We start from the raw sequence: 52,129 nt of genomic DNA on the forward strand, positions 1-52,129 counted from the left end.
GTTTATGTTCGTTTAGCCCGTTCGTTTATGTTCGTTTATGTTCRTTTAGTCCGTTCGTTTATGTTCGTTCGTTTAGCATGTTAACGAACGAACATAAACGAACACGAACACACCTTATTTCTAAACGAACGAACACGAACACGAACACAAAGATTTTCGTTCGTTTACCATTCATGTTCGTTCGTTTATTCGGTTTAAGTTAAACGAACGAACATGAACAAACCTCCGTTCGTGTTCGTTCGGTTCGTTTACAGCCCTAATAACATGAAAATGAATATATGTTTATTTTTTTGGTGGTCGGTTCGGTCTAGATCGCTCAAGAAAACGTTCAAACCGCAGACTAGAGTAGACCGAGCGGTTTGATTATTTTTTAGATCGGACCGTGTCGCTAGATCGCTCAAACCACAAAAAATGGTCCGATTTGGCTTCGTTCAACCGGTTTGAACCGTCCAACGGTTTTTTAACACCCTTAGTAGCCATAGACGAGAGACCAAAAATGTAATTCACTCGGTTGCATTTGGTACATGGACAGGACGGGACATGATCATAACTAATTGTCCCACTTTAGTGCGATATGAGACAAGACAAAAACTCAATGTCTCACGTTTGACACAACAGAAGACAGGGACAAGGATTATGTAGGACTAGGTCGGACAATTTTTTTTTATTCCACCAAAATATGTGGAACAAGATGGGACAAAGATGATAAACATACTAAAAAATTACTAATCTATATCATCTAATATAATCCTAATATGATATTTGTTTTATCGGTCACCACCACCACCACTGGCTACCACTACCACCTCTACCTTCAACACATCAGCCACAACTATCTGCTCCACCATTACTAGCCTCCACCACCATCACTACCACTGTGACCATACTCACATCCTCCACAGTTAGCGTCCTCTACCAGCCATCAACGCCTCTATCTCCACCACAACAACCTTCTCCATGCCTCTGTTAGTTCATAAGGATCTTTCAAACCGAAGAAAATCATGGTTTTTTCTTTGTACAAATCAAGTTCTTTTTACAAACTATCATCAATTATATCAAATTCTTTATTAAAATATGCTATTATTATATATACATGTATTTATATATATGAAAATTATATAAAAACTTTATAGATTAAAGTATTAGAATATTTTACTTGGTTTGCATTGTTTATAACTACAACAATTTTTAAGGACAATTTATGTAATCCTGTCGTACCGTCGAGACGCTATCTTATATGAGATTGTTTATAAAAACAACATATTGACTTATTCCGGTGTGACACCGGTTATAAATATTTTTGAGTGTTTGAATAAACAACTTATACCAGTGTCAAACCGATAATAAGAAATTTTTTAAAAAATTAAACCATTCTAACTTATAATAAATTGATAAACAATTTTTTTTATAAAAAACGTAACTTATTTCAAATAGCCAAATCATCCTGAAAACCGAATAGAGATTTCAGGGTCCATTTCCCGGCAACCGGGCCCATTACTTCCCTTATGCGGCCAGGGAAAGGAAGGAACGTACGAGGGAAGGGATTGTCGCCGTTCGTTTGCGGAAGGTCATCGTTTTCGACAAATTTCCTCCAAAGTCTTCAAATAGAATGCAAATTCTAGTGCCCAGACGCAGTAGGGTGTTGTTCTACAACATTTCCTTCTTTCAATCAACAAATCCTTCAATTTCATCATCTTTTGTGGCTTATTTTCGATCTACTCCTACTTTCTTCGAGAAATGGGAAAACAAATGGAACAATTCGTCGGTGAGTTTTCCCTAAGTTTCTCTTTTTCCCCCTTTCCTTTTGTTAAATTTGAAAGACTCGGGTTCCCATCTGACATTGTTGAATTATAATGCCCGTTTGATGCTTGAACTTGTAGGCATCCGTTATAGCATCAATAATTTGCCATTATGTTAGTGATCAATAGGTGATTGTAGCTTGGAAATTTTCCCTAAACTCAATAAGCAATAGGTGTTTGTAGTCATCCGTTATAGAATTTTATTTTTTGCCATCCATTATAGCATCAACAATTTGCCATTACATCAAATGATGCAAAATTTTATGGATAGAAGGAATATGTTGAGTTTTTTTTTTTTTTTTTTTTTTTTTTTTGACAATTTGAGTTCCCAGTATGTTAATTGCAATGACTGCTATGTTTCAATGGAGTTATTGTTTATTCATCAGAGCTAATAACTTTCATAGAATGCATCCAATTTGACAGTCAAATCTGGACTTTAGTCATGGGATGGAGGGAGTACTTAAGAACCTATGAATCATCAACCCATGATATCCTATAGGAATAGAATTAGATATCTGGAATTAGATGAAATGGTATACTTGTTTTTTCATGTGTGTTCAAGACTTGCCATTTAATATTTGTGTTTTAGCTAACTGAATAATGATAGTATAATTACTTCAGAAGGGGAAAAAGTAAACCGAGTAATAGTTATCTTTCTGAACGTGGGAAGGAGGAGATATTATGATCTTATTTTTGGTAGTAACAAAGAGATGAAATAACCCCAAGTGCAATTCACTCTCATAAAGGTATGAGATTTATATTTTGAGCAATCAGCTCCTTAATAAAGGAGACAGAACACCATATTTTTCATTGCATTTTGGTTGAAAAATTAATCCATACTTTTTCTGATAACTTAGGGGCCGTTTACTAAACGCTTACCCGGTAAGAGCTTACCGGGTCATTTACCTTACCCGATGAACATGGTAAGGGTTGAGAATCTTACTCGGTAAGAGTGACGATAAGGATGGAGTGTCTTATCCGGTAAGTGAGGGTGACGACTCTTACCCGGTAAGCGCTTATTAGGTAAATTGTTGGATACGGTACCAATTTGATGGACTGCAATCTTACCCAATAAAGTAAGTTAGAGTGTTGACTCCTAACAGTAAGTGCTTACCGGGTAAGCTTTGGGTAAACGGCCCCTTAGAGTTGGAAACAAGTGGTCCTTGCTAGTCTTGATGACGTAGTAAACACGAGACTTTGCATCTACTAATTTACTATTCATCATTACAGTAAGAGACATTGGAATTTAAAACTACATGGTATTTTGTATGTAACTCCTGAAGTGAAAAACAACATATTTGCATAATAACCTCCTAATCAACTAAACCATAGTGGGAACCTATTAATAGCCAGTATCAGGACTTATAAGGTTCTCACAGTTTCACAATTCATACTCGCAATTAATGTGGGATAGGATATCACAAACTCCACTTAGATTTTGTACATCCTCATTAAGCCTAAATAGAAACCAAACCATAATCTCATAATCATTATCTGTAGGGGATGCATCATTCCAACCCGCTAGACCTCAAGGTCTACAAGACCTACTTCAATACCATTTGCAAATTCTTCATTGGATCTAGTCCAATAGCATCCAAATCAACCACCAATCATGTTCAGAAGTTATTAATTGCCAACTACCAAGCACTTACAAGGCACCTTACAAGTCACACTCATAATGAAAAAATCATATGGGGACATGATGGTATAGTTGTTTTTGCACGTGTGTTTCATAACCTGTTCTTTTATGTTTGTGTTTTAGCTTGATGGATAATGATAGATTGACTTTATGCAAAGGAAGCAACTAAACCAAAGAGATATTATGTTTCTCAATGTGGAGAAGGCTCTTCTCAAAGATACTATATTATTTTTTGTACTGAAATGGTAGACAAATGTACGAGGACAAGTAGAAGAAATACTTGAGTGCAACTCACCCTCAAATAGGTATATGCCTAATATTTGAATGAGCCGCGTCTTGATAAAGGTCAAAGAACTCTTTAAGAAATTATAATTTGATTGAAGGTTGATTAGCTTTTTGCTTACGAGATTTAGCACCTGTAATTAGAATAATGAAGAGAATTTGGCCATTCGGAAACATATTGCTACAAACTACTTTCTTGCTCTTATGTATATAGTTTACTGTCTGTCTCTTTGATTGTGGAGGGAGATACCATATCCCTCTCAATACGATATAATTTGACAAGTAGAAGAAATACCCTAGATTGCAACCCATTGTCAAAAGGGCTCGACATAATATTGGAACGATCCACTTCTTAAAAAGGACAAGGAACACCATATTTGATAGTAATTTGATTGAAGGTAAATCAACTTTTTGCTTGTGAGATTTAGCACCTTATATTGGAAGAATGAAGAAGCATTTGGCCATTCAAGCACATATTGCTATGAACTATTTTTCCTGTTCTATTTATTCTACCTTCTACTTTTGGCATGGTCGGTTTTAAGCAGGGGCATGATTATGAACTCTATTATCCTAACTTGCCATAGCATCATATTTGAAACTATTCCGGATTAAGCGGTGTGCGGTGAAAGTATTGAAGTATTCTTAAGTTGATGAGGGACCTAGGTATGATGATTTGAAATTCATGTTAGTGTTAAATCCTCAAATGACATCATATTCTATTTATTTCTTCTTCCTAGTAGTTCTGATATTGTGGTTGACCAAATGGAAAATAACTAACATCTTCCTGCCCCTTCTTCTTTTAGATTTCAAAATTGCCATTTAAGCTTGTTGTTACCCATCAACACATGCATCTTGAACATTTGCACTCATAGGTTAATTGAATTTGATCAGTGACTAATAGTTTGGGCTGATGCATTGCATCAATTACATAAATGACTAATAGTTTAGCCTTCAAAACTCACTTAATATGTGTTTTGGCTGCCCTATCGTTTCTTGACCTTTACCTACATACTGGAGTCCACTTATCGATGTATACATATTATTCCTTATGTTGTTTATGTAGTACTAATCCTATTTTGTAACAAATGATTGTCTACGCAGGATTTCAAAGGTCCTCAACCATCTAAGGTATTTTCTAATATTCAAACGTCATTTATTTTCAACATTACCCATCATTTATTTGTTCGGGGATGTTAATTTTGACCCTTCCCATCTTTCCTCTTTCTCTTTCTCTCTTTTCTTTCCCATTACTTTGAAGGCTACCCATAGTGGGAGGCTTCCGTATTTTCACCATCGTTTAAGGTACAAACATTTTTAAAAATAGCTAAGGCATGTGCCATGAGGCACGCCTCAGGGCGCTGCGGGCATATTGCGTGTTCGTTGCCTTGCATGGCTTTGGTGACATGTATGCTAAGTAGTTAACGCGGGCGGTTGTGGAAATCACGGTCGGGATCGTAATCTGAAATCACGGTGAGAAAGTGATGGTATAAACGTAAAAAAATTAGGTTCATAAAAATACGAATATTTATATATAAGAAAACCTAGTATTATTGTATGCGTAATACATATCAAGTGATACAAATCCAACCACAAAAGCATTAAGGTGGTGGCTCGTAGAAAAGAAGAGTGAAGCTGGTGTTGGTCGAAGTCGAGGGTGTGGCTGGTACAAAGAAAAGTGAACTTGGTGCTAGTCGAAGGCGAAGTCATATGGGCTGGATTTCAACACAAAAATAGAACTCAGTGCAAGTATCTTAAGCGATTTGTGAGTTTTTGTTTTATAAGCATGCTCGTTCGGTTTATGCAACCTTAGATTTCAACACAAAAATAGAACTCWGYGCAAGTATACACTTTGAACTACTATGGTCTTCTAACAAGTAATAATGGTATAAGTACCAGAAAAGTAAATTGACTGAAATTAAATTGCAGTAAAGTAAAGTGCATAAATTAAAATACTGAAAATTAAATTATTGGAAAACTATGACAGAAAAGTAAATTGCAGAAAAGTAAATACAGAAAATTAAAGTTACTCTAAAAGAGAAGACATAAAGTAAAAGTAAAGACTTGTAAACAGGAAGCTATGGAAACTTGCACTTTAAGTCATGAAACTTGCAAAACAAGTTTCGTCACTAAAAGTGAGAAATTACTTGCAAACAATTGAAAAACAGATTTTTATCAAAGGAAATAAATCGTGAGTTAAATGATGAAATCCGATGTAATGCAACAGTAATCGATTAATTCCAACTTGTGACGAAAATCAGAAAGCTTTTGAAAATTGAGAGTAAGAAAAGAAAGAGATGAAACTTGAACACTTGAGCTTGAATTAATACTTGAAAATTAAGTAGCAATTTTACTTCAGTAAATTTGGTTCTTGTTTTTAATAAAGGAGACCGAAAGCTAGACAAAATATTAGAGAGAAAATATTAAAACCCAAAGGTTAAGTTTGTTTTAGCTTAGGAACAACTCCTATTTATAAGGAGTATGAGGTTTACAAAAGAAGATAGCTAATAAGACAAAAGAAAGCTTATAAGGGAAGCTAAACTAAAGCCCAAGACTTGAAATCAACAGCTCCATCAATGCAGCCCATGGGTTTCGGCCCAAGAGAAAGGTGCAGCCCGCTGCCTGCTACTGCAGGACTGCTGCAATACCAAAACGCTCCTGTAGGACTGCTACAGGACTTGGCCAAAAAAGCTTAAAAAATCTGCATAAATGGCAAAATAACATTAGATTATGACATACTACTAATATATATGTATAAGCATAAAAATGACATAAAAGGACTCAATTAAGACACTAATGGGCAAATAAAACAAGGGAAAATGATAAGAAAATGATGTAATAGGGTTAATAAATTAACACCTATCAAAACACAATGTTCGAGATCCACATTTTTGTTGTTTGGATTGGTACCTCAGAAGAGGAGTTAGGATCATGATCAACCCAAGGCCTATATTCGAGAGATAGGCGAGCTCTCGATGATGCCAACTCACCTTCTCAATGTCTGAAAATGAAAATAAGCATGACACTAGTCCTCGATGCCTATTTAGAGCATCTCCAACATATTTTCTAAAATAGAGAGTGGAGATTTTGAGGATTTTGGGTAAATATTTTGCTCCAACATGATTCTCCAAAATGGAGAAAGTAGGTGAGAGAGAATGTTATCTTCAAATTTGGAGAACTCCCCAAAAATGATTACCATGAGAGAGATACATTTTTGAGTAAATTACATTTTTCGTCCATATGATTTGTTGAAAATTACTATTTTCGTCTTATGTACTTATGAAATTACGTTTTCCATTCCTATGGTATATAATTCATTGTTATTTTCGTTTTATGATTAACAATTTAGTACTGTTTTCATCCATGTGGTTTATAATTTTTTGCTATTTTGGTCCCTCATACTTAAAGGTAGGAGTTGGCAAAAAGAGCAGTGAATTGCAAACTATAGGGACGGAAACCACAATTTCGAAACCACAGGGATGAAAGTCACAGTTTTTAACGAACCACAGGGACAGAAAACATAGTTTATTTTATTATATACCCACCAATAAGAAACATTGAAATTAAATGTTTAGGAGAGAAAAATAACATTCTATTAAATGTATGGAATATTTTAATAATATAGTTAATGTTGCAATCTCCAAAATGAAGAGGCTGTTGGAGTTGTATGTAATTTTGTTTTTGGAGATTTTGAATTTGATTCTCCATTTTGGAGAATCTGTGGAGATGCTCTTATAGGACTTACTAAAATTGGAAATACCGACTCCCCTACTTAATTCTAGACTTATGCCTAGAATATTCCACTACTCCATAGACATCACACACATGATGCAAATACTAATCTCTTTGTCTCTGACATTGTTGATGATCCAGACATATATCAAATACAAAACACGTCAAAAACGTGCAGATGCGAAGAAAGCTCTGAACGATCTCTTCTTCAGAAGTGGCTCCTCCAAATTTACACTTGAGGTATTCCTTCAGTTCACTTATTTCATTGCAGGCCTTTGTTGTATAGTTCAGTTAGATTAAGGGAACAGTTGATGCATGGATAAACTTTAGATATGTAAGCTTGAAAGGCTTAGTAGTCTAATTCTTGTATACTTCCAGCTTATGAGAATCAAAAATAGAAATGTCAGATGGTGTGTTTGTGTATGTTTGCCCGTCTGCATGTTCAACAAAGTGATTGATTGGTTTCTTGTAGTTGGCCCGTTATGGCGTGGAAGCAAATGAAATCTCAGCCCACACTTCATCTGAAGCCTAATGGTGCACCTGTGAATGCCTAAAGTTGTATAATTCATTCAGGACATCTCACATCTGTATTTTGAGTGATTGATGGTTCAAACCAGCATACTTGGTTTTTTCATCGCAAACTAACCTTCAGTCTTTCGGAAATGTAAAGAAGAATCACTATAGTTTCCAAGAATAAGTGATTCTAGATCAATCTTGTAAATGCAAAATGCAGAAATGAACATCATATTTGGCACTTCTGTTCAACATCTCTTGTTCTTGCAAACTTTGGAGTTTTTCTTTGTGTTTTTCAAGAATGATGGCTTGTATGCAAAGAAATTCCAAGTCCAATGGTTCAAAAGTCGGTTACTTTTTACATTTTGTCTTATGTGGTTTAAGGAGAAATAAAAATGCCATTGTGGGTCCTATTCACTTAGGAAGGAGAAGTGGAATGGGCCCATAAAATGGAGAATGGAGGTAATGTCATAAATGGATAGCTTCTTAACCTTTTATCGTTGGTCTTGAACTTATAGAAGGCAAAAATTCTGTGAAGGTTGTTGTAAGTGCATGTATTTATTAATTTACATCACTCATATATGATCTGTTATGGTGTATTATTTTTGTTCATGATCAAAGCATCTGTTTTTCGTGATTTCTTTTCTTGTCTCACCAAGTTTGATTGGAGTATTTAGATATTTCACATTTTCTTTTTATGTTCAAACTAGGGCGAATTCTTGAAGAAGAGGCAAGGAATGGAAAGATGGGATGGAGACTCCACTGATCGAACAGGTGACAGAAAGAAAAGGGATCTGTTTAAGTCCTCAGCTCGCCATACTGGTAAAGCTCATCAAAAGAGAAACAAAAGTAAGCTTCATTTACGTTATAACAGTGCCCCTTTTCTCCACTTTTTTATTAGAGTCAAAGTTTATGCTCTCCGTCTAAATGCTAATAAAACCAAACACCTATATGTATGCTCCCGATCGAATCAACATTCTTTATGTAATCAATAAGGGGTCATCGACTTTTCAAACCATTGGACTTGACTTGGTGCTGCAGACCAACCATGCTTTTTGTCAAAATGCGAAATGAAGGCCTATAGTTTGCAAGAATTACTGATATCGGACAAACTCGTGGAGATGCAAAGCAAAAATCATCCATCATACTTTGCACCTTGTCCAAAATTGTTTTTTCGTACAATGTGTAGTGTTCTTATTCCTTCTTTTCTTTTCCTTTTCTTTTCTTTTTTTCATTTTCACTAGAAAGATCTCTTTGCAACAAAAAGCCAAGTACGATAGTCCAGAAAGTCGATGATTAGATCAATAAGATTCAAAACTGTTAATTCTCAATTAGGCCACACCTGTATGTATGCACATTTGAATATCCATCATGATTTTTTATTATTTGTCTGGGCTTGAGTTAATGCGCTTCAGGGTTGTTGAAGAGATAGTGATTTAGAGCTCAGAGTGAGGTGGCACGAGCATGCAGTTACTTGAATTAATGTTTATGCATATTATTCATGGCAACAGAAACCATTATGAAGTCCCCTGTGTGAACATCAAATTTTGTTTAATAACATTGGAGTTACGAGTTAATAATCATTACTGGCAACAATTCTTCGTCTACTTTTTGAACGGAAGTTGCTGGAATTATTAACTGTGTATTGGCATAACATGATACTTGTGGAAGTGAAAAATCTTAAAATCATCTAATTTGAGAATACACAGGATCAAAACATAAAAGACGCTGTTTGCGAGTGAACATGTGTAATAGAAGGTTTAGAGGACTGGATAAGTCGATAATGAAGTTGAGCATAAAGCAACTATCTTTATTGCAAAAAAGTCTCTTGTTTATGTTTTCTAAGTATATAACATTTATATATGGCAAATTGAAGTCACACATACACTTCTTACCTTTTGGTGAGACTTGAACCCCTTGACCTTCAAGAAGGTGGGGTTACTGGGTACCGCTAGGTCCATGAATCTTGTTTATGTTCTCGTGTTATTTTCATAAGCTACTTGACCATCTGAGCTAGTGAGGTTTCTCTGTCGTGATTTGCTTTTATACCTACTTAAAGAGCTTTTATGCAGAAGTTCTTCAATTGGTGTAAGATCTAGATTGAGTAATGGCTTTCCGATGATAGAAAGTGCAAGTTTTGCATTAAAATTTAGGCTCTACCCTCTTCTAGGATGACTGTGTTGTAGATTACCAGATTCAGACGCCACACTCTTTTAGGATAAAGACCTCCATAACTCCATTTACAACCCATATTTTCTCATTACTTTTTGTATTCTAGACGTTTAACTGATGAATGGTTGCAATGTTCATGCAACAGAGGGAAAATAATTTCTTTTGGGCCCTGGCCGACATATCCATGGTGAAAAGATTCTTGAAATGCTTTGATTCATGTATACGGTTCAGTTTTAATTTCACCATATTAGGTGTTGATGATATTCGTTTATACACTTACAGGCAAGCCCAAAAAAGGAAATTTGTTTGAAGAATTTGACGATGATCCTGGGATGCATTTCCAGGCAACATATGGAAATCGATGGTATTCTTGGTCTTTTAAGTCGTGGGAAGAGTCTTTTTCACAAAGTCAAACAAGTGGATTCGAATGGAGAGAGGATTCAAATGGTACCAATAGCAGAAGTAAATGGAGGACGGCAAGTGATGACGAGTCCGATGATGATAAATCCTATGCTATTGGTTCATCTTCAGATAGAATTACACTTGGGTTGCCGACTAATGGTCCATTAAAGATCGATGAAGTAAAAAATGCGTGAGTTGATGTTTAATCTTATTTTTGTATATTATTGGACCATTGAGTTAAAATACGCCAAATATGATGGTTACTTTTGCATCTAAATGACAACAATTAGTACAAAATTGTTCATTTTTACCACTTATATGTTTTCTTCTTGGCAGAGAAGTCAAGTATGATGGCTAAAAAGTTCAAGCTTTCATATGACTCACTCATCTCTCTCTTTGCAGTTTTCGCCTTTCTGCTCTAAAGTGGCATCCTGATAAGCATCAAGGCCCATCACAGGTTAGTTGGTACTTGTATTTTGACTTGTAAGGTCAAATCTATTACTACATTCATGCAGACTATATTACGAGTTCAGCATTAGTATTCTTTTATGTTTAAAACCAAACCAAACACACTCAATATGTCTAACTCGAAAATTGGCTGTATGACATATTAAACTTGATATTGATTTGTATTGATTGAAAAATAATAATAATCTGATACACCTTATATAGGTAAAACTAATTACACTTTGGACCCTAGACAATATTAATAATATAAACTAGACTAGTTGACTTAGTCTAACATGACATAACCTGTACCATTGACTAAAATATCTCATTTTCTGATCGCCTTTTGTCCACCCATCGTCAGTTTTGCAGTCAAAGCGGGTAATTATTAACACATTTGCCCTTAAGGAGCATTAACATCAAATTATTTTCTAATTAGGGCAAACCAGTCATTTCATTTTTATTATTTGGTAGGAAAATAGGGCCTATGGGCATAAACCCATCAAAACATGACCAAATAAATGACTTTTGTAGTATGGTGTCCAAAACATTTTACTTGATACATCAAATGTCAGACAAATACTTTATGCCTTCTTCATACTCGCACAACATACGAAGGATCATGATAGGATAACGACAGTAAATTTTATAAAAAGATAATATTCATATGCTTAAGAAAAGGAAATACTCATATGAAGAACCCAGAAATGGAGAACTTATCTGCCCAAGCTAACAGTCGAGTTAGTCGAATATTCATAAAATTATCTCCTGCCCCTTTTGCTCCCCAACAAGAGAAATATATTAGTCTTTCCACTTTCTCACTTTTCAGTCCTAACAACTTGCTCTCAATTCACCCTACATGTGTCCCCCTCTAAAACTCCTAGAATAAACTTTCCAAGCTTCAGGCCCATTTGGTTGTTAATCCAATAAGTGATCCATAGCACTTTCCCAATCAATATCGGCCTCATGAAGTGCAGGCTTGTCAAGCCTGAATTCTGGAAATTGACTTTGAATGGAATAGGCATCCTCCCAAGTAGCATCTTCAATAGTTCCCTGCTGCCATTGGATCAACCATTGTGATACTTGGGCCCCGTTTCTGTTAGTTTCTCGAGTAGCTAAACAGTTTTCAGGCAGTGGAGAGACTACATAAGCTGTCTCGAGGCCAGTAGGGAAGCTTCAACTGGATTGTTTCCCACAACTTTTTGAAGGAGTGATACATGGAAAATGGGATGAATTTTAACGAATTTGGGCAAGTGGAGTTTGTAGGCGATTTCCCCAACTCTAGCAACAATAAGGAATGGTCCATAAAATCAAGCAGATAATTTCTGATAATCCTACGTACCACAGATTGTTGATGATGAGGACGCAGTTTGAGAAACACCCAATCCCTTAACCATAAACTCGACATCCCAACGACGCTTGTCAGCTGTAGCTTTCATGTGTGTTTGGGCGCAAACCAGATGTTTCTTAAGTTGTTTAATTGCTTCGTCTCGATCCAGGAGATCGAGCAAGATAGCTTCATAATACACTTCCCGAGGAACAAACTGGAACACAGTTGGAGGGGGTCTGCCATAAACGACTTCAAAAGTAGTATTGGTGGATATATGGTAGGATGTATTATGCCAAAATTCTACCCACGGTAGCCAAAAAATGACCACATTTTGTGTTGGTCTGCAGCGAAGCATCTCAGGTAGGTTTCCAAACTCCCGTTAACCACCTTCGTCTGTCCATCAGTCTTAGGATGGTATGCTAAGCTGAATTTAAGGATGTGGCCTTGCATAGAAAATCTCTTGGAAAATTTGCTTAGAAATAATGGATCACGGTCGCTCAAAAACGGATTTCGGTATCCCATGCAATCTGTTGAATTCATGAAGAAAGATTTTGGCTAAAGTGCGAGCCGGGAATTGGCGTTTTAAAGGAATAAAATGACATTATTTTGAGAGCCGATCAACCATAGCCATCACTGCTTCGAAGCCCTTGGACTTTGGTAGATCAGTGTTGAGGAGATGTCCTCCCAAACTGATGAGGGAATAGGAAGAGGATGGAGGAGACCCCCTGGAGCAAGAGTAGAAGATTTGTACCTTTGATAGAAGTTGCATGCCTGAACATCATGTTTTATTGCTTCTGTCATTCCCAACCAATAGATATGGATGCAAGACGAAGATAGGTTCTATAGAACCCCGAATGACCACAACTTGGGATATTATGAAATTCAACTAGTAGCTTTGGAATCCATAGGGAATTTTCCGGAATGACTAGTCGACCCCTTGTGATACAACTTGTCATCCAAGAGAAAACCCGCCTTGAGCTTGAGGATCTTAGACAGTGCCTCGATGATTCTTTTAAGTTGTGGGTCAGACTCGATTCCTTATGATAATTCCGTACCATCCAACCATTGTGGATACGAAACCATAGTGCATAGTTCTGCCCCTTCGGATATATGTGATAGGGCATTGACAACGTTATTATCTCGCCCAGGCTTATAGCGTATTGAAAATTGATAACCCATAAGCTTGGCTATCCAGTTTTCTTGATCTATAGTAGTAATTTGTTGCTCCAACAGGCGTTGAGGCTTTTCTGATCAGTGTAAACAATGAAATTTCACCCTAACAGATAAGGTCTCCAATGTTGAATGGCAAGGACGAGTGCCATCATCTTTTTCTCATAAGCTGACTTGTTGAGGTTCGCATCCGATAGGGCCTTGCTAAAATAAGCAATTGGTTTCTGAGATTGCATGAGGACAGCCCCATCCCGTAGCCAGAAGCTTCTCATTCTATTTTGAATGGTTGAGAGAAGTTTGGTAGGGCAAGAACAGGAGCTGCGACCGCCGTTTGCTTCAATTTATCATAGGCGTTTTGTTCCGAAGGTCCCCAATGAAATCCGTCTTTCTTAGTCGTCGATTAGAGGACGTGCTATTTTGCCATAGCCATTAATAAACTTCCGATAATATCCTATGAGCCCAAGGAAACTCCTTATAGCCTTAATCGTTTTAGGAGTTGGCCAGTTCAATATTGAGTCGCTTTTTTAAAAGGCTCCATGGAAACTCCCCACCCATCAATAATGTGACTGAGGTAATCTATTGACTGTGGCCAAAGCTACCTTTTTTATTCACGACCAGCCAATGAGTTTGTAAGACCTGCAATACTTCAATCACAAGTTCCAGATGTAGCTCCCAAGTGTGGCTGTAAATAAGTATGTCGCCGAAGAATGGCCGGAAAATTTCATTCATCAGGCCCGGAAAGTAGCAGCGACATTGGTCAAGCCAAAGGGCATGACCAAGAACTTGTAATGTCCATTATAGGTGTGAAAGGCTGTTTTTTTGTGTCAGATTCTCGAACCGGACTTGATAGAAACCCGACTTCAAATCTATCTTAGAAAAATATTGGGAAACATGGAGCTCATCAAGCAATTCTTCTATGAGGGGAATGGGGCATTTAAAGCTCTATAATCAATCCATTAACGCCAAGAGGAGTCTTTCTTTTTTACAAGAATTACGGGACTGGAGTAAGCACTTTGACTTACTTCGTATGATTCCAGGTCATCATTTCTTGCACTTGTCTCTGAATTTCATCCTTATGAAGGTGGGGATAAAGATAAGGGCGAACACAAATAGGTCCTGCCCTTCTTGTAAATTAATTGTGTGTTCAATAGCCCTAGCAGGAGGTAGGCCTTGTGGTTCTTGGAATAAGGTGGAGAATTGAGACAAAATATCAAGAGAGTTGAGCTTGCTAAAATGAATTTAAAAACTCTGCTTCAGTTGACAATTGTGCCCACAGCCACGATTTTAATGAGGAGTGATTGAGATAGGCCAACAATACCCCTTGTAATAGCACAAGTGTTCTCCAACTCCAAAAGCGAATTTGTTGGGTTTGCTAGTTGAAAATTAAGTCTCGCAAGGTACCCAACGATGCTATACCTAATATCATATCCAACGGTCCTAGCTCATAGACTAGGGCATCAACTACACAAGAGAATGACCCAAGCTGAATAGTGATGTGTAGAAATATTCAGTATCCTAATATCATATCCAACGGTCCTAGCTCATAGACTAGGGCATCAACTACACAAGAGAACGACCCAAGCTGAATAGTGATGTGTAGAAATATTCAGTATCCTTAGAGATACTCGGTATCCTTAAAGATACTCGATATCATTGTAAAATAGGATTCAAAGATTATGAGTGATATCTCCTTGTAATTAGCTGTTGTGAATATTTAGGAATCCTTTTCTTTTCTTCTCATATTCTTTTGAGACAGGTGAAACAAAAAAGAATTCCACATGGTATTAGAGCATCTCTGATCCCAGACTACTCTTCTCTTCCTGCTGTGTTTCAATCACAACAGCGATTAAGTAACAACGGTAAGCTCCAAAGTCCCCTTGCTATCGTTGTCCTCTCACCTTCCTCAATATGATTATGACTGACACATAATTCTCTTCCGCAAACCACTCGGAAGTCACCTCAACTTCAAAGACTTCTCATCTAAATCCTCTAGGAAACTCTGAGAGTTTCCTTCCAATTACTGGTCATAAACTAAATGGCCATAATTTCTTTCAATGGTCTCAATCGGTCATGCTATACATACATGGTCAAGGAAAGGAAGATCACCTCACAGGGGCTGTTCTTGCTCCTAAATCTGATTAGCCCAGTTTCAAGAACTAGAAATTAGAAAACAATATGGTGATGGCATGGCTGATTAACTCTATAACCCTAGAAATAGGGGGAAAATTTCTTCTCTACTCTACGGCTCAAGAAATATGGAGGCTGCCCGAGATACGTATTCCAGTAACGACAACACTGCAGAATTGTTTGCCATCGAAAGCACACGCCATGATTTACGTCAAGGAGAGTTATCCGTCATTGCCTATGTCAGATCCCAATTCTCTCAATCTATGAATAGGTGTTAGAAAATTAGTGCCGAGGAAGATGATCTATTCCTTGGTTTATGAAGAACACATAAATAGCTATGAATGATCAAGAACAGTTGGTAGCCATCATTATCTTCATTGATATTTGAGAGAGAAACTTTGATTGCAATTGCAATTTGCAGATATTCAAAGGGAGTTACACACAGTAAGTAATCAAAGCTAGCATGAAGGATGTCTAACATAATGCAGTTCAACAACTATTTATAACCTCCTAGAGAGCAAAGTCAAGGCATTGATGAATCATAGCCTGCCATGTGTAAAGTTGAATAACTGTCTCTAGGTGGCATGTCCAATCAAGAGCCTCCATGTGTCAGTTTGTTAGGCATGAGCTGACTGGACAAAAGCTGATGACTTAAGCATTAGCAGCTGAAGACCAGATTGGGTTCCAGAGAGACTGTGTTCATAGACCAGAGGACTTTTCATCAGTAGGTAATCATCAGGTTAGGCATCTCTGGTTTTTCATTGCCTATCTCTGGTTTGTCTTCATTGGGTCTCTAGTCTTCAGCACTTGAATATTTTACAATACTTTTACAAGTAAGAATTCTGGGGTCTAACAACTTATTACAACTTACTGACTAGGCATTAGCAGCAACTCGATCTTTATGAAGTTCATGAATGGAAGTGCTCTGCAGATCAAGCTACAATTTAGAAAATGGTAGAGATGAGAAGAATATTCAAGTTCCATACGGGACTCAACAAGGACTTGATGAAGTCCGAGGACAAATTCTAGGAATCAAACCATTACCCTCAATCAGGGAAGTGTTTTCAGAGGTTAGAAGAGAAGAAATCGGTAAGAAAGTCATGATGGGGACAGTCCCTTCAACCTTACAAGTCGACCGATCTGCCCTTGCTACACGAGGATCCTCATACAAGGACTCAAATTCACATCCAGGAGGGAATCACTCATCATCAAATGAAAGCAGGCCCAAAAGTGGAAGGCCGTGGTGTTACCACTGCAACAAACCCGACCATGTCCGGGATAATTGCTGGAGAATACATGGAAAGCCAGCTGATTGGAAGCCTAAACGAGCAACTAATGGCATTGAAAGTCGTGACTCCTCAGGCCGAGACTCCTCCATTCAACAAAGAACAAATGAAGATGCTTCAAAAGATGCTTGGCTCGGTCCAACAACCAGCAATGTCCAAACAACAGCTATGGCATCCTCTCTAATCTCTTCCACCCCAAGCTTGGGAAATGTTGCTGAAACAGTTCAACCAGCAGCCCTTTACTGTCTTAAATGAATCATCTCAAACCTGGATAGTGGCTTCCGGTGCATCAGATCACATGACTGGAAACCCACAGTTGTTTGATGATTTGAAACCGTGCTCCTCACATTTATTTGTCCGAATTGCCGATGGAAGCTGCTCCAAAGTAACCAGCCTTGGATCCATCAAAGTGTCACCGAATATCCTCTCAAATCTGTCCTCTTTGTTCCCAATCTTAATTGCAATTTAGTATCCGTTAGTAAACTCGCTTTGGATAACAATTGCATGGTTTTTCACTCTTTTTTGACCTTTTTAACTGCAAGTTTTTTTACTTTCTTAAAGCCCTACATATAATATATAATATTTTTTATATATATGAATTTACACACATATACATAAATATATGCATATAGCGTTGGGTTTCGGTGAGAACGGGAAGCTATGGTGAGAAATGTAAGAAGAGATCTTCACCCTGGATCAATTCTAATTGAATGTCAACACTAATGGGGTGTATCGAGATGCACCGGATCAATTCTGTTTACCAAACACTTACCTGGGTAAGCGCTTACCAAGTTACATTACCTTAACAGATGAATATGCCAAGGAACAAGAATATTACCTGGTAAGAGCGAGGCAAGGACCAAGTCTTACCCAATGAGGGCCGCAACTCATGGTTAAGACTCTTAACATGGTTCATGCTTACCGGGTAAATTGTTGCATACAATGCCCTTTTTGTTGATTAAAATTTTATCCGGTAAGTAAGTGATAGTGTTGAATTTTACAGGTAAATGCTTACCGGGTAAGTGTTTGGTAAACAGCCCCTTAGAAACCCAACGGAGTATTAAGCATGGCAATTAATTTTATTAATGATTATGAAGTCCTAATGACTTATTTATTGCAGGCAACGGCCGAAGAGAAATTCAAAGTTTGCGTAAGTGCATACAAGTCATTGTGCAATGCTCTTTCGACAGCTTAGCCGAGCTGGTTTTTTCCAAAATACGCTTCGAGCTTCGGAGGGGTGTCGGGCAGAGGTGTAAACTGGCTTGCTTATTTAAATAGGTTATCCTAAAGCTGGTCTTCAAGATCATATATATAATTTTACATTTTGTTCTCAAATTTCACATAATATAATAGTGCTTAACTTGGTATGGTACTAAATTTTTTTCTTCAATACCGTGCACCAGCCAATTATAATTGGTACGCAAAATCCTATACCGTGTACCAACTAACTAACTGTACTTGGTACCAAAGATGGTGATGGCGCAAATACATCTTCCAAAGAACAAGGTCTTTTTCGAATAAGCCAATTCATTTGGGACCCTGCAGATGAGTCTCTTCCCTTTTGCGTATGGCATCGCCACTTCCTTTGGCGGCATCGCGAATTTTTTCGTTTGGTACATGTTGGTTTCGGTTTTGTACAACTTCAAGTTGCATATTGTATATTTGTCATATTGTTCAAATTTTGAGTGCTATTTCAGTTTCCAAGTAACATATGTTATGTTTAAATGTTCTTAATTGTAATGAATAAAACTTATAAACATCCAAATCTTCAAACAAAATAGTTATCGTTATAGTGTTTAATATTCAATGCATAAAAAATACAAAAAAATAATAAGTAATTAAATAAGTTGGTACAATGGTACTAATCAATTGTAATTGATATGATTGATAGTCATGTTGGCTGGTTTGGTTTGATATAATTTTATTACGAGGCAAAAATAGGGTTTGCCATTACCATAATGATTGTTTAAATGGATGGTTTCTAAAATCTAGCTAGAATGGATCAAACGCAACAAAATATTTATATCTCGTGTGTTGAAATAAAATTTTTATAAAACTGTATCTGTCACTGAATAATCTAATTTTATAGATTCACAGTGTTATCAACCTTATCTTTGATTCAAACAAAATGATGATAGTGAACCAAGTCAAGCAACATCTTTTTCATTTAAACTCATGATCAATCACAAAGATTTTAAGTATTGTTTCATAATATAAATCAATCTAAGCTCTTGATTTCTTTGAACCAACTTAGGTGTGTGTGGGATTGCTTACTTGAAAGAACTTATGCTTTTCTACAAAAGTGTTTATCAACTTATTATAAATTATAATGATTTAACTTATTCAAAAACTTCTTATTACCGGTTTGACACCGGTGGAAACTGTTTATCAAAACACTCAAAAATGCTTATCATCGGTGCCACACCGGAATAAGTCAATAAGATGTTTTTATAAACAATCCCAAACACCCCAGATTGTGATTTTTATTCCTTTGGTGTTGAAATTTTGATTTTGATTTTCATGGTTTGTAATTTGTTGTTATTATCGTCTTTGAGACTAATTTTGTTAAAAAAAACCTTCAATAAGGCGTCGTTTACCAAACGCTTACCCGGATAAACGCTTACCAAGTCACTTTACTTTACCACATGAATATAACAGGGGATAATAATAGCGAATGCAAGAATCGAGTTTTACAAGAATCGAGTCTTATCCGGTAAGTGAGGACGAGGACTCTTCATGGTTAGCGCTTACCGGGATAAATTGTTACATACGATGCGTTTTATTGAATAAAATCTTAGGGCAAATTACATGAAAAAGTAACATACTTTAACTTGATTCCTATTTTGGGTAACATACTTTTAAAACTTTCATTTTGGTACCTATAGATAGAGCAAATTGCATGAAAAAGTAACGTACTTTAACTTGATTCTTATTTTCGGTAACGTACTTTCAAAACTTTTATTTTGGTACTTAAGATGTAAAGTTTTAAACATTTAAGTACCCGGGTAACTCATTGAAATATTAACCGATTATCATGCTAATATGACGAGTGATGTGGTATCAAACTCGGTATTATTTGCTGACGTGGTCAGTGGCGTGGATTTTTTAAAATCTAAAATTAGTCTTTTTTTTAGTCTAAAATTAGTCTTTCCGGATTACCCGGGTACTTAAATGTTTACATTTTAGGTATCAAAATGAAAGTTTTAAAAATACGTTACCCAAAATAGAAATCAAGTTAAAATACATTACTTTTCCATGCAATTTACCCAAAATCTTATCCAATAAGTATTTATAATGTTTGATTTTACCGATACCGCTTGCCGGATAAGCGTTAGCGCCCCGCCTTAGGAATATTAACCGTAGTTTACTCGAAATAGACGTCAAGAATTGTAGAACAAAGTTTGACGTCTTTTTGTGGGTCGCAACAGATTTGCATCTCCTAAGGAGTATATGAGATAGGTGCAAACGCTGCCGCCCTTTTGGTCTCTCAAAACATCTGTTCTGACAGCAAACTGAACTCCATTAGTGCCTAGGGTAACGAAGATAGGAAAAAAGAAGTGCTGGAAATGATGCCTTTATGCCCTTCTCATAAAACCCTAGTTAAACCTTTTTCCTTATCTTCATCTTCCCATGTTTTCTTCACTAAATTCGTTCCATTCAAGCTCAACAACGCAAAATTCTCTTTCCATGGCAATAATAGACTCAAAATTAGGGCTTCATCGGCTTCAAATTCTGTTGTGTCGCCGTCTACTTCTCAACAGGAAAATTCAGAGTCTTTGCAGCTGTTTGAGGTGGATCACTACCTTCAACCTTGCCTATTATGCATATAAGTGTTACAATATTCTCTTTCCATGGACGTAATGTGTTGCTTTTTAACATTGAAATGTACAAAAGTGTTGGTCTTTTATGGTGGCATTGCTGTATTGATTGAAATTATTCTAGGTTCTTTTAATCTAACAACAGTGGGGTAAGAAAATGCAACAAATTCTACAAGGCCTTTGCATTTGCAAACCTCTAGGATTGATACAATAAATGAAATGTTTTCTCTCTCTTTCATTGGCAGTGGAGGGAGTAATTGGTTAATCAAGTTGTTATATACTCCCTCCTTACCTAAAAAGGGAGATAAAGTTTGATCTTGGACCAACTTTCAACTTCAAGAATAATATATTCGCCAATATTACTGTTAAATTATTGGTGTGAAATTTGCTAGGAAAAAGCATATGATTTGGAACCTGAGAAGTACCAGGTTTAACCTCAAAATTCAAAGTGTATGTCCTTTTGTTTTCCTTTTTTTCCTCCCGGAATGGTGGGAGTTATCACTTTGAGTAGCCCATGATTAAATATTAAGAATCTATATGTGAGTAATTCCAAATTTCATGTAGTAGTATATAAGGATCATGCTTGCTGGGTGTTGCATTTTGTATACTTGCTGTCTGGTGTCAACCATACCTAGTTTACCTGATATGATAACTGTGTATAAGTGGCCCAAATATGCTCTAGGGTGGCGTAATAATCAGATTTAACATAGTTTTATCCTTGAATAGAAGATCCTAGTACAATTTGGCTGTTATACATACAGTTCTATTTGGAGATTCAAATAACCCGGGAAGTAATAATTGAAAATCTATTTTTCTCCTATTGATGAAGTTGTCACAAAGATGCATTTGTTAAATATAGAGCGTGGTAGATGTCAGCCAATTGTTCATCACCTCTTAGGTATCAATATGCTATAACAAGTCATTCATACTTTATACATAATATTTATATTTGAGCATGAAAATTAAGATTTATTTTCCCAAAAATTGTACATCTTTTTGTTAATTCTTTTAACTTTGTTTGTATTATTATATTGGTGATATGTTTATTATGATAAAAAAAGTTATCTTGCTGAATCACCAGTTGGGCCTTTTGTTTGTACAAAAAACATAGTATCGGATTAGTGCAACTATGTATGCGCAGAATATACCTAATATAAATTTCTATTTTTATATTGGATTTTCTTCTACTTATTACACTTTACCACCATAAGAATTTTTTTGTATTTTGCAACTGATTTTGATGTGTTATATCATTAGATGTTGATAATCCGAGTCTTGGCATAGAATCTATCTGGTTCTGCAATATAAATCTTTCAAACCCACAAAAGTAAATGAAAACATTCTGGTCTTATAGGATTCTGGAGTGTAATAATCAGTATAATAGAAGATCAAGGATGACCACAAGAAGAGCAAGCAAACCTTTGCCATTGTACATGGAGGGTTTAATATGTTTTAATTAATTTACAAGATAGTTGCTAGAATCTATGATGACTTTACTACTTCTGTGATGAGTTTAATGAACATGGAAGTCACATGCAGCTTATTCTATTGATAGCATGGTCCCAAACAAACAGCCTATTTGATTCACTACTGAGAGCGTACAAAAAACATGCATATGCGCGTCACTTAGAGTGCATACAATAAACATGATCCCTTATGGGCCTGTTTATTATTACTCGCTGCTTAGGAGTCAGAAGAAGGAATCCTTTGTATGCTACCTTGTCTTAAGCTTACACCCTGTCTAGGAAATAGCCCCTTTGAGGTTGCCTTTCCATCTTTACACATTGCATATGGTTCCATATGTGTACACCTCCTGGAGGTAGTCATCTCCACGCTCACATTCTTCATGGATTTTTTAGCAAGTATCTTTATATAATAATACGTGTGTTACTTTGTTGAGCTCTTACCCACTACCTGTCTTGGTTCAATTGTTTATTTTATATTTACTGATGCATCACCGTTACTCTCCGTGAATCAAGGATGGTTCTGCGATCTAGATTCTATTTTTTTTTGTCAGATGTAAAATGAGAAGAGATGGATAGCACTGTGGGCATCTCCCTTACGTTCACATTTGATCTCTTCTTCGTAGTTATTTTGTGGCGTTCTATGTTGTTTAATTCAATTTTATGTTGTTTCTGGGGTTTTTCTCTTCTGTTTTGTGGGAGGGGCGGGGTTTTTGATGGGGATTTATAGGTGCTATAGAAAATATGAATTGTTTCAAATAATTGAAGTTGAACACTTGTGTTTTCCTGGGTTAGAATGCTGTACTTCAGTTAATACCTGATAATAAATTTTGCTTGAACAATCGTGGTTTCAGAAGCTGAAGGAGGCAGAGAGAGAGAGAATAAATAAACTGGAGGAGCTTGACAGAAAAGCAAATGTGCAATTAGAACGGCAACTCGTCATGGCTTCAAATTGGAGCAGGACGTTACTGACCATGCAGCAGAAGTTAAAGGGAACGGAGTGGGACCCTGAAAGTTCACACAAGATTGACTATAGTGAATTCTTAAGACTCCTTAATTCAAACAATGTTCAATATATGGAGTACTCAAATTACGGGCAGACAGTATCAGGTTAAGTCTCCTTGTTGGTGATTGTTTTGGTACTTATCTCAAAATGCTGAAAGCTCCTTTTGCATTCAGTTAATACTTAATAGAATTCATTTCATAGAGTTAAGGGATAGTCAGGATGTAAGAGTAATCTTGAAAAGTATGGAATTGTAGTTCTAGTATTTCATAGCACATTCAGATAATACTGTGAAGTATCGGTAATGTATATTCTGCTGTAGGTTAGAGGAATTCTATGTATATACTCACGTAATACACACGCAGACCAAAGTTGTTAAAAGCTCAAGGCACACTTAGGAGCAAGGGGTCCGAGGCCTAGACGCAAGGTGGGGGCCTCAGGAATGCGATGCTCATCTTATAATATATAATATATATATACCTACATACATACATACAAACATAGTAGTTTTGGTTTTAAAGCCGTGAGGAGAAGTTTGAGGTATGGAATGCATTTATAGGGAGCCTTGAAGTTGTAGGAGATGTGAACTGAATAGACTTGTTTAATATTAGGACTTATCTAACAACTCTTTTTTGTAGAAGTCTAGGAATTTATTAGACCCAATTAATATTAGGGTTTGACTTATTTAATAACTCTTTTTTGTAGAAGTGTAAGAGACAAGAAAGTTATTTAATATTAGGGTTTGTTTGACTGGTATTAAATAAATCTTTAAAAGGCACGCCCTGGTGTGCTTCATCGATACGCCTTGCCTCGACATGCAAAAAGCCCACGAGCTTGAGCCTAAGAACCTAGGCGCACCTCAGGCGTGCTTTTCACAACTTTGACACACACACACACATATATGTGTATGTATGTATGTGTGTGTGTGCATGTGCATCCGTATGCATATGCTAATGTGTAAGCATATGCATTATATAGAGTCGGCCACCATATACGAGAGTGTAACACCATGCAATAGGAAATGTTGTGGCTGTGTCTTTTATTAAGTGAGCTGTAATTTAGCGAATCTGAAATAATGGTCGGTCTTCGTTGAAATTAATGCCCGTGGGTAACTATGTATAAAGAAATGGCCATTTAATTGCATATTATTTTGTTTGCCTTCATGCCTTGCAAGCACAATCTCTTATAGGTGCTTTATTGCAAAGACATCTTTCAGTTTTTCTGGAAGATCATGACTTGAGCAGTTAACGCAGTCGATTGCGGAAATAGCGGTAGGGACCTTGACTTGAAATAGCGGTCGCTTTGATATTTCGGTAGAGAAGTTATGTTCATAAAATAAATACGAATATACATAAAACTTAAAATATTGCATGTCTAATACATATCTAGTCAAACAATTCAAACCACACAAGCAACATAGTAACAGAGTAAGCAACATAGTAATAGGAGCTGTGCTGTTGAGACGAGAAGATAACTCAAGAAGAAAACTATAGCAGAAAACCTGAGGAACCGTGGAATCCAGAAGAAAACTCGAGCTGTTGAAGCTTTTTGGACTTGGAATCGATGAGCAGAGCTTTGACTTGGAATTGATAACAAAGTTTGACCTAAATTGTTTCTATGTTGATTTAATTGGTTTCCTTTTTGTTTGCAGGCCTAAGTTTGACTCTAAATAGCCCACATAAATGACATACCAAAGCCCAAATATTTAAAAAAGGAGGCCAAAAGAAAAATCAGTATTAGCGACTACTATTTGGTATCAAAATTGCGGTCAATAGCGGTAATAGCGACTGCTATTTGTGGTACCACTATAATATACTGCTGTTTTGGCCAGGACCGCCATCCGCTATTTCGCCGCTATAGCGCGCTATTAACTGCATAGATCACGACATCACTACTCATTCTTATTTTAGTTTTTAAGATGGTGAGTCACCTCATTTTTGGTGGTGAATGAAGATCTGGAACAGTCACCTTAATAATTGATCATAGAGGTTCATCCATGATCCATGTAGTATATGCAGATGATACTCTTATGAATTAACTGTATACAATGAATATCTTTCATTTGATTGGTGGTGTTACATTAACCGACATTCTTCTGAAGTTTTTCCTATAGAACTTGCTGTTGTTAGTAAAATTACTAAACAATAAACTTCTAAGTGAAGTTTTTTCTTACTTGATGTGCATTTATGAGTTAGGAAATCAGATTATTCGTGTATGCCATGATTCATGTGTTCAGAATCTGACCCGCACATCCATCTCTTCCTAATTTGAAGAAACCTAGGCCTGCATTTCAGTTGACAATCACGTGAGTTAGAAAAGCACACGTGTACCACATTCCGTAAGAGTATTCATATACTTGATGGTTTACCTTGGTTGATGATGTTGTTTGGAGGCCTGGCTCATTTATGTTAATAATTATTTTTGCTATGTGGGTCTATTTACTAAAATATAGAAAAAAATTTGTGTTCTGCAAGTTTTCTATTTATGATCAAGCTCACTCAAACTTCTTCTAAAACTCTTGCGAGTGATAATGCTAAGATATTTTATTTTCAATTTTTTTAAAGTATAGCTGCTCATGGGATTATATTTGAATCTTCTTGTGCATATATCTCTCTACCCTTTGATGTGACCGAATAAAAAAACTTCATATGTTGAAGGTGAATAATACTCTCTTGTTTGTTATCCCCATCATTTTTGCTCTAATTGCAGTTGTCATTGCAGATTTCTAGTTAGTAGACTATCAGATTTATGCTTGATGAAACTATTTGATATACCATGTTGTATGTGTCTATCTTTGAACACTTCCTGTTTGGGTAAGGGTTCAACATAAGCAGTTATAATGAAATTTGCGTGTGCCAATGTGTTGCTCTAGCTTCTTTCTACCACAAGCAACTCAATCGGTTGTTCTTGTATGAATAATGTCTTTCTCAGTAGCTTTATTGAGGAAGAGGTTTATATGAATCTGATAAGGGTTCATCGCTTTGCCCCTCAAAGGTTTGTTGACTTCAACAGCCTCTATACTGTCTCAAACGGTTCTCCCCAAGTAGGGGTGTTAACGAGTTGAGTCGAGTTAGTTTTGGTCATCCATCTAAGTTCTTTTGATGGTCGGTATGTCATGGAGGGATCCTAATTACTCAATCTTCTACAAGAAATGTCTTGGATAGGATTATTATATGCACACTTGTATTATGTTTGCTGTTATAGAGCCTCCATTCATTGAGCCTATTGATATTTGGACCTATCATCGCACCTTGCAGCTTGAAAAAACTTTTAGGAAGGCTCAATTGGCAAGTTGGGCATGTGCAAGATTCGTGCTGCAATTTGAGCAGCAATATTGGATTTCGATATTGGGAGTGATGTCTCTCCTACTCTATAAGATTTTTGTCTTTTTGTTAAAGTTCCATAAACAAATTGAGTGAGTTCAGTAGAATTCATTTAGCTACCATTGGGCTACTAGATTGACTGCTTGCTTATGTTAACTTATTGTCCTGGTTTGGGTGGCGGAGGACAGGAGTAGGAATCTTATTTCTGAACACGAAGGGAGTCGGACGCTGTTATTCATGTGTTTTCCGATGTCATTTTGTCGCTATGTAAAGAAAATCCCATCACCTTATCCACTTTAAAGTTTTTTCAAGTACTCGTTTTTGTTTTCTTTTTATATGAAGGATTTTTCTTTTTTACATGTGTCGTATTTCCTTGTCAACTTGTCGCTATTTAAAGAAAATCCCATAACTCTATCCACATCAAAGTTGTTTCAACTAGTCACTTTCGTTTTCTGTTCGTATAAATAATGTTTATTTTTTACTTTTCAGTAATAATAAGTTGCAAGATTATTAGAAAACCACAATATTATTAATTGTTAGTTCATCCTAATCTTCCTCAAGTCCTTGGTTTTCTATTCTCACATACTTTACTATTTTGCAGTGATTCTACCATATTATAAGGACGGAGAATCAAAAGTTGACTCAAAGAAGGATATTGTTTTCCGGCGGCATGTTGTTGACCGTATGCCTGTTGATAGCTGGAATGACGTTTGGCAAAAGCTGCATCAACAAATTGTCAATGTTGATATCCTTAATGTGAATACTGTTCCTGCAGAAGTCTATTCCAGTGTTGCAACTATTGTTGTCTGGTCAATGCGGCTTGCTCTTGCTATAGGATTGTACATCTGGATTGATAATATGATGAGGCCAATCTACGCAAAATTAATTCCTTGTGATTTGGGAAGCCCCCCTAAAAAGATAAGGCAGCCAATAAAAAACGAGACACTTGGATCGTTAGGCGAGAGTCGGTAAGTAAATAAGACTTCATTGTGGCTGAAATATCATGAACCCCTTGTCGAGTTCAACCGTACTCTGTACTCTAATCAAGTAGAAGCACAATCAATTATTAACTTGGAAGAAGGATATATTATTGCATTTTCACATATGTTTGCAGCATTTTACTATGCAAATTGGTTACATTTGATTGAGTACTTAGTAATCGGTTCTTAAAGAAGTGTCATTGCCATGTCTGCCCGGTTTTGTGAAGTTACTTTGAATATCTTCTGTGTGGGGCTTGTGTTGACAGCTTTTGCTTTCACATCAAATGTAAACTATTGTGCTGATGAACAATGTTTCATGGACAATCCAAAAGAACATGTGAAAGAAGTTGCTGGAGTGCTATGATATCTTGACACTATTTTGTTAACATGTTCTTTGTTGTTTTTAAATGTTGGAGGGGTGTGTGTGTGTCAGGTTTTAGTTCTACTTGTTCCCTACGTGCCTCTTGATCCACCTATTTAGCTCTTCAAATGAATGGGTCACAAACCACACACTGATTAGAGCATTAGATAATGCTCATCACCTTTGACACAAAATGGCAAATTAATCACAAATTTATATAGAGCATCTAAACTTCCTAAACTTACTTCTCTTATAAAATTGAGCATTACTTTAGAGGTGATTAACTCCATGACATAGGATCTTATAGAACCTGGAAAAGGGTCCTAAGGGGTCATAGAGAGAGGAAAAAAGTAATAATAGGGGCATTTATAGCAGGTCCTGTTAATGGAGCCAACTTTTTGCTAATTACTTTTTTGCTAACAGCAGGAATCTGTAACAGTGCCTGTTGATGGGTTCTGTCTTCTGATGGATTACCACTTTGTTTTGCGACCATTAAGTTTGAAAGATGGATGGAGAAAAATTCATGATACCAAGGGCTGTTAGTCTCTAATAAGTGCTTCATAAATTGGTTGAAGAAGTTCCGACTATTGTACTATCTATGCAGTTACATTGGTGACAACACAACCATACTAGGATAAGAAAATAGGATATAGGTTGCGGTCAAATTTTTTTACACATTTTATCAGGGGTTGGAACTTACGAAATTAAGGTTACGCATTTGCAGAATAGTACTGACTTGGATACTGCCTTGGCTATCATCGTGGTAATATATGAGTGCAACATTACTTCAGAAGATTAAAACCGAGATGGACTGCATCATATCCCAAGGTCCATGATTGCAGCAAACTTCTGTAGCAAAATATACAAGGAAACTTATAGCAAGCCTAGTAGTTCTTAAAGGTGACAGATGTCCCAACATTTGTAGACATGTTGAATGAAATAAAAAACATTTGAGTGTTACCAATGTTTCCAGAAAAGTGGATGTGATTATGGTGAATACAATATTCTTTCTGATGTAAAAGGAATTGCAAAATTTCTGTTTCTCCAACATGATTGTAACACTTCTTTAGTTTTTATGATGTAATTTAAAAATTGATGGATCTTGAGTGAGTAGATTATGATGCTGTCTGATGAACCTTTTGCAGTAACCTTGCTAATTTATCATGTGTGGAAATGGGGTTCTAAGTTTTCTTTCTATCACTCTCCAGGGCGAAATTTATATCAGCAGAAGAAACAACTGGTGTCTCCTTTGATGATTTTGCGGGACAGGAATATATAAAGAGGGAATTGCAAGAGATTGTTCGAATACTCAAGAATGATGAAGAATTCCAAAATAAAGGCATATACTGTCCTAAGGGCGTGCTACTTCATGGCCCTCCTGGGACTGGTAAAACCCTTCTAGCAAAGGCTATAGCTGGTGAAGCAGGTCTTCCTTTCTTTGCAGCGAATGGCACGGATTTTGTCGAGGTCAAAAACCTTATCTTCTTCTTAACTTTTTCAGTTTTGATAATCAGAAGCATAGTACATGTTGTCTTATGAGGACTTGTGGATACCAGAACCATAATAGACTACAGTTGTTAAGAAGATAGATGACTGCTTCATGTCTTGCAGAAAGTGCTGGTTCAGATGAATAGAATCGAGGGACTCTCAGCAATTTGAGCTGTCAATATAGCTTATTATTTGATTAGGGTAAACGTCAGTTTTTGACCAACTGTAGAGGGTGGCTTGGGTATAATGAGTGCATTCTTCATGATATCATACCGGGAAATTCTTTTGCTCAAGAGGCTAGACAATAGGTAATTCAACCATGTTATCTTGCGTCAGTAAACTAATATAACCCCTGATTGCTTTATTATGCTGACATCTTTCACAAAGTACAATGAGTTTTCTCTCTGTTAGCTCACTCACTGCCAACAAGATGTTTCATCATTTCTAGTTATTTATGTGCTGGCAGTCCCATTTACAGATTAATTGATTTTCTTTTTATCTTTGTGGAATCTCTATACTAGCAACTCACCACTTCACTACTGTTGGCTACTATCATAAACTACTCAAGATAGAATGATAGATGCCACTGGTGCATATGCAGATATAGCTTTTGATGGGTTCTACTTCATGCCTGGTTTGCTCTACCTTGGTGGTCTCGTAATTGACCAAGTTTCTACATACATGTTTGTTAAATTAGGTTTCTCTACGTTAACAGCTATGCATTTGGTGATTGTAAGTGCTTGAGCAACATACATTCTTTACAAACACAATGGGATCACATTTGTTACAACAAAAATTTAGGAAGGTTAAGGTAGCAGGACCAGGATGCTGGCTAACTTTCAAAGTTCTCTTGCAGATGTTTGTTGGAGTTGCAGCATCTCGTGTGAAGGATCTTTTTGCTAGTTCAAGATCATATGCTCCTTCCATCATCTTTATAGACGAAATTGATGCTATTGGTAGCAAACGTGGTGGTCCTGACATTGGCGGGGTACGGTAACAATGCCTTCTTTGAACCTGCAAAAATTGTTTGAATGTTCCACGTTACTTTGGCACAAGGAAAATGAAGATTAATTTTACACATTTCAGTGAACTCCATGTTTGATTTGTTTTGCCATCTTATAGTCATTGTTCTTTGATTTTTGACACTATAAATATTCATCTTAAACATCGTAGTGATGCAGACCAATTCCATGTTGTATATAATAACGAAGAAAATTGAATTTAGTAAATGCTCGTGCTGGTATATTCATTATTTTAGTCACCATCACCATGTATGAACTTATATAAACCTATCCATCTTCCTAACTGGTTGGTGTTAGGCTGAACATGAGATATTGAGATTCATTCAATGCATTAAGACAGTTGGAAATTAGGATTGGAAGGGGTAGGGTAGAAAAAGAATGTTGCGCAATTGCTATGCTTACATTTCCATGCTTAGACACGGTCAAGTGAAGTCGGCTATTCAAACATATTTCCTCACACCTTCCCATCTTAGAGTTGAGCCTTATGATATACTTATACCTGCTAGTCATTGCATGTTTTCTAACTTTCTCTGGTAAACCATCATCTTGATGTGTGCCATGTTGTTTCTCACTAATGTGGCTGCAGACCCATGTTATTTGTAGCAGCCCAACTCAAACTACATAGCAAGGTAGGTCTCCTAAAATTTTGCGTCCAGTTTGCACATCGACACCGAAGTAGTTCATGATTCAGAAGAAGTTAAATATGAATATGCATCAGATCTTCACTAATAAGTAACTTGCCAACTTGCCTAGATAGCTCCCCTTATTTTCTGATTTGCTTAGCTACATCATGTCCTTAAGAAATAGGACTGATGGATGCAGACAACCTATTTTCTATTTTAAGCATAACAAAATTCTACTGTTAGCTGTTAAGTACTTACATAAATGATAGAAGAAAAGAAAAAACAGGTGACGAGAAACAAGAGAAGAAACATAACCTCGGTTATGATTGAATATTCAGCAATACCTTAAGAGTTGCTTGTTTTCTCTTTATACATAAATTATATGTACCTTGTTTATCGTAGCAGTTTGTACAAGTCTGCTCTATATTAATTTTTTCACTATTCTATTTACTTAATAGGGTGGCGCAGAAAGGGAACAAGGCCTGCTTCAAATATTAACAGAAATGGATGGGTTTAAAGAGTCAACATCTCAGGTATTGATTATATTTTTCATTCTAGTTCATAACACTAGATGGTGCTCCTGCACAAGCTAACCTTGGGTATATAGGTGCTAGTTATCGGAGCAACCAATAGGCTGGATATTCTTGATCCTGCACTTTTGAGGAAAGGTCGTTTCGATAAAATAATAAGGGTTGGTTTGCCGTCTAAAGATGGTAGATTGGCTATATTGAAGGTACCTCCTTAAAAGATTCCCATCTTCAGAATCCACCTTCATTAAATTTTACTGTTATGATTGAAGTATGGTATATTAGGTGCATGCAAAAAACAAATATTTTCGTTCCGAGGAGGAGAAGGATACCCTATTGCTGGAACTTGCAGAGAAAACAGAAGATTTTACTGGAGCAGAACTACAGAATATACTGTAATTCTATTGATGCTTTAGTTTGTTCTTAATCCTGGTTGATGGATAGAAGCTAACAATTAAGTCTACAGGAATGAAGCTGGTATTTTGACGGCCAGAAAGGATTTGGACTACATAGGACGAGAAGAACTTCTTGAGGCCTTGAAAAGGGTAGGTGTTAAGAGTTGGAAGGAAAATAAACGTTGCGTTCAGTTAAATTTATGTCTTGCCTTCACATATTACTCTGTTCATGGTTTATATATCGATATTGCAGCAAAAGGGAACATTTGAAACAGGTCAAGAGGATAAAAGTGAAGTTCCTGAGGAGCTAAAACTGAGGCTGGCATACAGAGAAGCAGCGGTTTCTGTTCTTGCATGCTACTTTCCAGATCCCCACCGTCCATTTATGGGGGTAAGTAGATATGTCATATGTCATTATGGGTAAAATTAGTTACCGGATCTGGATCCTTTTTCTTGAGTATTTGAAATTGTTCCATATGCAGACAGATATCAATTCTGTTAGGGGCCAATCAAACATGCGCTACGTAGATATTTCAGGCCGGGTGTTTAAAAGGAAATCAGATTATGTGAATTCCATAATCCGTGCTTGTGCTCGTATGTATATTAGTCTTCATTCCTTAACATCTTACCTTGTTATAAGTTTGTCTCGGATGTATCCCTGACATCCTCCTTTCTTTATAGCCAGAGTAATTGAAGAGGAGATGTTTGGATTAGATAATTTATGCTGGATATCTGCAAAAGCTACATCAGAAGCTTCAATGCTAGCTGAATTTTTAATTCTCCAGTCAGGAATGACATCGTTGGGGAAGGCGTTCTACCGAAAGAAAAATGATTTAGTACCAAATGTAAGTGCCGTTTTATTCGTTCACAACATATAAGCTAGCATCATCATACTACCTTAGGTATTCTTGCTTTTAGTTATTATATTCTTCAGTCATGGTCTTTATTTCTAGGCACTGGTTTAGCTATATCATTATAATTAATCTTTAATAGAGTTTTATGCTTCTAGAACCTTCTTGCAGCATGTATCAGAGCAGAACGTTTTGATACCAAACGTAGACCCTTTTTATCATTATGGTAGCATTAGTTTTGATTCCTGTAGATTCGTCCCAGAATTTTGATAGTTGGCTAATTGAATCATCTGCATTATATTCATATTTAATGTTTCACTGTAATAAAGTTTCATTCTTTCCGAAGCTTCTGATAGTTTAGTTTTTCCATAGCTTGCAGCCAAACTTGAAGCACTTACCGATGAGTACTTGCGTTTTGCTATGGAAAAATGTTATTCTGTCTTGAGAGAATATCATTCTGCTGTAGAAGAGATCACAGGTTTGTTTTGTTATATTTTAGTGAAATGTTTTTTTTTTTTGAAGTGTATAGTATTTATATACGGCAAATAGAATAAATAAACTCACACATCCTCCTCACCTTTGGTGAGGTTTGAACCCCTGACCTGCTGCCAAAGGTTCACATACCGCTAGGCCAAAGGCCCTTTGGTTTTTAATGAAATGTTGAGTGCAATAATTTTGATAAAATCTGGAGGCTAGCTTATTAGTCACAACCCCTCTTATTTACATACATAATTGCCTATGAAACATGTGCATAGGTGCAGCATTACGGTGCTGCATTTGTATTATGGGCCAGCACGACGCCTTCTTTTTTGTTAGCAAACACAATTAGTAAGAAAATGTTGCTACCATATGGCTACAGATATTCTGCTTGAGAAAGGGGAAATTGAAGCTGATGAAATTTGGAATATCTACAGAAATTCCCCTCGGATATCTCAGGTTATTTATAAACTAGTTCCCCCCTATAACGTGGATGCATATATCGTTTATAAGCTTCTTTGTGTTGCATTTCTGTGAACAGAATTTTTATGTATATGTATGTATTTACGTATGTATATATGTGTGTGTGCATGAAACTATGAATATATTCACATAAAGCCATGTATGTGTATGTCAATATGTGTGTATTTGTGTGCTGGCATGGGCCTGGGTGGTTGGGTGCATGCATGTTCTAATAAATTGACCCCTCAAGTATTCTCATCACTTTGTAAATAGTTGAATTGTTATTCTGTTGAACATTTATGTTTGTTGTTTCCTCTCAAATCCCATAAGTGCTACCTGAGGATTGATTTTTCACATACTACACAAAATGCATCACTTTTAAGTTGTGTATTCATTATTGCAAAGATGTCGAAAGGAGAAGCCGAGCAGCCGGGGGGGGGGGGGTGATAGTGGCACCCCTTGAGGAAATTCTAAAATTAAACTAGGAACCCTGTTAAGTAGATTTTATAATAAATAGAATATTTGTTGAGAAATTAGAGAAAGCTATGTAGAGAGAATATTTGGAAGAACGGAGAAAATTGAAAGAATCTTATTTACGAAATTGAGACTATCTTTACAAAAATGAGGATAACCCAACTATATATTGGTAACAGTCAGACACGCAAACAGAAAAAACAAAACTAACTATTTCAATTAAAGCCACATCTAACAATATTTATGTAATCCGTGTAGGATTGAGGTAAAATTTTCTTTTATATTTCAGAAACTTCCAGGAATATTCCTGTATGTATATGGGACATAAATGGAAATTTCTGCATTTACTGTGTGTATGCTATACAATTTTTAGATTAATTGAACTATCAGGAATTGCCAATCTTTTAAGTTTTTTGGATCATTGCATCTCGGATTAATAAAATGTGTATCATTGCTTCAGAGCTTTGCAGTTTGTGAGGGTTATTTATAAGGTTATAAATGGATGTGTGAAAATCTGCATAGCCACAAGTTCATGTCCATATTGAAGTGATGAGTATCCATACCCACTAGTGGATGTGGATATGATCATATCTGTATAAAAAATACCTGCTATTCGAATATTCTTTTATGTAGAATATTAACATGATAATTATGTGATTTGAAAAATAAGGATTTATATTTATTTAGTTGTGAAGTATGTTCCTGATGATTATACAAAAAATATATATTGCTCACATACATAACGGGCTTGTTATCTTGATACATTATTCGTCTAAGATTCTTATAAAATATCAGACAATATCTAAATGCATACAATTAAAATCCGATAAAAACAGATGTATTAGTATCCTATCCATTTACACCCCTAGCTGTTATACCATCTTTTCAGCCAAGTGTGATCCCGGTGGATGAATATGCTGCATTGATACATGCGGGAAGGTGGGGAATCCATGGTGCTTCACTTCCAGGTAGGGTGACATTTGCACCCGGCAATGTTGGATTTGCAACTTTTGGTGCCCCTCGTCCAATGGAGGTTAGTGCAGAGTTTATACATATGATTTAAGCGTTAACCATTCATCTTGTTGAAATGGCTGCATTTTCGTTGTGTGCAGACTCAAATTGTTAGTGATGATACCTGGAAGCTAGTCGACAAAATCTGGGACACACGCGTTCAAGAAATTAGAGATGGGGTGTCAAGAGAAATCGAAGCAGAAAAGGAGAAGCCACATGTTTTGGTTGCCAGCCATTTCCTATGACCGTTGCTCCTTTTCTATGGTCAGTGTTTGCAATTATCTGCAGTATAGTGTATTAGTGTTCTAAAAAGTATTATGTGAACTAGGCAGTAAGTGAATCACCTAACCAGGCGTTAAATAGATGCTTAAGCGGTTTATTTTAAGATAAAATTACTTTTATATTATGTTAAAGCATCAAAATCCATAATTATATACAAATATTTCTCTAAGTGACTAATTTCATTGCTTTTATTTATATAATCACTCAAAAAGGATTGGACATTGTAGGAAAACAAACTGGTGGAAATATTGTGTGGTGATTATTAGGAATCAATCTCTTATAATCAGTGATTTTATTGTATATTCTCTCCATAGATAGAGTGATTTGTTGTATAGGTTCCTTTTTCCGCTTTGGTAATTTATTTGGTAGGATCTTTTTCTTGTGTTTATAAATGGGTGTATCATTCTCTTTAAATCAATATAGAGAATTATTCCCAACTATCTTTACTACATGGTATCAGAGCTTAAGCTCCATTTTTGATCAATCTGAACCGACCTCTATTTCGTGCCTTCATAATCACAATTGTAAATTGATTTTTTAGTCAATCGATTTCATCAAACCAATTTCATCACGTCGATTTCATCCAACCGATCCATCCAATCGATTTCATCCAACCGATTCATCCAATCAATTTCATCCGGTCGATTTTATCCAGTTAACTCATCAAATCGATTTCAATTAGTCGATTTATCAAATCAATTTTCTCCCTCGTCACTCTACAAGTTTCAACGAGTCCGGGGTATTGTTACTCACCTGATCACTTTTTCAGAAGCCAACAGTAAGTTATTTTTATCTCTGCCTTATCGTATTATTCCAAATGTTTGGTTTCGAAACCTCAGATAACTTAAATGTATCTCCTTTGAACCCTCCTCAAATGATTCAAACCTCAACCGATTAAAGCCTTATCGGTATCACGAGTCACAAACTCAACGGGCATAACTATCTTCAATGGTCCCAATCCATGATGATGTTTACAAGTGGATGTGGTCGAGATAGTATCTTACTGGCACATTCACTCAACCAACATCTAATACTCCAAAGTTCAGAGCATGGAGGGTAGAAAACAATCAAATTATGGCTTGGTTGCTCAGTTCAATGACAACTGAAATAGGAGAGAACTTTCTTCTATACACTGCGAAAGAAATTTGGAATGCTGCACGAGAAACCTTCTCCGGTAGTGAAAACATAGCTGAGTTGTTCCATGTAGAGAGTATTCTTCAAGATTTACGTCAAGGAGAAAACTCTGTCACCACCAATTTCTCAACTCTCACTCGTTACTAGCAACAATTAGATTTGCTTGAGCACATGAATGGAAGTGTTCTGACAATCAAACTTTTTTGAAATCCATTGTGGAAACTAAACGCATCTTTAAGTTTCTAATGGGTCTCGACAAGTCTGTTGATGAAGTTCGTGGAAGACTCCTAGGGATGTAATCATTACCAAAATTACGGGAAGTCTTTTCTGAAGTACGTCAAGAGGAAAGTCGTAAGCGAATCATGATGGGACTAACCTATCCATCTTCTTCCCTAGATGTTTCAGCTCTCGCAACAACCAAGGACCCCGCTCCAAACTCTGTCGCTTTAGCTTCCCAAGGAATGTCCTCAAGCTTCAATGATAATCGACCAAGAAAAGTATGTCCTTGGTGTAATCATTGCAAAAGGCCTGGTTATCTGAAAGAAGGGTGCTGGAAACTATATGGAATGCCCTCAAATTGGAAACCAAGCCGAGACCGTGAGCTTAGGGGAAATACAATAGTTACTGAGCAGTCCCAAGCCAACAATCAAGTGCCATTTACAAAGGACCAAATAGCATTACTTCAACAGCTCATAAGCAAAGGCTAATATCTCATCGTCTGCCAACAATGAAGCAATCTCGCATTTCATGTTGGTGATAGTGCAACTCCTTCATCATGGATAGTCGATTCTAGTGTTTCAAATCATGACAGGTGACAGATCTTCTTTTTCAAGTTTTTCCCCTTGCAATAAGCAGCAAACTGTTCGCATAGGGAATGGTACTCGCACTGCTGTGGAAGGGGCAGGAACAATTCACCTCTACTCTATGCTCTATGCTATTTGTTCCTGGTCTAGACTGTAATCTTCTCTGTGAGCAAATTAAACAGTGATCTCCATGTTGAAACTAATTTTTTTTTGCCAAATATTGTGCATTTCAGAACATGAACTCGGGGATGACGATTGGCAATGTTGAACTTCGTGAAGGTCTCTATCTTCTCAATGTGAACACTTCATCAACTCCCGATTCCACAACTAGTAAGATTCGTGTCAAGCCTCCGCTAGAGCATGTTCGTAGCCTTAGGTCCATCTTCCAGTCGAATAAAGAGAGTGCAATTATGTTGTGGCATTCTCGTCTAGGTCGTCCTAATTTTTCATATATGAGACATTTGTTTCCATCATTGTTCTTTCACATAAATCAGAACTATTTACATTGTGAAGTATGCCAACTCGCAAAGCACACACGTAGCACTTTTTCTCCACAACCTTACAAACCAAGTCACCCCTTCTCACTCATTCATGGTGATATTTGTAGACCAACCAAGATCCCAAATATCACGGGTGCTCGATGGTTTTTATTGGTGGTTGATGATCATACTCGATTATGTTGGACATTTCTGATGAAGGATAAAACTGAAACTAATCCCATATTCCAACATTTTCATGCCATGGTCCAAAACCAGTTTAAAACCAATATTCAAATTCTCAAAAAACTGACAATGCGAAGGATTTATTCAATTCAAATCTTGGTTCTTATCTCAATTCTCATGGAATTGTTCAACAAAACTCATGCGTGGACACATCACAACAAAATGGTGTGGCTGAATGCAAAAACTGTCACATCCTCGAAATTGCTCGAGCCTTGCTCCTTCAAACCCGTGTTCCCAAAAAAATTTGGGCCGATATTCTTCTAACCGCCACGTATCTCATTAATCGATGCCTTCTCATGTCCTTACGTTCAAATCTCCCTTGCAAATTTTTCATGAAATAAACCAACCTCCAGACTTTTATCTCAGATCCCACTGAAAAATTTCGGTTGTGTTGCTTTCGTTCATGTTCACCCTCACAATTGCAGCAAACTTGAAGCTCGCTCTGTTAAATGCGTTTTTCTTGGATACTTGGCAAATCAAAAAGGCTATAAATGTTACTCACCGGTAACACAAAAATTCTATGACACTATGGATGTGACATTCTTTGAGCATACACCATTCTTTCTCAATTTTGCAATTCACGGGGAGAAAAGCACTCAGGAATCACAAAATTGGGAATGGACAACCATCTTTGAGTCGAGAACAAGTCATCCTTCTCATGCATCGTCTCCTCAAATTTCACCTGATTCGTCTGAAATAAGTCGTCAATCTGGAGTCCGTCCTAAACACCTTAATCTCCCTGATGAAGAAATAAAGTTTACACAAGAAGAGAAAAACCTTTGGAACCAGAACGAAACCAACAAATCAAGAATCTTTCCCTAGTTCAGTCCATCCTGAAACGTTACACAATGAGACAGAATCGAGTACAAAATCAGACTCCGAGGAGATAATAGCAAATGATCCAAAGATGGATTTGCCCTTTGCTCAAAGAAAAGGGATTCAATCATGTACTCAACACCCACTTCGAAGCTATATCTCATACTCAAACTTGTCAGAGAAATTTCGATCCTTTGTGACTTCCTTGGATAAAACTGCGATTTTGAGTTTTGTTTATGAAGCTTTGAAGGTACCAGAATGGCGAAAAGCAACCTTCGATGAGTACAATGCTCTTGAAAAGAATGACACATGGCTCCTAACATCTTTGCCACCCGGTAAAGAAAACCGTGGGATGTAAATGGATTTTTTCAATAAAACATAATGCAGATGGAAGCATAGATAGATACAAGGCTCGTCTAGTGGCAAAAGGGTTCACTCAATCTTATGGAATTGATTACCAGGAAACATTTGTCTCGGTAGCCAAACTTAATATTGTTCGTGTTCTATTGTCTATTGCTGTCAACCAAGACTGGCCTTTATTCCAACTCGATTTAAAAAATGCTTTCTTGAATGGAAGCCTATGTGAGGAAGTGTATATGGATGTACTGGCCGGTTTTGAAACGGAAAAAACAAAAGGAAATGTGTGCAAGTTGGCATTATATGGGCTCAAACAATCTTCGAGAGCTTGGTTTGACAGGTTCTGTAAAGTGCTCTAACAAGATGGTTATTCAGAGTCTCAAGCATATCACACGTCGTTCATCAAACACTTCCCAGATGGGAAAATTACTGTGCTAATTGTCTACGTTGATGATATTGCCCTTATACGAAATCACGAAGAAGAAATGAGAAGACTGAAGATTGTTTTATCCAAAGAATTTGAAATCAAAGACCTTGGGCATCGTACTTTCTGGGAATGGAAGTAGCCAGGTCGAAAGAGGGGATCTCTGTCTCTCAACGCAAGTATGTCCTGGATCTCCTACATGAAACTGGCATGAGTGGTTGCAAGCCGGTTGAAACTCCTATGGATCCTAATACGAAACCGATATCTCGGAGTGAAGACGAAGCAGCTAATAAGGGGCGATACTAACACTTGGTGGGAAAGTTAATATATTTGACACACACTCGTCCTGATATAAGTTTTTCCGTCGGAATTGTAGTTTTTAAGCAATCCCTCAATGGACCATATGAAGGATGTGATTCGAATTCTAGGTACCTGAAAAAGGATCTTGGAAAGGGATTAATGTTCAAGAAAACACTCAATCGGTCTCTCAAAGTTTAAACAGATGCAGACTGGGGCAGATCCCCTATCAACGGGAGATCTACATCCGGTTATTGTTCATTTGGTTGGGGAAACTTGGTGACATGGAAAAGTAAAAAGCAACATGTTGTATCTCGAAGCAGTGCCGAATCCGAGTTTCGAGCTTTAGCTCACGGTATGCGAAGGAATTTGGCTAAATCGACTGATACTGGAACTTAAGTGTGGAATTTCTGGCCCTATCAAGATGATGTGTGACAACCAGTCAGTGATAGCTATGGCTAAAATTCCAATCCATCATGACAGAACGAAACATGTGGAAATTGACACGCACTTCATATGTGAGAAAATAGAAGGAAACATTATTTCTCTCAACCATGTTCCCTCTAGGCAGCAAGCAGCAGACATTTTAACCAAGGCCCTGTTTAGACCTCACCTCATTGAACTAAGCTCTATGCTTGGTCTAACAGACATATTCCAACCAGTTTGAGGGGGAGTGTAGGAAAACAAACCGGTGGAAATATTATGTGCTGATTATTAGGAATCAATCTCCTATAATCAGTGATTTTGTTGTATATTCCCTCTATAGATAGAGTGATTTGTTGTATGTTTTCCTTTTTCCTCTTTGGTAATTTATTTGGTAGGATCTTTTTCTTGTGTATATACATTGGTGTATCATTCTCTTCATATCAAGATAGAGAGAATTATTCCCAACTATTTTTGCTACAGATTTTACCTCTGTGTCAGAGAAGTCACAAATCTATCTCAAATTCTTTTAACTGAGCTGACCATTACCACTCAATTGTTTTTCTGGTTAATGGGTACCTAATTAATACCCGCTTAGCCCGGATATTTCCTTTTTAATTATTTGAAACACTAAAATCAGTGATTAGTTGCTAATAAAGCAGGAGATAGCGGCCTTAACCGAGGGATGGGGAAGTGAGACATTGGATGCTAGGTGGTCACTTTAGCAGCCCTAAGTGGGGATTTTAGAACACTGATGAACACATCTCATGTGGTTGGGTCAGCAGAAGAAAACAAAGAAGAATATTATGGTTATGTAAACCAAACGAAACTGACTAAGTAGGGTGTGTGCCGCCTCCTTTTGGGAAGAAGGGGGGGGGGTCTGAGCTGTATGTAGACCTTTCCTTGTCCCAAAAGTAAGGTGGCTGTTTTCTTGAAGACCCCTGGTTCTTGCGAGAGTGTGAGCATTCGCAAACAGGTAGAAGGAACAATGACTGGCAGATAGTAATCATAGAAAGAGAAAAATAAGAAAAAGTATGAGTAGGTACATCAAAAACACGCAAAATGTATGGTAATGCAAAAGACACTTGTTACTTATTGTTGCTACATGTAAATTCGATTTCTTTTCTTGTGCTTATATCACATATCTTTAGATTTTTGGTTCTCGAGTCTGTAGCTCATAGAATGCATTGCATAGGAGGCTTGTAAGAATGTGGCAAACTTCAACCCTGTGTTTCTAATGTATCATATGCCAATACTTTATGTTTTTGGTTTTCTATTTACTTCTTTAAAATCTTTAAACTGAAACAAAAATAAGGTGTCTGGCAACTGCTTGCGTTGTTGAAGAACCAAAACCGATTTACATTTTCTTTTTAAATGTTGGCTATAAATTGCAAAAATGATTTTGATGTTTCCATGGTTGAACTTTGTTAACAAAAAGCATGTGTCCACTATTTCATTTTAGTGAGGTTTCAAACACAATTAAACATAGTTTCTATCTTGTATCAGTTTTCGTATCTTGACTATCGAAACAACATGGTCTTGTCAAATGAGTTTTGAGCTTGCTGTCAGACTGAATTCACAATACATTTGTATTACAAAAAATAGACAAACTTAAATAAAGAGAAGCCTCTACTATTACCAGTAGACGCCCAGACATGTGTTTGGTCCCCTAGATTTCTTTTACTACCATGGGTGTCTAGGTCAGTTTTCGTGCACCTCTACTAATCCCATGGGGCACTGAAGTTAACAGCTGTGAAATCCTCGAGTGGCCCTTAAGGGACTTGAACTGGTGATCAGTGGGAGCAAACCCAAGAGTTTGATTTCTGAGTAGTTTTTCCTTTTCTACACTCCAGCCACTATCAGAAGAGTTCTATTTTTCCACATGCTTAGTACCCAAAATGCTCCTGGCTAACCGTAAAATTAGGAACTCAGGGTGCTGTTTTGCCACTTATCATTCAAGAGAGCTGAAATTCGTTTCATAAGATACGATGGATGTGTGTGGATGCAGAGAGAAAATACAAAGTATCCTAACCAGTCTCGGGATTTCTTAGGGACTGGTCCTAACCGCTTAATGGGTTATTTAGGAAATAACCTTCTGACAAATTTAAGAAAGTCTTGCCTAACAGAAGAATGTCTTTTCCTAACACAAGAATGTCTTAAAATCTATCAGAAAAGGTCATGCATCTAAAACAAATGTCAGATGGTTATTCTCCTAAATAAACCTTGCTTGAGGGCTGAGGTCAAGGGTTGGGTTCCAGTAAGAAGGGAAGTTATGGTGAGAAGCATAAGAAGAGATCTCCATCCTTGGATCAATCTTTAAATGTCAACACTAATAAGGTACACCGAGATGTACCGGATCAATTCCCTTCTAACGCGCAATTCATGGGTGGACATGAGATTAAAAGTGATCAAGGGTTCAGATCTCTTCTGACGCTTCTCACCATAACTTCCCTTCTCACACGATCCTTCACCCTGAGATCAAACTTCAAAGATAAATTGAATGAAACCTTAAGATCATAAAATAGAAACAAGTTCATTGTCCATTGGAATTTCTGGACTCTTTCATATCTAAAATTTTGTATCTTCAATAGACTTGAAATTTTTTGTTATTGTTTTTGGATCATAGCAGCTTCTGCATCTATAATATAGTTTCCATTGTACATGATTTTCTTTGCAGGCAGTTTGATATGCTTAATATACTGGGCTGCAAATTAGAACTACTTGTGGTGAGTCTTGATGCATACATTTTTTTGATATCGCTTTTGGACGTTTTAACATGTTTTTAGGACATTTTTACAATAAAAATGTTCTATTAGTTTCTTAGGACACTTTTGAGAAGTGTCATAGGAACACATCTTTTTATACTACCCATGTTTTTCAAATGTCATATAAAAAAATTAATAGGGTGTTCTATTTCAAAGTTGTCCTAAAAACTTGTTAAGTCGTCCAACAGCGCCCTATAAACTAATTGCAACACTTTTACCATGGACACAATTATATGGTGCTATAAAACAGCTTATTAGGATGCTTAGACATTTTTGACGTTCTATAAACCCGATTTAATCGTAGTGATGCCACCTTTTAGAGTCCTCGCGTGATGGGCATCATAATAAAGGAGATCATGTGTTCAAACCTAGACACCACCACTTACTGTTGACTCGTAGTAATTTACCTCCTCCAGGATGGTCTCGTGTCCCCTCTTTAACATCTAATATTTGTCGTATTCTAGGTACTGGGTCATCAAAAGATCGTCTTATCTCACACTACAACCGGCCGTAAGCAGCTGTGGAGCACGAAGATGCGGTGAGATGCAGTATGTACCATTTGGCATATAACATGTGTAAGTTTTATTATGGAGGTAAATAGGATTTGACATTTGTTGTATTTCATTTGGAAGGCAATGAAGGCCTCCCACAACTCATTTGTTGAAGTAGATACTAAGGATAGAGGTAGAGAAAGGTTTTTGTAGTGCAAGTAAATACCATGTAGTGGAGCTTGTAAATTATATGGTCAAAACATGTTTCTACAGTTGGTAATGGTATGCCAAATGATTTTTGGGTTTGTAGTGGCATTTTGGTAATAAAATTAATTGCTTTTTGGCAAGAAAAAAATCAAAAGGAAACAAAAAGATGAAAAGGCTGCCCAATGGATGGCTGCCATGAGGGTGGCTAGCACGAATTTTGACTTTTAGTTCTCTGGTCCTGTTTACCTTTTTACCGATTGTAAATCGATCCAAATTTGGGTAAGCCCGAACCTGTACCTAGTGATGGTCGGGTCGGTCCTAATCGGTCCCAAACTTTTTTATAATCGGTTATATTCGGTCCCTGTCGAAAATGGTAAGACCGGTCAAGGTTCTTCATAACCGGTTATGGGCTGCCGGTCCCGGCATTAAAAAATATATTTTTTTAATTTTTTAAATATATATATTTTTATATATTATAAAATTTGCAATTAGGTCATTCAAATACACTTTAAAAATACGTTTTTATATAATTAAAATTATATTGTCTTACAAAAAAACATTATAAAATTATTTGAAAATACATTTATTTATAAGATTATTTGAATTTTCGGGCTGGTCCATAGTCGGTCTCATAACCGGTCTCGTTTCCATGAAACTGCCAAAAACCCCAACTGGTCCGGGTTTTCAGTCCCATAACCGTCCTTACCGATCCTTTGCCGGTCCCAGTCTTCTGACGGTCCCGGGCCAGGTAGGACCGATTTGGCCATCACTATCTTTACCTATGGTCTAGTATGGAACTTTGTATCCTGGTCTAATTTTGCATTTTATAGTAAGCTAAGGATTAGTATTTAAACGGTTTGAGTATTCATTTTTATTTATACTTCTCAAGTATAGAAAAAAGTCCAAATTATTATTTAATCATTTTCCATAAGTCAAAAACACAAGATATTTCTGCCCACCACTCACATATGTTTGCCACATACCCTTTTTTTTCGTTTTGAAAATACGAGAACTGGCTCTGTAAATAACGTTGATTTGATCACAGATATCTACCATGGGTCTACATATAACCTGTACCTATGGTCTAGTCTCGAAAAAAGAAATACAACTTTAATCTGATTTCAGTAAAAGCGCTGATCCATTACATGAAATCTTAAACATTAAAAAGCCCCTTCGTGTATATTTATTTCTTGTTTAAATGAATTGGGAAAAGTAGTTAGAAAACACCCTTACAACGCATAACACAAACTACAGCTAAAACATCCAATACAGATAAAGTACATGATCATAGAAATATAAATATGTATAAAAGTAGTATTTTTTTTTGTCATATACCGATGGATCTAACTTGATTGATATCAGTTTATCTTTGATGTAACTTGTGTGATAAGAATCCATGGTTGTAGAGCTATATGATCGGTACACATGAGAGAAATCAGAAGAAAATTCACAACCCTCTCCAACCCAATTTTTTCGGATGGTTCATTCGCACAAGTTTTTGGATCAAATAGAATGTGTCAAAGGAATTGGAATTTGAAAGGAATTGAATCAAGTATAACCACGTATTGGGTTGACATGTAATAAAAATTGAAATATATCTGTTTGGTTCGCGGAATATAATTCTGAAATTGTAATTAAATTATTGTAGACGACAAAAATATCCCTTTTTTTAAAAAAAATCGTACTTTTTTACTTAATTTATAAATAATAAAATAATGAAATAAAAAATAATAATAATTTAAGGGTTTAGGGTTTAGGACAATTTAATTTTAATTATATTAAATTAAAATTAAATTAAGGGTTCATGGTTTAGGGTTTAGAATTTAATATCGATCGGTTTAATATATATCAACATTACCTTCCATTAACAAAGGAGAAAAGTATATATAAGTATCGTATCACGCAAATAATCCAAAAGTATAGAATATGTATGTAATAACACTTAGCATACATAATTAACGACGAAAATAAAACAAATAAACTAAGACAATTTCAATAACAAGTGGTAGTTTAATTCACAAAATCATAATTTCGCTTTTAGAAGTCGCCAGTTCAAGCCCCGTTAATTGCACAAGGTTCTTTTTAATTGTTAACTTTAAGATCCTATAAAATTATTCATGATACAGAAAAACAGGTTTGAAGGTCTTCGTATATGAATACAATTACCAAAAATATACTTACATTTTTTTCATTAGAACTAAACAAATAGGTATGGGAATCGGCCCCGACCCTTCGGGAACCCGGTCCACCCGTCCCGATTGGGGACGGGGATTCCCTGCTAAACTGGGGATAGGGACGAGGATCCCCGTTTGTCTCAAACTGGGAATGGGGATGGGGACGAGTATCGCACTCCCCATCCCGTCCCATACCCGTTACATATATTTATTAAAAGGTTAAATAAATATTATATATTTCAACTAAATAGGTAAGTCATAATGTCCTTTTTCCTAACTAAGTTCAGAATCTAAATTGTTGTTTTTTGGATGTTAGTATATAATATTTTAGATGTCAAGTAAAAATAAATTACTCGGTATGTTTTGAATATTACATGATATGTTTTGTTTAATCCCAGATCTAGCAGCAATTCAAGATACAAACAGTAATTGAGAGAATTAAAGATGAACATGATCAAGAACTTGAAGAACCGACCAATTTTCTTATTCATGAAAATAGTAAACTACAAATCTCTCAAAATCACTTTCAGTCAACTCATGTGAAGATGAATAGAATGAACAACTTGCTAATTCTAAGCCCATGTCACCTATTTATAGGTGACATGTACAATGTTAATCCCACTTGCCCTTAGCCCAATTACATTGAATATTACAATACAATATAAGATAATTGCCTTTATAAAACTTTCTAATGCTTAGGACTATTTTAGTCTTAACAATCTCTCCCCAAAATTTTATAAAGCAAGCATCTCTTGAAACCTTCAGGTCTTCTCCCCCTGCTTTCGTTAAGAAAACTTTAGTGTGCTTGGCATGAAAGAAATCTTCAAGCTCCCCCCCTGAATAAAGCTCTTATTCTTCAATTTCAACTTTAAGGTAAGATCCAATGTGAGTTCAGCACCACTGATTGCACAAAGTACAACTACAACTGCAGACAACTCAACACAGTCTGTAACCTCAGAATTATTGTTGGCCACAAGCAACTAGTTCATCCAACTATGTGGATAGATAATAGTGCGAGTTCAATGACATTCCAGTGCAAACAATCTTATGACAAAGAATCTTTCAATGAACCACGAGTTGAATAAACATTCAGCTCAAGAACTTAATCTTGGTAAGCTCATAAATTGGGGTAACAACATCAGCTTGAAGTACCAAAGCAAACGCCATTGACATTAAGAACCGGAGAGAAAAATCAACATTAAGCACATAGCTTTAAGAACAACAAGTCAACCAGATAGATAAGCCGATTTTCTTCAAACTTTTAGAAGACTTAATAACCAGAATCAGATTCAAAATTCCCAGCCAGAAGAGTGATTATAGGCACTTAGAACTCTAGATCACAACCAAAACTTTAGAACAATGATTGTAGATTTTCAAACCTCTAATTAATCAGGTTAGAAGAATGACTAATAACACTCAAAGATCTGATAATTTCCAGCACCTCCAGAACACTTATTGCAAACCTTCAAGACATCTGATTGACCAGGTCAAAAGAAATGAGTGAAGACACTCAATGGTCTAGCTCTTCTAGAAAAACTTAAGAGTAACGATTGCAGATACTCAAACTCTGACTAGTCCAATCAAATACCAAAAACAATCAAATAGTTCTGAAATGCTTTCAAATCTGGCTTAAAACTTTAACCTCAAAATGATTGACCAAAAAGTCAAACTTTGACTTGAAAAGTCAAAATCGACAATGTTGTTGTTTGATGCTCTTAAGGGGAATAATGATAAAACATCACCTTAATCATTAAGGACAAGTTGAACTGCGCAAAAAAATCCATTAGGCACACGTAATAAGCTCATAGAGTCGTTTGAACAAGATACTTATGAGATGAGCGATGAGCATAGACTTGACATCTCATCGCCCATGCCTTAGGTGGATACCCATGAACTCCTTTATACCGCCCACGCCTTAGGCGATGAGCAATGTTATCGCTCATACCTTGGACGGATTTATCAACTTCCTTTCATCGCTCAATATATAAGGGTCATCGCATGAAGCTTTGGACGAATAGAAAGGTTATCAGGCAACACTTATATCACTCATGATAAGTAACAAGGCAAATTGTATAAGGAAGGTCATCGCCCACCAAGTAACTCTTCATCGCTTGGTGTGTTGGGTGATGAGGACCTTTATCATTCATAACGTTGAGCGAATTGCAATATTAAATCTCAGACGTGGACGATGAGCATGCTTCATCGGGTAAGCCTTGGGCGATGAAAAGACTTTATCGCTCAAAACTTACAAAAATTCACCCAAGTCAAAATACATCGTTCAACACATTTTACAATACCAAGTTACAAAATCAATCCTTTGTCTAATAAGCACTTTGTTATCGCTTAATCTAGCTTCAGATCTTCATTGGGCGATGAACAATTCTTTATCGCTCAATGAGAACATTCAATGAGAGAGAAAGATGGATCTGACAGTATCATAGCACAAAATTCGACAGAATCATCAAATATCCAAAAATTCTTCAATCAAACCTCAAATTGATGATAAAAAAGTATTCAAATTCACCAGAAAACAAATCCTTTAGCATGAATTTGATTAAAAACATTAAGATCAAGGTGAATTGATCAAATTAAGCTCAAAATGTCGAATAGGAAGTTGTGTTCATGATCGAGTATTGTTCCATTAACAAAAACAGAAACATTGCTTGAATTTGCTGCAGAAAGAATGATCGTATCAATTAGAATGAATCGATTCTGCTATGATACCAATTGTTAATCCCAGATCTAACAACAATTCAAGATACAAACAATAATTGAGAGAATTAAAGATGAACATGATCAAGAACTTGAAGAACCGACTAGTTTTCTTATTGTTGATCCTCTCTCTCATTTGATTTGATGATAATCCCTTGTATCTTATGTGAAGTATTTATGTTTCTGTTTTTCAGTTCCAACGATCATCACTGAGTCTGTTCAGTGATCGCTGAAGAACTTGTATCGTAAATCCAATAAGTGACAGCGATACTTTAAGAAGACAACACTCATACCAAAGAACCTTTAGTGAAATTCGAAGACTAAAAATGAAGATTAGAGACTGGCAATTACATGATCTGAAGCGGTATTCAGTGATTACAAGTCTGTCTACATATGTGTGAAAACTGCCCAAGTCAGCGTATGCTGAAAAGACCTTCAGGTTATTCCAGCATTCAACGATCAGCGTATCCTGTCTTTATACACATAAAGGACAAACACATACCCTTTATAAATGTTAGTACGGTACAGAGCCGATTAGTTGACTCTATTAACCACCAACTTTGTGAAATGATGTCTGCTCATAAATAGACTTTTGTACTATTCACTGTAGCAAAGGACAAGTCTTTCCCTTAAGGCTTGACAAACGTTCTAACCCTACCTATAACATCCAATTTCTAATATGCCCAAATTATTTGCTAAGTATATTTAATTATTAGGTTAAAGAGAATATTATGTGAGAAGTTGTGTTACATGTTATGTCATAGTGGAAAATTTTCACGTCAAATAGATACGTAAAACTGATTTTCTTGGAGATTTTTTCTGGAATATTTTTGTTGGATGTTATAGATTATCTCTTTATGAACGTGTAGGAAAAAATCTCATAGAAAACGGAGGTCTGAGCGAAAAGTTATGAATATTTTAAGTGTTGATAGTGAAAATGGGTACCTAGCCGGGTCAACCCGACCCAACTCGGGTTTTAGCATAATAAATTGGATTTTTGACCCATTTTTTATGTCATCTAAGTCCAGAACTCACACACACACACACACTAGAGGTGCGATTTTCACACACATAGGCTTGATTCAACTCAAATCAAAGAGGAACTACAAGATCTTTGAAGGATTTGATCATCAAGTAAGGTATAATCCATTTTTGCACTTGTTCTTGGTTGACATTCTTGTTATATGGATTGCATGTTGAGATAGAGTTAGGGTTTCATATGAGTTTGATCTTAAGTGTATAAAATGAGTGCATTTTAGTAGTTATGGCTTGAAATGATCATTAGATTCAAAAGATTATCAAGATTTATGCAAGTTCATCATATAAACTTTGACTTGATCAAGTCAATGATTTGGGAGAGAATATAAATAATAAAATAAAGGTTGGATTTTGGTTGTTTATGTCAAATATGTTATATTAAGTTGAAATTCAGAAGTTGGAATAATTTGGAATCGAAATGGTTTGAGAAAAGTGGATGAAAATGAGAATTTTGACTTAAGAATGCATTGAAAGTGTGCAGACTTTGAAAAAATTGTATAAAATCATAGAAAAATTCAAATGAAGTGAGACCAATTTCCTTAGTTAGATAATTGAGTTTAGTTTATTTCTTATATTATGATCAAGTCATGAATTCGAGTTTAAAATGAGCAAAACAGTTCTACATGCAGCAGCTGTACATAGAAAATTAGGTAAAGTGTTCAAATAGGATATGTGTATATCATGAGTTTCTTATATTGGTTGCTTATAAGATTTTGTTCATTCACTCCAGGGGGTAATTAGGACATATTTTGATGCTTTGGAAGCATTCTAAGTGTGGTAGCTTGGACTCGCTTTGTGAGCTCATTTTGGAGCTTTTCGGTATTATACGGTCGCTTGGTAAGTTATAGAGTTAATTGTTACATATTGATTTGAACATATATATTTTCATATGCATGTTTTTGGTCTTGAATTGAGTCACATGATCTTGATTTGTCTTTGACTCTGTCTCTTGAGTCGATTCCATATTACTATCTCGGTACATGGGTTTGCTTTTCGGATCCGGACTCGCTGTTTTGTTCCTTGAATTGTACTCCATAGTACGGGTACTACTTCGTGTGGCACGCCTGAAGTTTATGGCGAAGTCAAGATCCCGGGTTGGATGGGTGAGACTTTCTGCGGTTGTGAGTACTCATTGCTCAAAAAGGAGGAAGAGCAATGAGTAGGGAACCTTGGCACATACCCGGTAGAGGAAGGTGGGCAGTGCGAGGTTTCCCATAATGTACGATTCTGACTCGGACTTTGGCATGAGCCCGGAAGGTGAAGGACGGGGTGATGCACTGTCCTCGTTATGTTTATCGATTCGATCTCTTGAATCTTGATATTTATTGGTATTCTAAAGTTGTTGAATATATTTGGTTATTGATCCTGTTTTCTTGTTGTATTGAGCATCAAGGGTATGATATATTATGGTGCTTTGAATATGGAATTCTATGATCTTAGCATCCTATATGTAATTGTTCACTCGGTTTCTTGTAAGTCTCGGTTTGTATTTGGATGATGTTTTGAACTCTTTTATTGATAAGAGTTCATTATATATGTTTATATACATGTGTGATATTGATATGTAATACTTAACTATTTAACTCATTAAGCGTTGGCTTACCATTTAAGTGGCAACACCTCTCAAGAAAGAAGACGGACAAAAAGAAAGAACCTGTTGTTTGACTTGAAGATTTATCGGGGAACTTGAAGATTACGAACTTGCTTTTGGTAAATAGTAGCTTATTACCGTATCTCATAGATGTAGTAAGTGTAGCTTGTACATAGTCTTATTCTGGTTATAAGTATGTCCCATATTCTTTTGCTACTTAATTCAAGTTGTAAGTAAAAATCCGTTATATCCGGGTTAGAATTATGTTTCGGATGGTTTTATCACTAAAATAGAAATGATATTTCAAAGTTTTTCTAGAAAATTAATATCCCGTATTTTGAGGTTAATCAATGTTAAACCCAGATCTGTGTGTTACAAACCTCTGGTCCATTGCATCGCCTCTGGTCCATTTCATCGCCTTTGGTCCATTTCATCGCCTCTGGTCCATTTCATCGACCTCTGGTTCCTCATTCATAGCAGACCAATGGATCTCTGGTCCATCGGCCTCTGGTTCTTCATTCATAGCAGACCAATGGATCTCTAGTCCATCGGCCTCTGGTTCCTCATTCATAGCAGACCAATGGATCTCTGGTCCACCAGCCTCTGGTTCTTCATTCATAGCAAACCAATGGTTATCTGGTCCATCGGCCTCTGGTTCTTCATTCATAGCAGACCAATGGATCTCTGGTTCTTCATTCATAGCAGACCAATGGATCTCT

At 36.5% G+C, this 52,129-nt stretch overlaps 2 protein-coding genes across 6 annotated transcripts; both read left to right on the top strand.

The window, feature by feature from the left end:
* The first annotated feature begins 1,438 nt into the window (after nt 1-1,438).
* LOC112515327 lies at nt 1,439-18,273 on the top strand. 2 transcript variants are annotated; one of them, XM_025122076.1, is made up of 7 exons: nt 1,439-1,765; nt 4,822-4,848; nt 7,591-7,689; nt 8,673-8,811; nt 10,417-10,726; nt 10,939-10,993; nt 18,017-18,273. In XM_025122076.1, exons 1-7 carry the CDS (start codon nt 1,610-1,612, stop codon nt 18,089-18,091), a joined length of 861 nt encoding a protein of 286 aa, XP_024977844.1. In that variant the 5' UTR covers nt 1,439-1,609; the 3' UTR covers nt 18,092-18,273. The 2 variants fall into 2 exon arrangements, with proteins under 2 accessions (XP_024977844.1, XP_024977846.1); XM_025122078.1 differs by lacking the exon at nt 18,017-18,273 and adding an exon at nt 16,489-16,575.
* A 2,056-nt stretch (nt 18,274-20,329) lies between these two features.
* On the top strand, nt 20,330-43,991 carry LOC112515223 (probable inactive ATP-dependent zinc metalloprotease FTSHI 4, chloroplastic). 4 transcript variants are annotated; one of them, XR_003069498.1, is made up of 19 exons: nt 20,330-20,687; nt 23,032-23,287; nt 27,105-27,185; nt 27,279-27,471; nt 29,053-29,311; nt 30,189-30,320; nt 31,436-31,510; nt 31,585-31,710; nt 31,790-31,899; nt 31,971-32,049; nt 32,153-32,290; nt 32,382-32,493; nt 32,581-32,744; nt 33,123-33,228; nt 33,610-33,686; nt 35,053-35,196; nt 35,276-35,438; nt 43,110-43,158; nt 43,662-43,991. XR_003069498.1 is itself a non-coding variant. In XM_025121895.1 (17 exons), exons 1-16 carry the CDS (start codon nt 20,463-20,465, stop codon nt 35,417-35,419), a joined length of 2,514 nt encoding a protein of 837 aa, XP_024977663.1. In that variant the 5' UTR covers nt 20,330-20,462; the 3' UTR covers nt 35,420-35,438; nt 43,662-43,991. The 4 variants fall into 4 exon arrangements, 2 of the variants coding, with proteins under 2 accessions (XP_024977663.1, XP_024977664.1); XR_003069497.1 differs by having other exon boundaries at nt 27,105-27,471; XM_025121895.1 differs by lacking the exon at nt 43,110-43,158 and having other exon boundaries at nt 27,105-27,471.
* Nucleotides 43,992-52,129: the final 8,138 nt, after the last annotated feature.

The sequence above is a fragment of the Cynara cardunculus genome (assembly GCF_001531365.2).
Source record: "Cynara cardunculus var. scolymus isolate 2C chromosome LG 7, CcrdV1, whole genome shotgun sequence".
NCBI classification, from domain to species: Eukaryota; Viridiplantae; Streptophyta; class Magnoliopsida; order Asterales; family Asteraceae; genus Cynara; species Cynara cardunculus.

Bases quoted from the DNA above. Each gene is read 5' to 3' on its own strand.
- LOC112515327 (XM_025122076.1), top strand. From the start codon at position 1,610: ATGCAAATTCTAGTGCCCAGACGCAGTAGGGTGTTGTTCTACAACATT. The intron at 4,849-7,590 runs GTATTTTCTAAT...TTGATGATCCAG, and splicing joins AAGGTCCTCAACCATCTAAG to ACATATATCAAATACAAAAC. The intron at 10,994-18,016 runs GTTAGTTGGTAC...TATTTATTGCAG, and splicing joins AGCATCAAGGCCCATCACAG to GCAACGGCCGAAGAGAAATT.
- LOC112515223 (XM_025121895.1), top strand. From the start codon at position 20,463: ATGATGCCTTTATGCCCTTCTCATAAAACCCTAGTTAAACCTTTTTCC. The intron at 33,229-33,609 runs GTTTGTTTTGTT...ATATGGCTACAG, and splicing joins TGCTGTAGAAGAGATCACAG to ATATTCTGCTTGAGAAAGGG. The intron at 33,687-35,052 runs GTTATTTATAAA...CCATCTTTTCAG, and splicing joins ATTCCCCTCGGATATCTCAG to CCAAGTGTGATCCCGGTGGA.